This window comes from Equus przewalskii, chromosome 12, assembly GCF_037783145.1.
Source record: "Equus przewalskii isolate Varuska chromosome 12, EquPr2, whole genome shotgun sequence".
Lineage (NCBI taxonomy): Eukaryota > Metazoa > Chordata > Mammalia > Perissodactyla > Equidae > Equus > Equus przewalskii.
In genome coordinates this window covers 20,153-90,747 of record NC_091842.1, presented here as the reverse complement: position 1 = coordinate 90,747, position 70,595 = coordinate 20,153, and the positions used below count along the sequence as shown (strand labels likewise).

The window sequence follows — 70,595 nt, the reverse complement described above, 5'->3', positions numbered from 1 at the left end:
ACAAGGCCGCCTCTGCTGCAGCATCGCCCAGCCTGCGTCAGCATCCTGTCACATCCTGGTTCTCATGGAGGCCTTCGGTCCCGTGCAGCTGTCTAAGAACCGCTGATCACTCTGGCCCTGCTGGCGTGGGATTCAGGGGGAGCTCCTACATGTTCCAGGAAACCCCAGCACTGTCTTTGGTTCTGACTCGGTGTCCCCGGCTTTGTCCGCCTCTCACTCACGGCAAGTGTCCTCCCCTGCCTTTCTGACCTCGTTGGTTGTGGCAAAGTCCACTGAGTAGATGGCTCAACATCGGGCTGCTCTCCTGCTGGTGTCCGGTCAGCCCTGGGCTGTGCTCACCGGTAAGACCTCCTGGACCAGGGTTCTCTGCCCGCAGACCAAGCCCTCCAGCCACAGCCTGCCGGCTGCTTGTGTCCCTGAGACGTGAGCGGGAACAGAGCTGGTGCGCAGAGGTCTCCAGAGGAGCCTGGAGAGGGACACGTGCAGCTGCTGCCTGCCAGCAGGCCGATTCTTCATCTCAGGACATGTGCCTCCCAGGGGGTGTCATCGTCCCAGCCTTGGAGATAGGGGAGGTGGCCTGTCTGAGGTCACGCAGTGGGTGCCTGGCGAGCCTGCCAGTCCCAGGCCTGCTCTCCTGCAGCGGCTCCGTGTGCACGGGCTGTGGACAAGACCGTGGCACAGGTCACGCTGAGCAGTGCTGCAGACTCATGGACACCACACCCTCTGTGCCCCCCGAGGGAGCGTGTCACCTGCCAGGAGGTCCCAGTTCCACGTGGGGGGCTCAGCCCCAGCCCCAGAGTGGAGCCTGGGCACAGGTGTGAGACCCCTGGCCCAGCTCACGCACCTGTACTCGGTTCCCAAACAGCAGCCACACGGCCACCACCCAGGACCAACGTGTCCTGTAGAGAAGGCAGGTCTGGAATGTTCCAGAGCACAGCAGCCGGACGTGAAGGAAGAGAAAGTGAGGCTGCTGAGAAGACCCGTGTTCTTGGGCTGACCTCTGCTGGAGTATGGCCAGGCCGTCTCTCTGGGCCTCCTGAGCCACAGTTAGGCAGCTGGTTTATGAACCATGAAGCAGGCTTTACTCAGTGGCCACATCAGCTTCTGCTGGAATTCACAAACTGGTGCATCTTTCACATCATCCAACAAAGGGTCACCCGTCTGCTCTCTGCTTCGGAAAGAGGGCAACTGTCAGGTCCCGCCCTGTCTGCAGTGACGTCCATCTCTGCTTTAACTGTGCTGCCCCTGTGGACGGCAGGGAGGGCTTTGCATCCGCTGACGGGGCCTCAATGGGAGGCCGCATGCCTGCTTCTTATTGCAAGGAAGAACCAAAACGATCAGAAGGGCTCCAGCCTCCTCCCCCAGGCCCACCGTGCACCGTGGGGCAGCCTTGTGGGTCAGTCCGAGAGGACAGCCACAGCCCAGGGGTGTCGGCGACTTTCACAGGCTGCACTGCCATCCCACGGCCTCCCACCCCGATGTCTCTGGGATCATCCTGAGCGTTGTGAGCTACGCCCCTCGTCACAAACACACCCGTGTGCCACACAGGGCTCCCTCCAGAAGTGGCTGTGCAGGGAAACCCTGAGGCCCCCATCTGCGCTGGCATTTGCAGAGGTGACCCTGGCAGCCCCCTACTGTGTCCCGGGCAGGTCGGGTCACCTGCCCCCAGCACCAGCCTCTGCCACTTCAGTGGTGCCCACAGACCAGTGTCCCCCCTGCTCAGACAGCCCCAATGTCTCTGGAAATGTCACACCACGTGGTACAAGCCGCTTTCCAGCTTCTGGAGCCTCTCGGACCCCTGTGAGCACAGACACCGAGCAGCTCCAACACCAGGAGGGCGGCGGCTGCCGGCGGGGAGGGACGCCACCGATGGCAGTCACAGGCTGGAGACTCAGGGTGATGGGAGAGAAAGGACGTGGTCACCAGCGAGGACCAGCCTCCCAGCGACAGCTGAGATGGGGCTGTGATGTGTCGACCTCCTTCAACCTCCACTGTGGAAGTTTCCGGCAGGTTGGAAGGGGGGTGAGAAGCATGTTGATTCCCTCCACCCCCCAGCCAGTCTACCCCAATAGAAGAGCCCTCGATGGGAAGGAGGGGAGATGGGGCAAGTGGACAGGCATGTGGACTCCCCACACAGGACCACGCAGGCCTGGTTCACATCGTCATCTGGACGGACGGGCAGCCTCACTGGTCATGCACAGAAGCTTCCAGGACGGGGAGCGAGCTCTGGAGCCCCAAACCGGTCCATCTGTTCCTGAGAGCCAGCGACAGCCCGGCATGCAGGCTCTGGGCAGGAGGAAGGATTCAGTTTCCGGGGATGAGAAAGCATGAACACTGTCACTGTCGCTTCTCACTTAAAAACCCATAGTTTCAGCCTTATGCTGTCGCCTCCTGGATTCTTCGCATTTCAACACCCCATCAACCTGTTGAACTGAATAATGAGGCAGGTGTGGGAAGGGCTGTGTCTTCTGCAACGGACGGAGGGTTTGGAGTCGCTCCCTGACACAATTGGGAAAAAGAAAACTAACCGAATTGTGGAAAGGCCAGCCACTATCACCGACTGCCTCTCATCATGAAGAAATGCGTTTTCAGAGCAAGCCCACTTGTCACTGAGAATGACTGATAGCCCACCCCAGAGGATGCCTCCGGAACAGGGCTCCTGCGGTGCAGGGGGAGGCATGACAGCGGCGCTCAGCAGTGGCACTGACAGCAGGTCCCCACCTTGTGCACCTGGTCGGGTAGCCTGCTGACGAGAGACAACTGCCACCTGTCCAGACGCAGAGCAGCTTTGATCCAAGGCTTCAGAACAAAACTATTTTATAAGCAGGTTTAACCGTACATTTTTAGAAAATGAAATGAAAAATGAAGTACTTTTCACCGACTTAAATGAGAGATAGGGCTCATGCATCCCATTTACGGGGATTTTATTTATGTGAACGGACGGGGTGCTCTGTACCCTCAGTCACACCTGTCTGGGGAATTCGGCAGGTCCGGCATGTGGTTTCAGCTGCCCCGGCTTGTCTGTGAGGCCTCGGGGATCTGACATGACTCCCAGGGCCCGATCACCCCAGGACGAGGGCGCGCCCTCCACCACCATGAGCTCAGCACAGACCACAGGGCCGTCTGCCGAGTAAATGAGCAATTTGCCACAATTATAAGAAGAGCTCAGTATAATCACTGAAAATCTTCGAGAATTTGATACAATAGGAAACAACGCTGACCAGTACAAGGAAGCAGCCATCCCAGGGCAGACCCCGCGGCAGCCGTGACGTGCTGGTAAAGGAACAAACACATCCATGTGCATATGTGTGCATATACATTATCAATTTTAGTGAAATAAAGCATCTGTAGCACATAATTTACAAATAATAAATGTACACAGTACCCTGCATTGTAAACGCCACATGGCTGAGGGATTCTCAGACACTTCTGCTGAATTTTGGTGAACTCTTGAATCCAGAGGGACCTGTGGCTGTAACTGACCAGTGAGCGTCATTCCCACACACATGCTGGTCGACCTTTTTATTTGCATTCATGGGTAAGACAACATGAAACCACAAAACCACGTCTGATCTTCTCTGTCAATGACTTACTCGCTGAGCTGGATTACAGTTTCCAACCCTAGAAGAACATTTCCTCAATGTTTTTGTGCTGTTCACAATGCGAGTTGGACACACTTCTGAATTCGATCTGCATGGTTAACATCTTCTTCACCACTTTCTAAAGTCAAGACACCCAACAAAACCATGCACAAGCCCGGTTGTGTGGCGTTTACCCTCATCTGGGTGTAAATGCTCCCCCGTGCCCTAGTTCAAGGGGCCGGGAGGCTGGCCTGCAGAGCTTCGTCCACAGGCTTCCAGCTCTACTTGGCTGGCAGGACCCCTGGCCAGACGTCGGCAGGAGGGCAGGTCTGGGCTTTATTCTCTGACAGGTCATCTGAATCTCTCTTTGGCCCTCAGAGAAGGTTGCCGCTCCTTCCCAGGTGAGTCCACGGATCCACGAACGCTCCCCCCTCCCCCCTCAGCCAGAGCGAGGACGACTCTGCCGTCATCAGGCTGGATGTTGGCCTGGTTTTGTGACTTCCCGCTTTCTGCCCGTGTCTTTGGATGAGTCCCCGAATTAAACCCTCCAGGAATGATGTTGTGCGCCCTGTGTGTCCTGTGGGGACACTGACTCATAGTGTAGAACCCACAAAACAGCAGAACTTGCCCAGAAGTCCCAGATGATGGCCACATGCAGGCAGAGTGAACGGCCAGTCCAGATGCAGCAGGAGCCTGGAGGCTTTCCCAGAAAAGGCAGTAACGGTGGAAACAATCCCACATAGCTGCTTCTGCCCAGAGGAGCTGGATCCGTGTGAGCACACGAGACGGTACACAACACTTTCATCAGGAAGAACACAATTATGAATGTTAAGAAACAAAAGGTATCAGCAGAAGGAAACTAAATGTGGCACGATTTCAAAGAAAAAAATGGCACATAAAAAAAAGTGTTCGGCCTTAATGCTGGGAATGTTTCCCTCCACTGGCTCAGGGTGGGCTCCTGGGCCCATAGGGGGGGAAATGCCATCCTGGCCTCGGCACTGTTCACACAGACACCCAAGACCAAGGGAGATATAATCACGGTTACAGAACAGAGAGCAGATGACGGGGGAGTGGTGGGGGGGAAGCAGAGGGCCGGGCCGGGCACTGACTGCCTCACACTGCAGTCAGCACCACAGACGGGCCAGAAATGGACGGGACAAGAAGCCTGACCTAGTTAGAAAGGCAACCTCAGACCCCCGTGTGGGGCGCAGGGAGCTCTCTCCTCAGGAGGCACCAGTGCCATATGCCGCGGACGTGGCTTCGCTTCTGTCTGGCTTTCACCTGCGCCTGTGGCCCTGGGCCCCTCATTTGTCGGTCTCCTCTCCATCCTATTTGCTGAGCCCCCCTTACAACGCAGCTCTCGGAGACGGCTTTTCCTTACTGAAATCCATTTATTCCAAAGTCTTAGGCAGTGTTACAGATACTGGTTTAAAACATCGGCCAGGGGATTATTGATAAAATAGAAACTATTTCCCAAAGAAATTTCATCTAAAAACACAGCACCAGTTTCCACTCTCACCCTACGGTGGGGACCTGCTTCTAGGTGAAGGTCATTTCTCACGCCTCGTCCACATTCTTCCCAGGAATTCCCCAAGAACAGATGGAAAAAGAGGCCTATGACAACAGACAGTTGTCTAAAAAGAAAACGTGCACGTAAGCAGGTCTTCTCAGCTGAGGAAAAACAGTTTCTGCACAAACAATTCAGATAAACCGGGACAAAACCACAAGGGATGGGACCAAACCACCGGGGGTGGACGTGACTGCTGATAGACCTTGAGAAGACAGCACTGAACGGTTTCATTTGCGTCTGTCATTCCCTCCGTCTCCGAGAGCCTTCCAGCCCCCAGAACTGAGCGAGGGGCTTCTGGAGGAGGCTGCGGAGGCAGCCCGGTCGGCTGGGTCTTCCTGCCAGGCCGCTTCACCCAACTCCATTAAAGTTACTGATGATGAACAGACCGCATTCGCGTCCCCTGCACTCATTTCATTCTCCACTTGCAACAGTGAGAGTTGCACAAAGGCACTGTTAGATAGCCCAAAATTATATTTAATTTATAACCAGCCAGTAAAATCTTAGTGCACTAAAACCTTGATTAACCAGAACCGAAACAGCCTCAGTCACCATGCTGGATTCCATTTTTAAGAGAAAGAGATCAAGTAGAAATATCATCTGAAACACAATTATAATACAAATTCCAGGCAACATTCTGGGATTGGAACTTAACTATCGAGGTCTAACCCTGTCTTCCTCTGTAACGCAGGACACCTTCCAATGTGCCCATGGGGCCCCTGGGTTGGCTGGCCCGCCCCTTCCACTCTGCCAGGCCCAAGTCCCCTTTCCCACCCGCCAGGTGCCAGATCCTCCCTCTTCCACCTACACTCCAGCCTGGCCCACCCCCCTTGTCTCATCTCAAACATCTGGCATGACTCCTGGACTGTCCATCATTGTCTTCCCTGAATACATCACTCCTGCCAGTGAAAGATGAGGACAGGACACCCTCCGGCCAATACCCATGCACCCCACAGCCCGGAAACCTCAAGAAACACAACTGCCAACAGGCTTGGGCGTCTCAGGCAGCATGTGGGAGCTAAGGGGCACCGCCAGGTGGGCAAAGCCCGCACTGGAGAGGCCTCTTGCCCCGGCCCCGCCCACCTCCCACTGGAAGGGGAAGGAGGTGCCCTCTGACCCTCGGCCCCGGGACGCACGGAGGAGTCGGGCCACAGCTTCCTTCGCTCCCATTGCTGCACAGGTCTGCCGTAGTCACGGAGCGTCCACGGGGGCCGTCGAGGGAGGCCGCCCTGTGGGGCGCATGGGGGCGACAACGGCCACGCTCGCAGGCCAGCGGGGACCCCTAGACCCTCCTCGTGGACGCCAGCCCATTTCCCCCCTGAAGGAGGAAGGACCCCACAGTCCCTGCGGGCCTCCGCCGTCGGCGACCTGCCCCCCAGGGCCACCCCTTCCTGGCCCGGAATGTCCAGGGGTTACCTTCCCAAACCCTCCCCGGTGTCCTGACGCCCCTCCCCGCAGAGTCGCGGCCCGGACACGCAGCCCGGACACCAGTGGCCGAGGCCCCTCCGAGGGACAACCCCACACAGCACCCGGTGAGGCCGCAGGACCGCCGCCGGCCCCGCGCCCCCCGCCCTGAGCGAGGCGGCGATGACAGGGCCCGGGGCTACAGGGACGACGGGGACACGGTGACCACGTGCGTACAGAAATGCCACCGGTGTTTATTCAGGAAAACGTCAGCTCACGACGTCCCCGTTAGAGAAACCCTCCATAAAACTGGAAATCTACACGTATGTGCGTCTGTGCGGGCGGCGACCGCACCACACGATCCAACCCGGACTGCAGAGCCCACGGATCCGGCGCGACCCCGCGCTCCCCGAGCCCCGCGCGCGCAGAGCGGAGGGCGCGCCACAGACCCGGCGCACGCGCGGAGCGGAGTACGGAAGCGCCGCAGGACTCAGCCTCCCAGACCCCTGAGGCGGCGAAAAGGGGTTCTGCGCAGGCGCGGAGTACGGGAGTGCCGCAAATCCAGGTAGGGACCGCTGGGGAGGCGAGGAGGGGTTCCGCGCATGCGCGGAGCGGAGTGCGGGCTCTGGGCGACCTGGCTGCCAGGAGACGTGAGGGGAGTGGACAGCGAGGGGAGAGGTGGCTCTTGCGCCCTCAAGCGGAGACTCCGCGGGGAGCGGGTCACGATCGTGGTCAGGCGCGCTGAGGAGTGGGTCCTTTGCCGGCGGAAACGCTGTAAAGACCGTGTGCCTCGGAACTGGGGAGTCCGAGAAGGCCCCGACCTGAGCGGCCAGAAGCCCACGGCTGCTCTGGGAGACTAGCACCAGCCTGAGGGAGGGCGACAGGACGACACTGCGCACGCGCAGACTGGAGGCCCCGGGCTGCTGCGCTGGGGCGGCTCTGGCCCTGTCTCACACGCCCGTCCCCTGCGCGTGCCCCTCCCGCAGGAGGTCCCTGGTGCCTGCTGCGTGTGGCCTGTGACGCCATCAGGAGGCGTCCGGAAGCGCCCGGGCCCGCGACCCCGCCCCCCCCATCCCGCCAGGTCGCCGCGAGAGAAGGTGGCTGCCCTCCCCGCCCCTCCGTATCGCCTCCCTCCGCGTCCCCCACCGCTCGCCCCCCGCCGTCCGGACTCGGGGCTCCGCGCGGCTCCGTCCGAGGCTCTGGCGCGATGCTGCTGCCGGAGCCGCCGCCTGAGGAAACGGCCCCGAGCGGGCGGACGTGCGGGCTGCGGCGCCCGCGCTGCGCGTGAGAGCGCTCGGCCGCTCCGCCCTCCCCGCGCGCCGGCCGCCGCGTCACGGCCGCGTTGGTAACCGGGCGCCCAGGCACGGCCATCGGGGCGAGCAGAGGCCACCCGCGGGCGGGCCGCGGTTGCACGAGGGGGCGCGGCTGTGCGCCAGCCTCAACTCGCTGCCTCCCTCTGCCCCGACTCGCTCCCGCCTCCTGGGCGGGGCCCGACTTAGCCTCCGCCCCCCCTTCCCTCCCTCCCCCTTCCCTTCCCTCCTTCCCTCCCTCCTTCCCTCCCCTTCCTCTCCTCCCTCCCTCTCCTTTCCTTCCCTCCTTCCCTCCCCCTTCCCTTCCCTCCCTCCCTCCCTCCTTTCCTTCCCTTCTGCTCTCCCTCCCTCCTCTTCCATCCTTCCCTTTCCTCCTTCCCTCTCTCCTTCCTTCCTTCCCTCCCCCCTCCTTTCCTTCCCTTCTGCCCTCCCTCCCTCCTCTTCCATCCTTCCCTTCCCTCCTTCCTTTGCTTCCCTCCCTCCCTCCCTCCCTCCTTCCCTCCTTTCCTCCTTCCGTCCCTCCCTCCTTTCCCTTCTCTCTATTTCTGCCCAGCCTCTGTCCTGCTCCCTGCATTCCAGCTTCACTGAGCTGCTGTGGTCCCTGAAAGACATGGTCCCTCATCATTCCCCATCTCCGAGGTCACCTGTCTGGGATGCCCTTTCTCATGCTCCCTCCTTCCTCCCTCTGTGCTGTGTCTTCTGAGACCGCCCTCAGAGGCCACCTCTCCGCATCCCTCCCTGACCTGGAGGACATGTGCATCCCTTCTCTGTGGCCACATCACCACACAAAGACAGGGTTCTCTGCCCGATGCCCGTAAAAAGCCAATGATCACACCACCAGCTTTTTCGAGGTCGGCCAGCCAGGAGGCGGGAGTCAGAGCTCTCAGAGGTGTGTTCCAGACCCAGGACTTGCGCTCAATTTGTGGGATGGGGGGTGGTCTGAGGTGTGGAGACAGCGACTGAGGAGGGAAGTGACGTATTTGACGGCCTGCACCAGCGCAGTCAAGCTCCATGCTCTCACAGGACGCCTACTCACAGATGAGGTGTTAGGTGACCTGAGGGTGGGGTTTGCAGCCCCTGATGGCAGAGAGTCACTGACTGGGCATTCGACAGGTCCAGGTGGTGGGTTGGTGGTCTCAACAGGCCTGAACTGGACAAGAGGCCTCTCAGTTCCTGAGACACAGCTCAGTCGCTCTTGGTAAGACGGTCAGTTTGAATCGGTCCTGGTGGCCCGTGGTTACAGCCTCCCTGAGCTCTGGCCATGGCCCTGTATCCAGTTACTGGCGCTGGTCTGCGCTTACTCCGCTGTGTCTCTGCCCTTCTAGGATACGGTGTGGACACTAGTTCATACCTCCAGCTTCTCCTAGTACCGTGCCCAGGCTGGCAGACACAGTGGACACTTGCCGCCCAACTGACACGCTGAGGGTCGGATGTGCCGCATTTGCAGGTTACTGCCTGTTCCCTGTCAGAGGCAACAAAGCTGCTAGAGGTCGAGGAGGGCGTGGGTGTTGTGTAGACTGCGCTCGGGCTGCAGACGTGCGAGGACGGGCCCTGGGTGGTGCTGACAAACGAGGGGAACGATTGAGTTCTGAGGGCTTTATAAACACCCAGTAGAAGATGTATCGCCCCAGATACGGTTTGTTTCTTAGTGAAAGTCAGCTCTATGAAGGTGTAACTTCCGTACGATAGAACACAGGCATGTTAAGTGTGCGTCTGGTGAATTTTGGAACATGTCAGCACCTGGGTGGCCACGACCCCCATTGAGAACTGGACTCTCTCGGCGTTAACCAGATCTCCTGAAATTCTCCATCTGGCACAGGGTCCGCCTGCCCCACCTGCAGTGGGTCCTGTGCTTTGGGCTCTGGCCCCCGTGGGAGCAGCTGCAGTGGACGCTAGGGGGACACCAGGCTGGTCTTCATCAGTCACAGAGACCACTCTCTGTCCAGAAGTAGGAGTGTGTGACACCTCTATCCTCGTCACGCCTACGGCTGACCTCGACCGGTAACCACAGCCTGCGGTGCTCACATTCCCAGGAGACAGCCCAGCAGTCCCGTCCCAGTTTGTCAGGATTGCCCACCACGCACACGCTTCTCCTGTGTCTAGGTCCCAATTCTGGCACAGGACGCACCACAGTGCTGCCACGTTCCTCCTCCTCTGGTCCCAGGCTTGGCGCTGGCCACCCCACAGCAGCATGTCTGTCATGGTCTCCAGCTCAGCTGTGCTGGCTTGTGTTGTATCACAGCTCTGCCCGATCTTACATACTTATTCTAAATCTCTCCTCCAAATCAGGAGAGTACCTCGAATAAGGAGGGGTCTCCAATGGTTTGAGAGTCAGAGTTGCTTTGGAAACTAGATGCAGGCCCCCCCGAGAGGCTCCAGTCCTGGAGTCCCCACATGTCATCCCGTGTTCAGAGATGCGGGCACTACAGGCCTGATGGGAGGGAGTGGCTGCCGTCCCTAGATGTCCACCTGCGCTGCCCTCTCCCTGCTGGAGAGAGTGCCTTAGGGCAGATGCTGTGACGAAGGTCAAAGTGACCTCTGCGTGTGATGTCTGCCACTGGTGGCCCCAGTTGCGTAACTGCAAAGAGAACCCCAAGGAAGGGAGGGAGTCGCCCCAGGATGAGGCGCCTGGTAGTTGCTCCTCTGGGATGGCCCGTGGGCAAGGGACTCCCTGCGTGGTGGGTGTGGGGTTCCTGCCAAATCACCGCCCATAAGGCGTTAATGAGGCGTTTGAGATGAGGCCCCTAGTCTGGGGGTCTCCCCTTACTGGAGCCCCCTGATCTGAAACTCCAAGGGGCCCTCCGGGGTCAGCTCCCTGTGGCCCCTTGTGTGGCACTCCAGGTGTCTCTGTGCACACTCGCCTCTGTGCTCTCCTGACCCCTGACCTCTGGACTGCGAATGTGCAGGGATGAACATGGTGCGAGCCCAGAGCATGGAGCAGCTGTGAAGGGACAGGCCTACAGGCCTGATTCCCGAGCCTGGCAGGGCCGGCAGAGGATCAAGAGCAGGCAGAGCCGAGCTGAGCCCTGACCCAGAAGGGAGAGGAGCGTCCCACTCCAGCATGAGGGACCCCATCCCCCCAGGGCGTGGCTGCTCCAGCCCTCCCTGCAGTTCATTCTTTTATCAGCAAATGTCCCTGCATGGGGCTTTGGGGAGAGCTGCTCTCTGGTTCCTGGGAGGTGCTCCCTCCGGGCACCCCTGGGTCCTGGCGTGGCCCCGAGAGGCTCAGAATCACCCAGCATTGTGGGGCTGGAGTCTGGAGCTCAGCCTCTCCCTCAGGCCTCCCTCAGGGGTCCTCTTGCCTCAGCTCACTTGAGAAGGCCAGTCCTTCCAGGTCTCCCAGGGCCTCCAGTGGTGTCAGAGCCTGACACTGGCCAGAAACCCCTCCCACGAAGAGACGCCAGGTGAGCGTCAACTCCAGCTACCCGGAACACCAGCTGGGCTCCATCCTCTGCACCCTGTGAGTGGGGGTCTGCCTGGGGCTGCAGGCCCAGTGCGGGGCAGTGTCCGGCCTGAGATGAGCAGACAGGAGGGCCACCCCGGCCCGCAGAGCAGCAGCTGTCTGCCCGCGCCTCGTTGCCTCTCGTGCAGGTGGCTTCACCCACACGTTGCACCGTGTGTACAGGAAGACAGTGGCGCTCTCCCGTGTGCACACACCACTCCTTCAGAAGCAGCACGTGCCCTTGAGCCTGACTCCGTCCCCAGGAGCCCGTGGAGGCACAGCAGGGCCTCTGGCCACCGCAGCAGGAGGAGCTGCAGCCTCTCTGTCAGCTGGTGGTGTCTCAGGGAAGCAGTGCAGATGGGGTCTCTGGACCTGCTGGGGGCCTGGAGTGGTTTCTGAGCCCCAGGGATGGTGAGAAGTGAGGTAGGAGGCCGGTGGAGGGAGGAACAGAGATCCCAGGCTGGCATTCGCATCAGTGACCAGCCCTGCAGGCAGCTGTGGTCGAGGGCGCGCGTCTGACTGGAGCAGGTGCAGGGGTGAAGTTCTCTCAGGCAGACAAGCATTCAGTCCCGTTTTCCCAGGTGTACTTAGCACGTCGGCACCTCTGCTAATGGCAGCAGCTCCCTGCCCAGCCAGGGGACCCACCCGGATGATCCCCTCCCCCCTGGGCCCAGTGGGCATCCTGCCGGAGAACTGGGGCCAGTAGGCTCCTGGGGTCCCCAGTGCCCCTGCCCATCGGCCCAGAGAAAGGAGGGCTGGAGAGGGCGGGTTCCTGGCCTCTGCTGGCTGGGCCTGTTAGAATTCAAGGGTGGGCCGTCTTCTGTGTTTCAGGCTCCAGGACACTCAGGGTCATCAACTTTGTTAAATTTCTAATCAGAAAAGTTCTGACTCTAGCACGACGGTGTTTCCCTTTCATACAGGATCATGAGCCTCCCAGGTGATGGTGAAAATTGTAAAATTTTATTTAAAATACATTTATTCCTTCATTATGAAAGTAACAGAGAGAAGGAACACATTTCTGAAGCCAACATGGTCTGTTAGTTAATTAAAATTATAAAGTTTAAAATGGTGAAAGTGATAATAAAAAATAAGGAAGCAGACATACTTTGCATATATTTTTAACTTAAAACTTATAAATATGCATTAATTCTTAATAAGTTCATGAGATTTACTTTTCATACAATGAAATCTTCAGATTCTGACTGTACGTGCTGATAAGTTCTGATAAAGGTGCACAATCAATGGAGATGCATCAAGTTTCCATCACGCTAGAAAGGCCCCTCTCCCCTCTGGTCAATATCCCACCCGGGGCCGCCTCACACCCAGAGTGACCTCACAACCAGGGCCACTGCTCACCTAGGGCCACTGCACAACCAGAGCCACAGCACACCCGGGGCCACAGCACACCCAGAGTGACCTCACAACCAGGGCCACTGCTCACCCGGGGCCACCACACACCCAGGGCCACAGCACACCCGGGGCCACAGCACACCCAGAGTGACCTCACAACCAGGGCCACTGCTCACCTAGGGCCACCGCACACCCAAGGCCACCGCACACCCAGGGCCACAGCACACCCAGAGTGACCTCACAACCAGGGCCACTGCACACCTGGGGCCACTGCACACCCAGAGTGACCTCACAACCAGGGCCACTGCTCACCCAGGGCCACCGCACAACCAGGGCCACAGCACACCCAGAGTGACCTCACAACCAGGGCCACTGCTCACCTAGGGCCACCGCACAACCAGGGCCACAGCACACCCAGAATGACCTCACAACCAGGGCCACTGCTCACCCGGGGCCACTGCACACCCAAGGCCACCGCATACCTGGGGCCACCCTCTGCTTCCTCTGTCATCGTTTGGGCAGCTCTGGCCTTGACTGTATTTTCGTGTAGGGTGGAGACTAGTCAGCCGGTCAGGACTGGAGTCTTATTTTCATTTTTGGTATAAACCACGTGCTTACTTCATCCCCTAAGATACCCACTTTTGGTACTTTTTTTTAAGTACCAGGACTGAGACTTGAATATGTTTGTAAAGTCACCTGAGACCAGAAATCTTCCAAATTTTCACAAGTTGCTTTTCGTATTTTGAGGTATCTTGTCTGCAGCTAATTCAAAAGCAATTTTTAAAGTGACTTCACTTGCCTTTGTCTTGATTTCCCAAACTGTGTATTGTAGAAACGACTTTCTCTCCTTTTACACGATGCGTAGCTGGTTTATGTAACGTTTGGTCAAGTTACGCGGTAGAGCAAGAGCAAGTGGCGTAGATGGGTGGGCGCGACCTGACCGCGTGGTTGGTGTCACCCCCACTGACACCTGCGTCTTACCGGGCTGCTGAGCCCCGAGACCAGAGCCGCCTGAGCTGGTGGAGCAGAGGTTGGTGTGCGATAGGTTCTCGCACACAAATGAATAACAACAGATGGGAACACACACACTGGTCCTACACTCCGAGGCATCTCTGCACAACGCCTGCCGTGTGGTTTCCCAGCCTCACGTGTGTGTGTGTGTGTGTGTGTGTGTGTGTGTGTACGGTTAGCCTTGCTGCAGGGCCCAAGGGAGCCGCCTGTGCCCCCAAAACTGCCTTCGCTCTGACAGTGACCACACGGAATGAGGTTCTCTGCCCGGTGCACATAAACAGCCGCTAGTCGGGCATCAGCCTTTGCGAAGAGACCAGCTTTATTCTGCGAGGCCGACCTGCAGGGAGGCAGGGGGCCCTCATCTGTCTCCCCAGAGCAGGATTTGGGGTGAAATTTAGGGGGTCTAGACAACAGTTAGGCACGCGCAAACTCTGGGGGGACGGGTTTCCATTGCTGGGCTTCAAGCATTTATGACGGGGTTCTAACTGTTTACGACGGGGCTCTAGACATTCTCTGTGAATTTTAACACTGGATCTTCCTGAACCAGGGCCCTCGCTTCTGATGAGAGCCCGACCTTCAAACTCCGGTCGCATTCTGTCCTTGGGTTCCGTGGGAAGGGGGATCTTCGGTTCCACGGTCATTTCAAGTCAAGATTTCCTCTTCTGCGCGTGCTCTGGCCACGTGACTTGGCACGTTTCCTGTTTCCTGAAAGGCGATTCTCAACCTCTCTGTTGATAAGAGATGGCTCAGTTGACCTGGTGCTGGCGGGCCTGCGGTTACACCGCCAGCCGCAGGCTCGGGATCCCCAAGGCGGTGCTTGGTGTGACTGCTCTCTGGAAGGGCCTGGAGCTCGCTGAGAGCTGAACCACGCATGGCCGTGGTTCGTCACAGGGAAGGGACACAGATGAAAACCGGCTCAGGAGAGGCGCCCGGGCAGAGTCTGAGTCCCCAGATGCGGAGCACCCCCCTTCTTCCCAGCTCACCCCACAGACACCTTCCTGGAACGGAACTTGGATAGCGGCATGTGGGTGTGGTTCCAGATGCAGACTCTGAGATGAGATTTGTATGAAGGACATGCTCCCCGGAAACGTGGCTGGGAGTGGGGAGTGGACGGGGATGGGGAGGAGGCGCATGCAGGCCTGTGGAGGGACAAGGGCTCCATCCCGTGGAGGAACTCCGGACTCTGCAGGTCATGGCTCGCAGGTGTCCCCATCTGGAGGTGAGTGGCTTTGAGTGTTTGTGCCCCTGCCTGGCAGTCACCTGTTAAGGGTTGTAAATCGCGACAACCCCAGCCCTCAGGAGCTCAGGGAAGGGCCCTCCTGTGGCCGGAGGGCGGCCCTCTGTCAAAGATCCCGATGATGCCCCATGGGAGTGGGGTCCTAGAGCCCAGGGGTGTGAGATGGCGGATGGAGACCTGGACGCGCATCTGTGGCCGTTATCATCAGAGACCCCGCATCCAGAGGGGCTAATGGTTTTCTCCTCAGACAAGTGAGGGCTCCTGGTGTGACTGTCCGACCTCACGTGCCAGTGGGGTCAGCACCCGGCCCAGAAGCAGCAGCTCAGCAGCCACCTGCCGTCACCCTCGCCCCGACTGTGGTCACAGTGTCCCCACACCTGGGCAGAGATGGGGCAGTGTTTTCTCTCCTTCAGATGCCGCCCAGGCCCAGACTTTGCCCCAGAGCCTGGGGGCCGTGACAAGATCACCACGGACTGCAGGACTGCCTGCTGTCTGCTCCATCCCACACAGACTGTTCCCCCGTCCTCCCTCCTGTCTGGTTTGAGATGCCAGCCTCCGTCATCCTGACCCCCCAGTGGTCACAGCCCCGGCTTTGGGCAAAGGTCAGTGGCTGTTTGGAGGGGTCTGGGCCAGTGGGAAGGGACCAGCAAGGTAAACTGCTTGCCCGCCCTCCCTCCCCACCCACAGAGCTTTTCGAGGCGGTGGTTCCACGTGGCCTCCCTGGAGATGCCCTGATGAGCCATAGTCTCACTGTCTTCCTCATAATCTGCAGCCCGCTCAGAACAAAATGAAAGGCCCCACTTTGCATTTATTCTCCTTTCTTCCCGGTCACCCCCCACTCCTGTTCCCCTGGATTGCAGCCCGCACCCCACCCCTAGTAATTGGTCCCGGCTCAGTTTTCCAAAGGACCCCCGGCCAGGGCACGAGGTGGCCTCACACAGCGTCCTGGCCACACAGACAGAACTGTGTTTGCTGTCAGCAGCCTGCTAGAAAAACTGTGAAAAATGAAAATGGGAAAAATTGGAAAAACCACTGCTGTGTGTCCGGCTCCCCCTGGATTGTGATTCTACTGGGACCTGTGCCTTTCATCCTCTTTGAGCTATTTTACAACTCTCAGGCTGCAGAAAGCTTGAACTAATGCAGATAATTCTTGCCTGTAGAAATGCAAATAAATTTTGTCTGTTCAAGTGAAATTGATTATCACCCTGTAGGGATTGACCCATTTCGCATCTATTTGTAAATTTATTTCAGCATTTCTGATTGTCTGCATGTGAATGGGTCTGGATTCTGCTGTGAACTGGTTGTAACATCTTACTGGTTCCCTCGTTAATTCATGAGTTAAACAAACTGCAACGTGTGCATTTTATGTTTGCATAAGTCATGATTTTACTTTGAAAAGAAATCACCCTTTCACAGTGCCCCCAACCCGTGCCTGGAGTCACCCTGGGGAAGGTTCAGGAGGCTCCTCATTGCTTATTTCTCATTCATGCAGAAGGCAGCACGTTCCGACTGTTCCCCATCTTCTGACTTGTCCTCTAGCAAAGGGGGCGGAATGTGTGACCCCGGAAATGCCACTTGGGCGAGATTGTTTGAGCTGAAGACCCTGGAAAAACAGCAGGTGCCAGAAGAGTGTTCTGAGCCCCCTTCCTTCCTGAGGGCAGGAGGTAAACCAGGGAGGAAGGTGTCGCCCCGCGCCGGGAGGAGGGAACCGTCAGCTCCAGAGGGGAGCCTCCGAGAATTCTGTGCAGCTGACCTCACCAGAGTCACTCTCGTCTCCGTGCTCTCTCCAGGTGTCTCTGTTACTTTCCTCAATCTCCTCTCCTCCTTCGACCCAGCGAAAAGCATTTGGTTTTGCCGCTTCCCTGGGTCTCTATCACCCTCATGAGGCCCCCGTGTCACTAAAACTTACGCTACGTGAACCTGGATGCTTTCCTCCAGCTGCTGTCTCAGCAGCTCAACTCTCAGGCCGCCGGGCCCCGCGAGGTGGAGGTGACGATTTCCCTCCCCAACGCTGGGCTCTGCACACGACCAGAGTGGGGCCTGTCTGTCCCGCCTTTCACTGTCCCAGCTGGGGCTCGGAGTGCACCATCAATGTCCGTGGTGTCCGTCCCGGGCCCCGTGTCAACCCAACCCCAGGGGCCTGCACGTCTTCCCGTCTCCTCCTCGTGACCCCTTTCTTCTCGTTTGTGTCATTCAGTCCACGGTTCGGCTTCTCAACACCCATGTTTGTGGGTCCCTGAGTGTGGCCTTCACCTCAGGATGGGACCCAAAGGAAAAAACAGGAAGGATTTGTAAGTCTAACCTCACTTGAAAATAGTACATGAGCGACAAGCAGATCACAGAGCTATGACAGTTACGTAAGAAGTCCAGTACCTCAATGAGTAAAGAGCTTTAAGAGACGAACAACAAAATGGACCACAGGGCCTGGGCATGAGTGTCACAAGGGAGGAAAAGACAAATCGAAACACGTTCCTCTTCTCCCATCAGAGGGCAGAGCTGCAGGGCCTCACCACCCTGTTGGCAGGAGAACCTGAAGGGGTGCGAATGGGCCTCCCATCTGCCCTGAGGTCGAGGCTGTCGCCTGCGTGGATCTGGGCCTTGTCCTGCAGAGTCACTGGGAGAAATACCAACCTCGTCCAAAATAAGAGGACAGCGCCTCTCGTCCGGCTGCGGCCTCCTGAGCTTCTGGTGTCTCCTCTCTGTGTGCCCCCCGCGGGGCTCCATCCCTGTCTCCTCGTCTGTCTGTCCATCTGTCCTGCAGGCAGGGAGGCTGCCCTCACTCCCCCTTCTCCTGGCTCCTCAGTGGGCTCAGGGTCTGGCTTGTCTGTCCTGTGGGTTTGGCCTCTCCAGCCTCTTCCCGTTCTCTATCCACCCTGACCCGGTTCCTCAGGAGACAAGGCCGGGGTGAGTGGTGGGGCCGGGGTCAGAGGGGTGGTGGGACCGAGGGCATCTGTGCAAAATCAACGTGTTGAAACGTCTAACTGCGTGTGTTCACTTTATGTTTTTCCTCTCACCCTCATTTCAAGTCTGTGGTTTTCGTAATTCTGTGGTTCAAGGCTCGGACGTCTTATAAATCAGAATTCCCCTGAGGTTAACGGGTACCAGACTCATGAAAGGAAAACCTGGCGGGGGTCGTGCAGGGAGAGCCTTGGAGAAGCTCTGACCTAAAGACGCATCCAGAGACCGTTTCTCACCAGCTCTGGGTAATCAGCACAACCAGGGAAGAGGCCCCTCCCTGTGTCTCCCCAGACTTTCCCGGCCGCCAGAGACTATCAACATGCCGCTGTTTGCCCGGTAGTGTTATTGTTTCCCTCTCTCCTTCTTCGTTTATTAATACGAATTTTTCTGTGGGGAGATAGTGTTTCTTCTCCCACGTTTGCTTGTTTGAATGTGTGTTTATATCGATGTGGACTCATGGACATTCCAGTCTGTGGGTGGTGATCCAACAGTGTTGTTATTTTTTCCTCAGATCTTTCCAGCTTTGCCATTGGGAGCCCTGTCAGATGCCTGATATTTACTGCGTGATGTCCTCGGGGCCACCCTGCTTCCCAACGTCCCCTGGGCAGGCGAGATGTGGGGTTGGTGTCCCCGGGGAAGAGGGAGTCATCGGATCCTGGCCCCTGGAGGGCGTTATTGCACAGAGCCAAAATCAAAAGACAAACACAGTGATAACAATGGCGCTAACAGTTTCCGTCTACTGAGTATCAGGTGCCCTGAGCACTCGGGCACATTTCTTACTAAACCTCACTTTACATAAACCCACGGTCTCAGTTCCCTCATCCTGGTTCTGCACAAGAGGGAACCGCGTCTGGGGCTGCAGGGCCTCAGCTCGGTTCATCCGCCTGAAGGTGGGGGCTTCCTCCGTGGTGGTGGTTTCCACTGGGACCCTCGTCACCATCACCGACACCAGCACTGACTGTGCCCCAGGTCCCTTAACACGCGCCCCACCCCAGGGGCTTGGGCAGCTGGTGAAGACAGCTTTCTGTGCTCACACTGGCACACGCTGCTGCCTGCTTCCTCGTGGACCTCGGAGCTAAAAATAACCACGTGTTTTCTGTTTTAATGGAAAAGAGGAAGTGTGCCATTTATTGCATAACACTTACTATTTTTGAAAACCCGAATTTTTTCCACATGTACTTTTAAAAAGTCCTTGGAGGAAAAGGCACAAAGTGGATTTCACGGAGGGTTGCTCTCTTCGTAACCCAGATCCTCAAGAAACAACTGAATCAGACACGAGGCGGAGATGGCAACCTTCCCCAGCGCGCATGGCCCAGGGGGACCGGCAGGAAGCCCCAGACGCATATCACTGGGGACACAGGGCGGAGCCAGCTCCCAAGGGGCCCTGGGGCTTCTTGACCCAGGTCATGGGGAGAGGGATTTTCCCAGGTCTCCATGCCCGTTGCCTGAGCAGGGGGAGGTGTCCCAGGGCCACGGCTGACCATAGGAGCCCGGCCTCTGTGGTGGAGAGGCTACAGTCACTCTCAGCCTTCGCAGGACGTGGGAAGATGGAGCTTGGCCTTCATTTGCTCCTTAAGTGAGTGAACGCCATTGAGACATGGTAGGGGTGCCCTTGGCTCTTTTTAAGGCTGCGCTGTGAGAGATGACCTGGGCTGGTGGCGTTCAGTGCTGTCCCTGCCCTTCCTCTCACTGAAACACTGGAAAGTTAGAAAATGTGTAAAGAGCAAACAAACAAAGCCAAAGGAAAGAGACACAGATGCCACAGCACAGGGCGCTGGGGCAAGGGTGAGTAACCGTGGGACCACACGGGCGTTTCTGGCAAGTGTGGGGCACGGGAGCGGGCGGGACGAGGACCAGGACTCCTGCCCGCCAAGTGACCTCAGGCAGGGCTGCCCGAGAGCCTCCAGGAGTCTTTCCCCAGGGCGCCGTGGTGGCCCTTCCTATCAGGACGTCTCCTGCCAGACCCAACCGGACGTGCAGCACGGCAGGCGAGCAAAGGTCCTGGGACATTGAGAGAGCGGCGGGAAATCAGTGGTAGAATGAGCACGTTTCCTGTGGAAAGTCAGCAGTAATTTGGAACATGTCATAGGGACCATCTGAGACCCCATCTCAACAGTAACCAGCAGGGAGTAAACCTACCCGGAAAGGCAGAGGCTTGACATGGAGAAGCTCACGAAGGAGACACGTCACCTGGAGGCAACGACGGGACAGAGAGAGAACTCTCAGGTTTAAAGACTGAGCGTAAGTCAGAGCAAAGTCACGTGCGGCTCTTAAACCTGCCGATGTGACGCAGAGCTTGTCTGGAAGCGCAAGTCAACGCGAAGAACCACAGTGTTTGAGAGACGGCTATCGAGGACCGAGCTGCTGCACCAGATGGTCAACCACAGCGTGAAGCTCAAGCCTGCGAGGAGCTGGTGCAGCCCGAGAATCGCCGTCTGTGTCAGATGGTCAACCACAGCGTGAAGCTCAAGCCTGCGAGGAGCTGGTGCAGCCCGAGAATCGCCATCTGTGTCAGCAGAAGAGCACAGACCACTGCGAAAGAATCAGAATTTCAGAAATAATGGCACGTGTTCCCGTAATAGTTTACTAAGTGCCAATAGTATCATCATCGATTAGTAAATAGAAGCTTATTCAGTCAATGACACGGGATCAAGAAATAAACTACGTATGATAAAGTTACACTTTCCCACATCCCCTTAGAATATGATACATTCTAGGTAGATTTGATTTTAAAATAAAACCACGAAAGAAGAAGAAGACAAAACAAAACAGCACAATGTTTACTGGCTCTAAGGTAAAAATGACATCTTTAGAAGAATACGTGAGAAAGCACACGAAAAAGAGATTTGAGTAGACATTGAAATTATAATTTTGGGGGCCGGCCTGGTGGTGCAGTGGTTAAGTTTGCACATTCTGCTTCGGCGGCCTGGGGTTCACTGGTTCGGATCCCGGGTGTGGACATGGCACAGCTTGGCAAGCCATGCTCTGGTAGGCATCCCACATATAATGTAGAGGAAGATGGGCATGGATGTTAGCTCAGGGCCAGTCTTCCTCAGCAAAAAGAGGAGGATTGCGGCAGATATTAGCTCAGGGCTGATTTTCCTCAAAAAAAAAAAAAAGAAATCATAATTTAAGATAACTACAAAAGTAAAGACGAAAAACCTAGTAAGAAGGCAGTGATAAATGTTTGTCAGAGACCCACTCCCCTTATGGATGGGAATTTCTTAGAAATAATGATTATCATATCGATTAAAAGATGGGTCTGACGCGAAAGGACAAACACAACAAAGATAGCTGATAAACATGGAAAATGTTTACATCATTATTGATCAAATAAAGCAAATTTAGATAGGAAAGCGTTACTGATTTTTCCAGGATTACATGTGACGTTGAGAATGAGGCGTTTCCAAGCTCTTTGGTGGTGGACCATGGGCAGATTTCCTGCAGGCGCTAACTGACGAACGCCGTCGAGATGGCCCCCGTTCTGCTTCCTCTGCTACCTTCATTCTCTTCCTAAACAAGTTCAGGGCCAACCTGTTAGGTTGGGTGAGCAGGGTCAGTATCTGCAGGAGCCAAAGCAGGAGACGCAGTGGCTGGAGGAACTGGATGTTGGAGCTTGAGTGGGATGAGGGCGTCCGAGTGGGAGTCTCGACCACCCACATGGGAGCCTGGGCCTGCACGGTGGGTCAGAGGTCAGAGCTGCAGAGGGCGAGGCGGGCACCCTCTGTCCAGCTCTGTGCGCCGAGGGGCCTATGGGCAGGGCCAGCCCAATAGCTATGAGCACACCTGGCCGTTGGGGATTGGCCTGAATACCATTTTCACCAACAGAAACCAGGACTTTTGGGAACAATGGCTCATTTCAGTGCTGGACCGGGGGAGGGTGAGCGTGGCCCATCCGACTGTGCAGGACGGTGCGGAGTCACTCAAAGGATGACGGAGACGTGTTGATTGTCACAGAAACCAGCATGGAAGGGGTCCCGCCAGCCAAATCCAGGACAATTTGAGCATCAACACAAACAAAAGCATAACACGTTGGATGTAACAGAAGCCATGCATTGAAGTGATGGAAAGAAACACAGGAATACCCTCATGTTCGAGGAGAAATAGAGCATTAAATAGACCCAAGGCACCTCCTCTGAAAACACAGACTAACCGCCAAGGAAGGAAGTGACGCTGGTGGACGCCAGCTTAATTGACGGGTGAAAGGGGCGCCATCCGTAACGGGACAAGCTGCCCCCCGGGGGGACGAGGACAGTCCCTTCTGCCATGTTCCTGCCAGTGGGGCCTCTAATCATGAGGGGACATCAGGCAAACCCAAGGGGAGGGGTCCTCCTCAAACCTTGATCCGTAATCTCCTCATGTTCTGGGATCACAGGCCGCAAGACAAGACTCAGGAGCCAACAGACCAGGGGCACGTGCCTCTGAACTGGGCCCTGCGCTGGTATAGACAGTGTCAGGACACACGGCAGAGCCCACTGGGGCTGGAGCTGAGGTTAACCAGATGCATCACAACGCGTCGGTGTCGGCTCCCTGATTCAACGCTGGCGGTTGACTGTCCTGACACAGCACCGCGTCCTGGTTTGTAGGGAAAATGGAGCATTCCAGTCAGAAACTGTCCTTGCTCTGCTCCGTCCACTCCTCCATCGGTTTGAGATGGTCCCCCTGCCCCACCACACTCACTCACAGCCTTTGGGGTAAACGCATGCTCTGCGGCCCAGCAATTCCACCTTAGGAAGCCATCCTAGGAAATGACCAAAGTCCCTGCCCAGGCCGGACGCAGAAAGACGTTTAATTCTTTGTAGCAAAATCCCAGAGGCAACAAGCACCTCCCAACGAGGAGCCGATCATGAGACCGCCGTCTGGGGAAATCCCGTGTGTCCTTGAGTCATGACTGTGAAGAACATTTAATGACCGTCAGGTTGTCCAAGGTCAGTGTTCGTGGAGACAAGCTTGTAGAATTGTATAGCCAAAATAGCCCAGTTCAAGAAGACTCACGTGACCCTGGAGGTCAGGGTTCAGGAGAGCAGGCGACTGTTGGAAGTGGGGCCAAGAGAGGAGGAGGAGGAAGGGAAGGGGGCACTAGAGGCCAGTGAGGGGAAGATTCAGGAGGCAAGGCCACGGGGACCCTCGAGGACCCTTTGCGACTCTTTTCTGACCTTGCTGTCCCATGGTGGGGCCTTCCCTCAGGACGCCGGCCCAGGATCAGCTCAAAGTCAGCAGCCCAGCAGCTTTCGGGCCTCATGGGCTGCCCCAGCTTGGTGGACTCCCAGGGCAGAGCGTGAAGGGAAGTGGTCCTTCCTGGGTGTGGTGGCCGGGCTGCGGGGGGCGCTCAGGCGCATTCCCCAGGCCGAGCCAGGGCTCCACCGGCCCTCCCTCCACATTGGCTCCTCCCCCAGGCAGCCGCTTCCCGAAGGAGAGTCGTTCTCCCCGGATCCCCTCCATTGCTCTCTTGTCCTCAGCGTGGCCCTGTCCCTCCTGGAAGGGAGGTCCTTGCAGGAGAGTGGCCTCAGGGTCAGGCTCTGGCTGCAGGGCGCCAGCCCGCCATGGGCTCTGTCTGGAGAGAATGTGCGTGGGCAGTCAGGCCCAGCTAGCAGCTGCCAGGGCCACACTGACAGGCACGGTGGACAGGTCCTTGTCACTGGGTGTGTCCACCCTGATTAGCGTCTGTGTCACAGTCCTGCGTGTGCGGCCTCTCACCTGCCAGGAACGGGAGACATGGAGACTCTGTAATGAGAAGGCAGTTGTCAAGCTCCCTGACGTTCTGACACCCGGATCTCTTGACAGAGCTTGTAATCGAAACCTGATTTATCTGGAAATCAACCCAAGTTCTGGGGGCCGTGCTGCTCCCTCTTGGGGTCTCTGGGTTTAGTGTGGGGGGACTGGGCAGAGGGTTCCAGATGTAGGAGATGCAGCCCCACCAAGAACCCGGCCTTCCATGACCTTGAGTGCCAGGGCCACAGCAGGGCCACCCCGTGGGCCTGGGGTGAGGCTGCTGGGGTTCAGAATCTGGCAGTCACTTAACCTCTCCGTGCCTCAGTTTACCTATCTCTAAAATGGATATAATAACAGTACTGGGGCCGGCCTGGTGTCACAGTGGTTAAGCGCGCACACTCCACTTTGGCGGCCCGGGGTTCGCTGGTTCAGATCTCCGGTGCAGACATGGCACAGCTTGGCAAGCCATGCTGTGGTGGGCGTCCCACATATAAAGTAGAGGAAGATGGGCATGGATGTTAGCTCAGGGCCAGTCTTCCTCAGCAAAAAGAGGGGGATTGGCAGCAGATGTTGGCTCAGGGCTAATCTTCCTCAGAAATAAATAAATAAATAAATAAATAAATAACAGTACCTACTTCACAGACCTGTCATGAGACTTTAGCAACTAAGACATGTAGAAACACCCAGAACAGCGGTTGGCGTGCGGAAAAGACCCCAAACGTCAGCTGGCTATGAGGACTGGCCTCCTGTCCCTATGACAGAGGAGGACCAGGCATGGGGTCCTGATGGCCTCGGGCACTCAGTGCAGGCAGGTGAAGGCCTTGGGACTGGAGTGGTGCCACTGCCCATTGATGACACGGCCACCCTTTGACTGGTCACTTCCTGAAGGACAGATGGTGAGCGGGCTCTGGGGTCAGCCCCCGTGGACGCAGGTGGCACAACTCGAACCAGGTGCCCTGTTGTTGGATCTACTCACCCATGTGCCTGGAGATAAGAGAGGTGGGCAGTTACCGAGTTCCTGTGGCCGAAAGTGGATGATGGACACAGCCAGGGAGGGCCGACTGGCTGAGGAGCAGAGCTGGGGCCCAGATCCCTAGAAGCTCACCTCAGTGGCCACCCCTGAACCCTCATCTGGGAGCAGGAATGGGTGCGGCTGTGCTCCTCACTACAGATTGTTCTCCTTTCCCTGGACTGAGAAGCCAAGCAGTGGATTTGGGGTGTGACCAGCGATGGTAGTGAGTTTGGGGGTCTCTGGGCTCCCACAAGCAGCCAGGGCTTGGAGCCTCTGCTCCTCTAACAGGAGTGTCACCGAGTGGACACAGTGTAAGTGGGACTCAGAGGTATTTGAGGCCGGTCAGAGGTGCTGGGAACTTGTGATTTCTGGATCTGCGTGTGGATTAGACAGGAGCTGGCAGCTTAGAAAGTTCCACACAGATGACATCAGCATTCTCTCGATGGACATAGACTTGAGCAAAACGTGCACTTGAGAAAAGAGAATGTAGAGTGGCTGCAGTCCCTCACTCCAGGCCCCATGTGGGGGGCTCCCAGGACCCCAGAGGAAGCAGGGCTTCTTGGTAGCCCACCCGGGACCACAGCCCACCTGGGTAATGGGAGGTCCAGGTGGACGCCAGCTTGGGGTGGAGGAGCCGGGGAGGCGGACATCAGGGATGTGGTCCTCCAGGCTCTGGCCTGCGGGTATTAGGGTGGGAGCCAGGTCTGCACAGATGGTGATTGTCAGGCCTGGAAAGAGTGCGGCCTGGTCTCCTCCACGCTCTGATCACACAGGAGTCTCCCAGACATCAGCCTTGCCGAAGTCTTTTCTAGTCACTATCATCTAAACCTTCAATGTTCCTTGTTTACCGTGAGGCAAGAGGACCCGTCAGAGGGACGTCCCCAGGAACGAGGTCTGCTCCTTGCGGGCTCCCTTAGAGGGTCCTGGCTACCTCGGGCATATGCTGTGGACACGGCCACATTTCTACCCTGTGTCCACGTCCTTGTGGCCAGCAGCAGTTGGAGGAAGGTCAGCATCTGTCCACAGGCATCGTCACATGATTTTGACCTTGGGGCCTCCAGGACCCTCAGCCTCTGGGCTCAGGGTCGGGACATCGCTGGGGACTCACAGGGACTCTCATTCCCACCTCCTCCAGCCTGTGGCGGGGCTCTGCCTGGTGACCTCACTTGTCCACCTGGAGGGAGCGGGGGGAGGGGGTGTCCGAGTGAGTCCCCACTCCTGGCCGGGGTTTGGGGTGAGGCTGTCCACCTGTTGGCCGCCCCACCTGACCCTCCCACAGGACATTGTGCCCACGGCCCACCCCCTCCAGACCCCTCCCTGCTGCTGACAGCCTCTGGCCTCTGCGGAGACCCTCTGCTGCCATGGTTCTGGACACCTCTCAACAGTGTGTTAACAATCAGATGATGAAGACAGTGACCGACAGCTGCTAATGCTGTCTGTGCGTCAGCGCACATGTGTGTGTGTGTGCGCACATGTGTGTGATAATCTCTTCATTTACTGATGGGTAAACTGAGGCCCTGCTAGCTGCCGTGGGGGGCTCAGCCTCACACAGGGGACCCGGAGCCTCCAACACCCACAGCTGGAGGTGCCCACGACACCTCTCTTTTTCCATTTTCATTGTGCTCATTTGTTCATTCATTCGTTCATTTTAAGCAGCTTTATTGCATTATAATTCACGTTCCACACATTTGCCACTGAGAGGGTGCACTCCGATGTCTTTGGCGTTTTCGTGGATAAAGCCATCACCACGGGCAACCTCGGGACACTTTCATCACCACAGAGGGAACCTGTACCCTTTACCTGACTGCCCCCCACAATGGGCAGGTTCGACCGTGACAGTTGGCGATGTCCAGTGCCAGTGACTTCCTGCTTCACTGCGGCTCTGGGAGCGCCATCCGGTCCTGCTCACTCCTACTACAGACTGGCCCCAGGCAGGAGTGTGGGGCAGGGGCCTCCTTAAGTGGCCCAGACCTGCCTGGAGCTACTGAAAACGTGGACACAGAGTAGCAGAAACAGAGAGGCCCCTCCTTGACTCCTCGAACATCGCCTCCGTTCCCCAAGGCCACAGACACTGTGCCCTCAAATCTCCCCCAGTGGCAGGGACGCTGACCCAGCACGGGCCCCACGGGGACACCCAGGTTAGAAGAGTTAACATGGCACAGTGTCGTGGGTGTGGCTGTGGTTCTGTGCAGGGCCAATTCCGGGGGTCTTCACCTGGTGGGTGTCCCCAAGCACACTCACCACCCGCTGCGTCCGCCCCTGAGTGAGGATGTGGGGCCCCCACTCTCCCCTTCCCAGACAGACCCTCAGCAGATGACAGACCCTGGGCTCTGGAGCTTCGATTCAAGCTCTGGAAATGTCCTCCAGGCCCAGAGTGCGGAGACAGGCAGAGCTGGCCCCAGAGCAGGGTGGGGGTCCCACAGCAGAGGTCTCGGGGGCGTCCCTCATCCATCCTGGGGGCTCAGGGAGGTGAGCACCAGGCTGCCTGGCTCCACTACCTACTGGCCCACAGTGGTGCCAGTGTGTGCCCCACCTTCCTGGCTGACGGTCTCTCGGGAGGCCTTGGGTTCACTGGGAAGACAACTGATCTGGGAATGAGACATCGGGGTGGACCTCAAACTCTTGCTCGCCAGCCCTGTGGCCCTGAGCAAGTCCCTTGACCTTCAGGTGAAGCCTCACATGATGCCCCAGGTGAGCCCCAGGTGAGCCCCAGGTAAAGCCCCACATGATGCCCCAGGTGAGCCCCAGGTGAGCCCCAGGTGAAGCACCACATGAAGCCCCATGTGAGCCCCAGGTGAGCCCCAGGTGAGCCCCAGGTGAGTCCCAGGTGAAGCCCCAGGTGAGCCCCAGGTGAGCCCCAGGTGAAGCCCCAGGTGAGCCCCAGGTGAGACCGGCACAAGGTCCTCCCCTGCAGCTCTCTGTCCTCTGCACACTCCAGGCTCCACCCGAGGGACGTGGCGGAGGGTCCCTGACAGCCAGTCCTGGCCAGAGAGGATGTCTGCCCTCGATTCTCAGCATTTTCACGGAAACAAGCAGATCCAGCACGAGGCTGAATCCCCCTCCCTGGGGACTTGGAGACCACAAGGGCAGCGGCTCCTCATGCAACACGTCCCCTGGCAAAGGGCACCTCGCTGCCACCATCACCCAGGGGACGGGCCTGGGCCCACGACTGTCCAGCAGATCTGGACGCTCTGTGCTGCTGACGGGGAGAGCGTGGGGCTGCATCAGGCCGTGAAAGTGTCAGAGGTCGGGGGCGAGGTTCCTCGTGGATCCGCCTGGAAGCAGCTGCCGAGCAGGCTCTTCACGTTGGCAGGTGTGCGCTGGGTCGGCATTTGGGGCTTTGTGGGCCATTTCCTGGCTGGGCCCCAGGAGGGCTGACGGCTCTGCAGAAAGGCAACTGCGTTTCATGAACGGCAGATGCTTTGTCACCCTCTGTGCTGTCGCTCTGGGGACAGGACTGTGGCGACGCCCAACAGATGTGGCCCTGAGTCGGTTCCCTGCACGACGGTCAGAGTTTATCTCTCACTGACGATCCTGCTGGTCAGGCCACCGTGGCATGAGCAGCCCTGGGCCCCCAGTGTTGGGCGTGGCCCTGCCCCAGCCCTGCTTCATGGCAACAGAATTATTATTATTATTTATTTTTTTTTTTAAAGATTTTATTTTTTCCTTTTTCCCCCAAAGTCCCCCAGTACATAGTTGTATATTCTTCGTTGTGGGTCCTTCTAGTTGTAGCATGTGGGACGCTGCCTCAGCGTGGTTTGATGAGCAGTGCCATGTCCGTGCCCAGGATTCGAACCTACGAAACACTGGGCCGCCTGCAGCAGAGCGCACAGACTTAACCACTCGGCCACGGGGCCAGCCCCGAACAGAATTATTTTTAATAAACAGATTTATTTCTCAATCTGGGAAAAATCACTGCATTTGGGCAAAACAGACCTGATTTATGTTTTTAAGATCCGCTCTGCTCAAAAAATATTTACAGAATCAGTGGGCAAAGATGGTCTGGGCTGTTTGGTACAGCCCCAGGGGACCCCAGGGCGATGGCTAGGACAAGGGTGGACCCAAGGGCCCACCCAGGACTGGAGGGTCCTTTCTGAGCCGGTCACAGGGCGATGAGTCAAAGAGCAAAGATATGACGAGTCAAGGCCACAGCCTGACATGCCTGTCAGGGTCAGCTGCTGCTGGGCCACTGGGACCTGGCCCGAAGAGGGAAGGGGGCAGGGGGCAGGGGCCAGGGGCATGGGGGCAGGGTCAGTGCTGTGTCCATCTGTCGGTGCGAGTTGGTGCCCTGTACGGAGCCCAGAGCCCAGGGCGCCCACAGGCCTGCCTCATCCCGAGGGTCACGGCCAGCAGGGGGACCGGGCGAGGGAGCTGTGGAGACTCTCCCGTCCTTCCCCAGGTGGGAGAAGCACAGAGGTGTCTGTTGAGGTCAGGAGAGAGGCCTCCAGCATCCTGGTCAGCTCCAGTGTTTTCCAGCACCTGTGGGTCAAGGTCAGCACCGTAAAGACCCTGCTGACACCAGGCCCCCAGCATCCCCCACGGCCCCGTGACCTCTCCTGGCCCCTCTGGGCAGAACCTGCTCCAGTCGCTGACCCCAGACAAGGTCTAACCACATCCTCGCTGCAGCCTCAGGGCGGCCTGTGTTTCCTTGGTGGAGCTGGGAGGGGCCCTGACCAGATATGTGGACACTGAGTCCTCTGTAGGAGGCGCCTGGCCCAGCCCTCAGGGGCCAGAGAGGACCGCAGCTTCTGCCCCAGAGACAGGTGTGGGTCCTTCCTCTCTCATTGGCTCAGCTCAGCCCCTGCTCTGCACCTCCCAGGTGGACACAGACCTGCACAGGGCCTGACTGGGCCGGCGTCTTGAGAACACTGCCTGTGGGAGGGAGCTGTGTGCACGTTTGTGCGTTTGGGTGCATGTATGTCACTCATAAGCATGCCTAGACCACCGATGACACACTATACACGTGCTCACTCTGAGGGTGGCCGGTTATTCTCCCGAAGCCCGGCGATTCCCCACGCTGCCTGTGTCCACCAGCAGTGGACAAGCACCGTCCACTGTTAGGAGGAGAGAGCTTGGGCCCCACGGCTGCTCCGAGGGGACCCGGATGCAGACAGTTGGAGCAGGAGCCCCGCATGCGTTCCGGGATCCCGGGTCCCGCGGGCTGGCTGCTCCCACTCAGGAGCCACGTGGCCGAGCCAGGCTGTTGAGTGGCTGCAGTGGGTCCCCCTGTCTGAGGGCATTGCGCACCCAAACTAAACTCGTGTCCGGCCTGCATCTGGGCTGCGGTGAGGCCCACAGGGCCATAGCACCCGCCCCACCTCCTCCCACTGTGTCACTCCATAGCTCCCTGGGACCGTCAGACAGCCCCGTGGCGTCTATGGGCCCACAGTGCAGACCCTGCTAGAGACCAGGAAGCCAGCCCCCCGAGGTTGGGGAGGGCAGAGTGGGCCCTGCACCCAGACCTCCCATGGGTCCTGCGTGTTCATTTCTGGGTCCCACTCAGGCGGATGTGCCCCCTCCCAGGAGGAAGCGCAGGCCACGCGTGGCGGGAGCGCGCGCTCAGCCGTCCTGACCACAGTGTGTCCCGGTTCTGGGGGAGCTGTGCCCTGTCCACAGGAGCCGCGTGTGCAGGCGAGAGCTGCAGCCCTGGACAGTCACCTGGCACAGAGCACCTGGGGCCGCGGCCGCACCGCCCTCCCTTCCTGGCGCCTCCCCAGTGGGCTCCCCGTCAAGTCTGGGAGCTCTGCGCCGCTCTCACAAAGCCGGGACACAGCCCTTCGCCCGGGGCTGGGTGGGAAACACCACCGGGTCCTCCCGGTTTGTGTCTGCTCTTCTATGGAGACGCCCTGGGCCTGCGGGGCCACGCTGGACCCGGTGTGTTAACACTAGGGGACTGCAGTCGGGTCACCCGCTCCTGGAGCAGCCCTCCCTCCCACCCCGCTCCTGATGCCTGTGCACCCAGGACAAGCCTCCTGCCTCACACACAGGGCTCCACTCCCCCAGAGGGGACACCCTCCCTGGTCCCGGCCCAAACCACCTCTCTCTCAGCGGGCGTCTGTCAGCCCGACTCTGCTGAGCTCTGAGGTGGGGAGCAGACTGCTTAGTGGTGTGTCCTTGGATCCTGGACCCCTGAGTGACCGGCACGTGCGGGGTCAGGCTGACGCTGAGTGACTGGCAGGTGTGGTGGGGAAGAAGGGGGAGAAAAGGAGGTCAGCTTTATTTTATTTTTGAGGAAGACGGGCCCTGAGCTCACATCCGTGCCCATCTTCCTCCACTTTATGCGTGGGATGCTGCCGTAGCATGGCTTGACGAGCAGTGCATAGGTCTGCACCCAGGATCCGAACCAGCGAACCCTGGGCTGCCAGAGCACAGTGTGTGAACTTAACCGCTGGGCCACGGGCCCGGCCCCAGGGGGTCAGCTTCATTTTCCCTGAAGACATAGAAAGAAGGAGGGGGCGGCTCGTGGCAGGAGCAGGCTGTGTGCTGAGCACAGGACTCTGGAAGTGGAATGAGCTCCCGCTGGCTGCCCACCACCGCCCCCCCACTGCGTCTGTGGTACCCAGCCCCAGTCCTGGTCCAGCAAACCCCGTGGCTACTCAGGGCTCCGCAGCTGTGCCTCTGGAAGACGGTTTTCTGCTCAAGTCCCCTGCAGCGAAGGCATCTTGACCTTTGAAACAGTGAAACACACATTTTTTTCCAAGTGTGACTCAAAGGATGTGAGGTTAGTGCACAAGGCAGTGCTAAAAGTGGACTGGTAATTGCAGGTTCTGCTTCCTGTGATGATTTTGCAAGATCCCGCCACACCGCCTCCCTCACAGAGAAGAACCAGAAAATCTGCACAAAATGCAACCAGAGCCCCTTGATGACGTCGGGGAGGGAATAGCAGCAGACAGATTTGGGGAGCAGTTTGAAGAGAATTCCCGTGCCCGTGGCTCCTGGTCTGGGCCACGTGCAGTCAGAGCAGAGCACGGGTGGCAGGAGGCTCTGGGGAAACGGTCTCTGTGGCCTGAGGACGAAAGAAATGAAACTGGGGAGCTGCAGTCACTGCAGAGAGAGGGGGCCCGGGGGGGACGAAATGTGCAGGGGAACCTGCAAACTCTGCCCCACCTTCTGATGGACTGAACCACACGCACAAGAACCCCACTAAGACAGGAGATCTGAACTGAGGCCCCGAGCGCTGGTCAAACCCAGCTGAGCTCACTACCTGCTAAAGCAGGAGACACAGTCAGGGTGGAAAACACGGAATCCAGAATTCCTACCACACCACATGCGCAGTGTCCAGGACACGTGCAAAATCACCCAACATCCAAAAATCATGTAACTGAGACACATTAAGAGAAAAGAGCATCAACCGGGATAGACCCCAAGACCACCCAGGTGTTGCACTAGCGGGCGAGGGTCTCTCTTCACGCACCGAGAGGCTCGGTCGTTCGGCGCGTGAACAGTGTGTGTCCTCTTGGTAAGTGATCCCTTCAGAAGTTCACAGCGATATTCTTGATCCTGGTTCTGTTGGCTGCGCTGAAATCTGCTTTGTCTGATGTGAACACATCCAGCTGTCTTTCAGCTGCTGTCAGCGTGGTATGTTTTCTCAATCTCTCTGTTTTTAATTTATTTGTGTCTTTGCATTTAAAGTGGGTTTGGGGTAGGCAGCATGGAGCTGAATGTGCTTTCTTATTTAAGTGGGGATTTTAGAGCATCATCATCTGATGTCACTGCTGATCATAGATGTGAATCTATCGTTGTGCGATTTGTTTCTTATTTGACCAATCTGTTTTTCGTTTCCCATTTCCTCTTAGTCTGCCTTCTTTTGAATAATTTGAGTATTTTCTATGGTTCCATTTAATCACCTTTTTTTGGCTTATTCTGTGTAACTCTTTGCTGTGTGTGCGTGTCTGTGCGCAGCCGTAGGGTTCACAGTGCACGCCTTTGACTTACCACAGTCTGTCTTCAGATGGTGCCAGGCCTCTCCGTGGGGGTGGAACCAGCTCACAGCAGTGCACTTGCGCCCCCATTGCAGGCTTCGTGTCGTCGCCGTCATCACACATTTTACCCCACGTGTTATACGCCCCACAGAAAACGCCCTCCGTCCCTCCCTTCACATCAGGTTTCCACGTGGTGTGGTTGTCCTTCTGCCTGAAGGACTTGCTCTACACCTGCCAGTGCTGACCTGCTGGACCATGAGTTACTCCAGCTCCTGTGTGTCTGAGAAAGTCGATATTTTATCTTGTTTATCACCCTTTGCTGCCGGGCTTGGAATCACGACTTAGCCGTTTTTTCCCTCCATACCACAGACCTGCTCCACTCTGCTCCAGCCTCATTTCCAGTGAGAGCCCTGCCCTCGTCCTGACCTTCATTCCTCTGAGCATGGCAGGCCTGTTGTCTCCTGTCTGGTTTTAGGATAATCTCGTTATCATCTTATTTAGGTGATTTTGTTGTGACGTACCTCCTTCATGCTTCTTAGACTTGGGGTTCATTAAGCATCTTGAATATGTGGGTTTACAGGGTTTTAAAATCAAATATGAAATTTCTCAGTCATTATTTCCTCAAATATCTTTTCCTGGTTTCATCTCTTTCTCTTTCTGGGACTCTGATTACGTGTATTTTAGGCCTTTTGAAGTTGTCCTCCAGTTAACTTTCTGCTCATTTTCTTTGGTCTATTTTCTCTGTGTATTTCATTTTGAGTGGTTTCCAGTACATGTCCTCAAGTTCACTGACATTTTCTTTTGCAGTGTCTAATCTGCTCTTAATCCCCTCAAGTACGTTTTTCCGTAGACTTTTCATCTCTAACAGCTTGTTTTGGGTCTTTTTCATAGCTTCCATATTCTTACTTAACATCATCAGTCTTTTCTTTTTTTATCAAAGTATCGACTTACAATATTCTATCAGTGTCAAGTGTGTGACATAGCGATTCACATTTATATACAAGGTGGTCACCACGGTAACTCGTTTCACCTGTCCCCATAGAGAGTTTTGACAATATTGTTGACTGTTGCTCATGCTGTAACCCCACCCCCGTGACCTGTTCATTTCACAACCGGGAGTTTGTGCCTCTTACCCCTCACCCATTCCACCTGCCCCCGAACTCCTACATCGTCAGTCTTTCCTCTAACTCCTTGAACGTGTGGAATATGGTGACGATAACGACTTCCCGTCTTGGTCTGTGGATTATGTCATCTGTGCCCTTTGTGCTCAGTACCAATTGATGGACTTTTCTCCCCATTACATAGTGTGTTTTCCTGCTTTATTGCATACCAGGTAGTTTTTGGCTGCTAGACGTTGTGTATTCTCCCTTATTGGAAGCTGGATGGTTTGTACTCCTAAGAATATCCTTGTTCTGTTTTCTGGGACAGAGTTGTGTTACTTTGAAACAATTCAACACATTTAGGCTGATTCCAAGCTTCGTCAGGTGGGGTCTGAGAACCCTCCAGTCCAGGGCTGGCTGTGTCCACTGCTGAGGCCGCTCTGAACACTCGGCACCATCTGCTGTGGTTACAGGGCTTTGCTAACCCCTGTGTGAGCTGGTCAGACACAAGCCATCCTGTCTGTGTGAGTGCCAAGAGTTATTTTCTCTAATTTTTTGGTGTTTTATTCTGTAGCCTTGGGTACTTCCCTCACACTGTGCACCGGTTAGGACTCAGTTGAAGACGTGGGACCGCTGAGACTCTGGAGCTCTCTCTCGCTGCCGTTCCCTCTTCCGTGTACACACGAGTCGCCTCAGGGGTCCGCCTGGCTCCTCCCGGTGCTGAAGCCTGAATCCTCGCTCCAGGCAGCGGGGCCGTCCCGCCTCACCCAGTCAGTTCCGTGTCTCTTGTCTGTCTGAAAACTGCCGTCTCATGTATTTTCCCCTAGAGTTTTAGTTGTTCTGGACAGAAGGGTAAATTGGTTCCCTGTTACTTCATCTTGGCTGAAATTGGAAGTTTTAAACAAAGATTTTAAGTGGTTCTCATAAATTTCCTCAATGAAGATAAACAAACATGCTTGCAACAAATGAAAAAGTAGGAAATCTCATCATAAAAATAAGAACAATTAAAAAAAAGAATTTTAGAATTGAAAAATACAGTGTCAGAAATAACGAAATCTCTACCTGGACTTGACAGCTAAATAGAGATGACAGACTGAGTGAACTTAAAGATAGAGCAATAGAGATGATCTAACTTGAAAAACAGAAAGGAAAAAACTGGAGAAATAGCAGCGTTTCAGGCACTCTTAGATAAGATCAAACTCTGATAAATATGTGGTTGGCTTCAAAGAAGGGCTGGGGAGAATGGACAGACACAAACATTTGAAGAAATAGTGGCTGGAATTATCAAGCGATGGAAAACAGACATTTGCAAATACAACGCTCAACACTGAGCAGAATGAAGTCCCACATAGAGACCCCTCGGATCGAGCAGCTGGACACTGACGCCAAAAAGCAAGTGTTGGAAGCAACAGAGAAAAATGACACTTCACATAGAGGAAAATAGTGATTTAACTAATATCTGACTTCTCATCAGAAACTATGGGGACGAGAAGAGAATGAGAAAAGAGATTTAAAGTGTTGAAAGAAAAAAATAGACCTGTCAACCAAGAATCCTACACCCAGCAAAAATATCCTTCAAGAATGACTGTTGAAAGACAATATTTGAGATTCAAAAAAGCTAAAAGAAATAATCACCAGCAAATCTCTACAATAGAAGATCCCAAAGGAAATTCTCCAGGATAGAGAAAATTATACCAGAAAAGGAATCTCAGATCCTCAGAATGGAATAAGTAGCTTTGGAAATGGTAAATGTAAAAAGCTAGTCATTATTCTGCTTTCTCCTTCTAACTTTTGTATAATACACGCAGGTTAAAGTACAAACTGCAGTGTTGTGGGGAGGGTAGAAGGGTGAAGAGATGAGCACAGAGGATCTCTGGGGCCGCGAAACTGCTCTGTGTGAGACCATAATGTGGATACACGTGAGTGTACGTTTGTCCAAACCCACAGACTGCACAACACCGAGAGGGAACGTCGTGTAAACCGCGGACTCTGGGTGACAACAACGTGTCGGTGTGGGTCCCTCAGCTGTCACAGATGCACCGTCCCACGGGCAATTTTGACAGTGGGGAGGCTGTGCGTATGGGGCAGAAGGCACGTGGGAAATCTCAGTACCTTACTCTCAATTTTGTTGTGAACCAAAAACTGCTTTAAAAAAACAAAGTCTGTTTAAAAAACGATAACATTTTCTTCTGAGGTTCATGAGGTATGTGGACGTGGTGCGTATTGTTACGACAGCATAAAGGGTGGGAGGTGTGCCCAGCACGGCTGCAGTGTTTCCACGTTTTACCTGAAGTACTAAAATGTTCACTGTAAGTGGAATGAAAAGTCAGAGATGGGTATTATAAACCCCAGAGAAATGACTAAAAAGAAAGGCCATAGGACCAAAGATAAAACAATGTAACCCACCACTCAGCAGATCAAAGAAGAAAATCACGTGACGTGCAGAAAACACATTTGAAGAAATTCTACCTCCTTTCATAAAAGCCCAGGAACGGAGGAGGAGAGGGTGCTTGTCTACCCCGGTGCGAGGCGTCCACAAGCGTCTGCAGTTCCCGCGACAGTGAGACGAAACGCCCTCCCTGCCAGTCGGGTGGAGGCAGAGACGTCCACCCTCACTGTCCCTATTTGACACCACACTGCGTTCTTAGCCAGCGTGGAATGGCAAGAAAATCAAATAAACGGCATACAGACTGGAAAGGAAGAAGTAAGACTGTCTTTTTTGATAGAAGACGTGACTGTCTATGTAGAAAATCCTAAAAAATATAAAAAAGGCTGTTGGAACTCATAAATGAGTGTAACCAGGTCATAGGAGACAAAGTCAACACACAGCAATCATTTGTGTTTCTATACACTGGCAATAAGTGGTCAGAAATTGACATTTTTAAAGTGTCACTTAACAGCAACAGAAATCATAACATATTTAGGAATAAATCCTATAATATGCCTGAAGAATCTCTATGCTGAAAACCACAAAACGCTGGTGGAAGAAGGAAAAGAAAATTTCAATAAGTGGGGAAATGTCTTGGTCCGTTCGGGCTGCTGTAGCAAAACCCACAGACTGGGGGTCTTATGCACGACAGACGTTTATGTCCCACGGTCTGGGCCTGGGGGCCAAGACCAGGGCGCCAGCATGGTCGCATTCCCATGAGGGCCCGCCTCCTGGTTCACAGCAGGCGCCTTCCCGCCGTGTCCTCAGGGGGCAGAAGGGACAAGGGGCCTCTCTGGGGCCTCCTTTGTTGTAAAGGTGCTAGTCTCATTGTGGGGGCTCAACCTTCATGACAAGCACCTCCCAAAGGCCCCACTTTCTAATAAACTCAACCTTGGGGTTAGGATCTCAGCATGGGAGTTTGGGGGGGACATACACATTCAAACCACAGCAGAAATATGCTGTGTTCATGGACTGGAAGGCTCGGTATTTTAAACATTAGTTCTCTTAAGTTGATCTATAGATTAAACACAATAACAATTCCAGCATAGTTTTGGCAGAAACTATGAAGTTGATTTTAAAATTTAAGTAGGCAAAGTAATCAGAATAGCCCAAGTAATTTTGAAAAAGAAGAACAAAGTTGGAGGCCTTAAACTACCTGCTTTCCAGGTGTGATATAAAGTTTCGATAATCAATAGTGTGCTGGTGAAAGAATAAACACATAGATCCGTGGAACATAAGACAGAATCCAGAAATAGAACCACACGTCTAAGACAAATTGATATTTGACAAAGTTGCAAAAATAATTTAATGGAGAAAGAATGGCATTTTCAAGGGCCAGCCTGGTGGCCTAGTGGTTAAGTTTGCGCGCTCTGCTTCAGCGGCCCAGGGTTCGCTGGCCTGGATCCCGGGTGCAGACATGGCACCGTTCGACAAGCCATGCTGTGTCAGGCGTCCCACACATAAAGTAGAGGAAGGTGGGCATGGATGTCAGTTCAGGGCCAGTCTTCCTCAGCAGAAAGAGGAGGATTGGCAGCAGATGTTAGCTCAGGGCTAGTCCTCCTCCAAAAACAAAAAACTGGAAAAGTAGGAAAGTTTTAAAAAGACAAGAAAATGAAGAATAAAGGGGAAAAAACTGGAGGAGACAAATTGAAAAAAGAAATAAAATTACAGACCTAAAACCATGTCAATAGCTATTGATTTTTAATTTTTATGAGTTTTTAATAAAAGTATATATTTTTAAAGTGTACGACGGTGATTTGAGGTACATACCTGTAGTGAAGTGATTACGGTCCGGCTGATGGGCACATCGTGTCCTCACACAGTCCCCACCCCTGTGACGGGAGCCCCGACACCCACTCTCTGTGGCGGCGCCCGAGTGTGCAGCACAGCAGTGCCAACTGTGCTCCTCGCGCTGTACCTGCTTCTCCGGACTTGCTCGACCCCGTCACTGCGGCTTTGTGCGCTTGACCGACATCTCCGCCCCTCTCCCGCCCCAGCCCCTGGTAACCATTCTAATCTCTGCTTCTATGAATTCCATGTTTTTTCTGTTTTTCGTTTCTTCAGATTCCACATACAAGTGAGATTACCCAATATTTGTCCTTCTCTGTCCGGCTTATTTCATTTAGTGAAATGCCCTCCTTGCTCATCCGTGTTGTCTCGAACGGCAGGAGTCCCTTCTTTCTGGTGGTTGAACAATATTCCACTGGGTGTATGCACATCGTCTTCCCCCGTTCGTCTGTCTGCAGACACTCGGTCGTGTCCGTGTCTGGGATACCGTGACCAATGCCACCGTGAACGTGGGGGTGCAGCTGTCGCTTTGAGACACTGGTTTCATTTCCTTTGGATCTATTCCCAGGAGGGGATGGCTGGATCGTGAGGTGGTTCTACAGTTAACTTTTTTCTTATTTTATTTATCGTGCATCTGCAGATCTGTTTTACGTACAGTAACTGGTTTTATCAATCATATCAAGGCATCCTATTAGTACTATCGTTGACTCTTCGAGGACCCTCATGCTGTTTTCCATTGTGGCCGCCTGGATTTACATTCCCCCCAACGCTGCGTGAGGGCTCCCTTTGCTCCACATCCTCAACAATATTTGCTATGTTTTGTCTTTTGATGAGGGCCGTTCTGACAGGTGGGTCTGTCGGATGAGTGGATGTCTCATCGTGGTTTTGGTCTGCGTTTCCCTGACGACTGGTGATGCTGAGCACCTTTCACGTATCTGTTGACCATTCGTAGGTCTCCTTTTGAGAAATGTCCATTCAGCTCTTTGGCCCGTTTCTCAATTGACTTATTTGTTTCTTAGAGTGGAAGTGTATGAGTTCCTTATATATTTTGGATATCAACCCCTCATCAGATGTACGATTTGCAAGTATTTTCTCCCATTTTCTGGGTTGTGTCTTCACTCTGTTGATGGTTTCCTTCGCTGCACAGAAGCTTTTCAGTTAGGATGGATCCCATTTGTCTATTTTTGCTTTTGTTGCCTCTGCTTTTCGGCTCATATCCAAAAAAGATCATTGCCCAGACCTGTCTCAAGAAGCTTTTCTCCCATATTTTCTTCTAATAGTTTTATGGTTTCAGGTCTTAAATTTAAGTCTTTAGTCCATTTTGAGTTGATTTTTACACGTAGAGTGAGGTAAGGGTTCAGTTTCATTCCGTGTGTGGAAACCCAGTTTCCCCAACACTATTTATTGAAGCGATGACCCTTCCCCCTTGTGTACTCTCGGCACCTTTGTCAAAGATCAACTTGCCATGAATGCGTGGAGTTTTTCCTGGGCTCTATTCTGTTCCGCTGGTCTCCGCGTCTGTTTTAATGCCGGCACCCTGCTGTTTGATGACTGCAGCTTTGTGGTGTGTTGTGAAGTCAGGTCCAACTTCGCTCTTTTTGTTCCAGTTGTCGCTGAGCAGCCTGTGCTGGAAACTCCTGTCTCACCGTCTTGCTCAATCATGGTTTTACGTGTTGCCGGACTGAAGAGATCAGTTGAAAGGCAGAGATTCTCGGGATGGATATAAAAGCAAGACCCAAATGTATACTATCTACAAAACTTGCACTTTGGATATAAAGACACAGGTAGTTTGAAATAAAATAAAAATAAAAATCATAAAAATTGTAAATGTAGTGACCCTGTATGCCTCTTTATGCAGATAGAATCCTATTTGACAAAAAATCCTAAGAAACCCACAGACAATTGGTACAGGTGCTGGGACAACTGGACGCCACATGCAAAAGCATGAAGCTGGACCCAAACCTCACACCATCTACAAAATGAGCTCAAGGTGGATCGAAGGCCTGAACATGAGACCCAAAATTACAAACTCGTAGAAGAAAACATAGCGAATCTTCGTGACTTGGCTTTGGTAGTGATTTCTCATATATGACACCAAAAACACAGGCAACGAAAGAAAGGTAAATTGGACTTCCTCAAAGTGAGGAACTTTTGTGCATAAAAGGAGAACTTTAAGAGTGAAAGAAGATAATCCACAGCCCAAATGGCAGAAAGTGTTTGCAAATCCCGTATCTGATAACGGTCTAGCAGCCCATCAGTCCAGCCCCCTCTGCCCAGGATGCCCTGAGGGATAGGGGTCTCGGTCCCCTGGCACCTGGGCGCTGGTCGTCTTCTGCGTCATCAAGGAGCAAGTGCTGGATGGTTACGACGCACTCAGAGTAGCGATGGAGCCAAGAGTCCCGTCATCACCACTCTTGTGGGCGACGGCTTCATCTGCCTCCTGCAGAGCACACGCTGTTCGCGAGTCTGAGAACCAGGAGAGTTGTCTACACTTTTCTGAAAGTGCATCTTATTGCTGTGCAGTAGCGACCTTTTCAAACCTGCTCCCACAGCACCCTCCCACTCTGTTCGTTTCTCTGGAAGTGGCCCTGACGATTCAGCCATTTGCTGTCCCCACCCCACACCGTGTGACGAGGCCGATGACGTCCGATTCCTGCGGCCCTGACTTTCGTGGAGACTGGCTTAGCCTCAGCCTGTGACGGAGGTGGCGTCCGGCTCCTCCTCATCCACGCTCGTCCTCCTGCTTCGCACAGCCTGACGGTCGCCACGGGAAGTCCCTGCAGAGCCCGGAGATTTCTCTTTGAAGAAAAGAAAGATCCTGGGGAAATCAGGCAGATAAATAAGGAATTCAGCCAGTGCTGCCCTGTGCTTCTTCCAGACTCATCGTGCTGACGGCCAAGAGGATGTGCAAATGAGAGTGAGCGGTTTTTCTCATTAGAGTTTTAAAATCCTCCAAGTAATGGATCGTTTTGGAGCATTCTGTGTTTTCCTGCTCATCCCAATGATATGTTATTACTAAACTTAGGTAACTTTAATGGAGGAAATTCTTTATCTCATGGAAATGCCGGGCAGGGGATCCATTTTAAAACATGTTATGGAGGTAACTCCAGGGGTTTACAAGGAGCGGGGAGCCAGCGCCCCTGTGTCCCAGACACCAGCCGAGACCTTCCTGCCAGGACCCAGGGCGCTTGGAGGGAGGGGAGGCCACGGCGCTCCTCGGGCAGGGGGCCTCCTCTGGTGCGTCCCCCAGACGGCACACGCGCCACAGAACCCTAGGTTGGCCAATGGCCGGCAGCCGGCTAGGGATTTGGGGACGAGGACCGGGAGGCTCCTGGGCTGGCCTCGGGAGCGTGGAGTGACCCACAAACCTCACCATGAGCTCTTCCTGTCTGGGATACGGCAGGAAGCCAGGCGTGGAAGGGAGCAGGTGTCGGGTGGGGAATCATCACACTGAAAACGGCTCCTGCGTCTGCCGCTGGCCTGGAGTTGGGCCCAGACAGCCCCCCTCCCTTGGCCACAGTCTCCCCTTCAGAGGGACAAGCGGCGGGAGCACCAATTTACCCGAGTGTTCCAGGGGCCTCGTCTTCAGAGCTGCTCAGCTCCCTTCCCCGCCCGCAGCGCATCTGCGGGAACCCCCCACAGCCCCACATCCCGACCCTCCCCCGGAAGCTTCGATGCGCCCACTCAGGCACGGGCGGTTTGGGGTCCTGAGCTGATGCAATTTTAGTGGGTTTCCCTTGTTTCCTGGGGGAAAAATGGGAGGGTGGGTGGCTCGTGACCGTCATGGATGGCACCGCACGGCACGGCCAGGACACTGGTCTCCAGCGCGATCGTCTGACGGCCTCCACTTCCACCAGCGGGTGAGCGAGCACGGCCTGCTCTTCCCAGTCCCAGTGCAAATGGGTAACTTCTCTCGGTGGATTTGGCTTTAACGAGAGACCGGCTCCCAGGAGAGGGTGTTGTTTAGACAGGACACATCAGCTCAATTTTAAATCAGCTTTCAGGTCAATCTGTCTTTATTCCATCAACTGCTTTTGACGAACAATTCCAGTGACTGTGTTAGTGTAACGCTCGGCAGTGGAATCGCTTCCGGACTCTGTCCGTTGTGATGTCAGAGTCAGCTCCTGGGCTCTGCCGCTGTGCCGGTGCTGGGTGTGTGTGTGTGTGTGTTTATGCACATGTGTATGCGTGTGTGTGCACGTGTGTGTGTATGAGCTTGTGGGGTGCTTTCCTCTGATGGTTAATGAATGCATTTTCATGAGGTTTATAGACATTCATGGAGCCCTGCCTTTATTTTTAAAAAGCTGTTTAATAAGATTTTAATTTTGAATAGTTTTAGATTTACAGAAAATCGTGACGGTAGCACAGAGCTCCCATGTACTTCACCCCCAGTTTCCCTGTTACGAGCATCTTACGTTATGGCCCGTTCATCACAATTAATTAATTTTGCTTCCGTATGCTCAAGGGGATATTGCTCTTCAGTTTTTTGTAAAGTCTTTCATCTCAAAGTATTTTCTAGTTTCCTTTGTGACGTCTTGTCTGATCCGTTGATTCAATAGGACCATGTTGTTTAATTTCCACGTTTGTGAATTTCTCAAATTTCCTTCTGTTCCTGTTTTCTAATTTAATTCTATTATGGTTGTAGAACCTATCTTGTATGATTGCGATCCTTTTAAATTTATTGAAACTTATTATGTGGCCTAACATATGGCCTGTCCTGGAGGACATTCCACATGCCCTTGAGAAGACTGTGTATCTGTGTCGGCTGGAGAGTTCTGCAGACGTGCGCTGGGTCCAACTGGCTGAGCGTGCTGTTCAGAGCTTGCTTTCCTTGTTGATTCTCTGCCCAGCTGTTCTGTGCATCAGTGGAAGTTCTGGACGTCTCCAGTTGTCATCATTGAACTGGAGCCTTGCCGTTTTCATCAGACTTAGAACCTGTGTCTAAGCTCCTTGATGGGAAGAAATTTAACTGGCTCTCGGGTTAATGGCCAGCATCTCCCACCTGATGTCCGTATCACAGTGCCTGACATCCACTGAGGGAGGCTCAGAATGCGCTGGGCTTCAGACACGCCCCCTATAACCCAGTTTATTCTGGAGGAAACTCACGTGGAGACGGGGTAGGAGAATTGCCCAAGGATGCCTGGCTGGTTCAGAGCTGGATTCTAACCTAAGGCACCCGGGTCCGGAGGTTAGCTCAGCACACGTTTCTGGACTCCCTCTTGGGGATATAGAGGGAATCATGGGCAGCAGGAGACAAGGGCAGCTGGAGTTCCACACGCTCCTAAGCTGCCGTGTGAGGCGTTCCAGAAGTAAATGCCAACGGAAAATGAAAATGGATTTTTGTTGTTTTGCATCCTGGCTTCTGCCACCTCCCCAGGTGTCAGGGCTGCGCACAGCCCAGAGCCAGCTACTGTCGGCTGCACCTCTGCTCAGCTCACCAGCGCCCCTTCTGGACCGCGGCCCTGCTAAGCTGCCCAGGACGCAGGCCTCACCAGAACGGGGCCTGCCGGCACCGTGATCCTGGACGTCCAGCCTCAGGATGGAGAGAAGCGAGTGTCCGTGTGTGAGCTGCCCGGTCCGTGGTGTCTTGGAGAAGCTGCGGCACAGAGATGGCTCCCGCTGAAGTTTAGGGAGAGCTTATTATTGGGGCGCGTGGGATGGTGTGGGGTCAGCTACCACTGAGGACTTTGGGATTCTGATGAGCAGAGGAGCCCATTGCAATGTCCACTCTCACAGCAAGCACAGGCCATCCCTGGAGCCGGCCCAGAGCCACCATCTGCCATTTACGGGCGACCGTTGTGGCGCGAGTCCTCAGGGACCGCAGGGCCCTGGGGCTCTTGTGGGCTTTGCCCCCAGCATTGCCATGAGGTGTACGGGTGTCCCCACCTCACAGACGAGATGGCCGAGGCTTGGAGAGGCCCAGGATGGTCCCTAGAGGGCAGGCCAGCTCTCTCGCCCGGTTGTCTGCTACACAAGCCTGGTCATGGTCATGGCTCTTCGTCGTGTGTGTCCGGGAGCAGGCTCGTCTTCCTCCTCACCCTAACTCGGCCTTCGCAAGCCGCCTCCTCCAGGAAGTCCTCCCGATGCCTCCAGTATTGGAGTCTCTCCTCCCAGTACCAGAGCCTGGCACCCATCTGGGCTGCCTTGGGCTGCTCCTGGTCCACATCCCTAGCCACCCTGTGAGAGCTCCAGGGCCAGACGGCCTCGTAGTTCCACCCATGGTGCAGGGCCTGGAAGATGAATGAGCACAGAGACAGCAGGCGGTGAACCAAAGCTGGGCAGCCACCAGCCCCCAGGCCCCTCAGGGCAGGGGGTGAAGGCTGGTCAGCCAGCCGACCTGGACGTGGGGAGAGAGCACCGTGCATGGGGCAAGTTGACCTGGAGAGCAGGGGGCAGAATTCCACTGAGCAGATGAGGGACGGGCCCGCGAGGGGCAGCTCCCAGCTCTTCATCCCGTCTTGGAAAAGGCCCCGCCTGTTTGGCGCAGACTGCGGGACGGCTGCCAGGCTTGGGGCTGCCCCACGCGTGTGAGTCTCTCCTTCTGCTGCCCCTGAGGCAGGAGGGGCAGTGAGAACCGCAGATGCCTGATGCCCACGTGTTCGGGTACTTTCTGCACAGGGCTGAGGGGTGCTGAGCCGTGAAGGGCCGTCTCCCGCTGGAAGGTTCCCAGCACACTCGCTGCTCACCTGTGATGCACAGCCAGGAGCCCTGCTGGAGCCTCGGTCCTCAATGCCTGGCGGGAGCCGTCATCTCAGGGGTGTATGGCCTGTCAGCCTCTCCCAGCAGTGGGGGGCTCAGGCCCTGCCATTCCCTCTTGTGAAGAATCCGGAAAGATGTCTGTGCCCATTATGGTGGGCCCCCGTCCTTTCGGCTCCACTCGCGGCCTCTCGGATTCATTGTTCCAACCTCGCGGGCTGGCGGAACTGAAGACAGAGCCAACTGGAGTCTGACCGTGTCAACGCTGCAGGTCTCGTTGATGGCGCGAGTCCAGTGCCTGTGTTCATCTTTCTACTACAGGAGGCAGTGGGACCCCCCGGGGTCCTCCCGCCTCACGAATGGGGAACCAGAGGGAGAATTTGCCCGAGTTCCTGGAACCAGGAGGCCGTGACAGCGAGCCCGTCTGTCAGGCCGGGACGGCGTGGAGAACAAGGGGAGCATTTTCGCTGGGTTTCACCCCAGAACGCGTCCGAGCCTCCCCCCGCATAAGTGCGTTGCCCACACCCTCCAGGTTCGTCTGAGCTCCGAGCTCTGGAAGGAGTTGGGGGCGCCGTTTGGGAGACAGGCATCTCTGCCCACACCTTGACGGGGCCTCTGCCTCAAGCTGGCACAGACACGGTCGAGTGACGCCCTCAGCTGAGCCCGGGCCCTGTGCCCTCCTTCCTGCTCCCCCTGGGCCCCAGCGTGGGGTGAGGGCTGCTTCTGAGCTGATGGCCCAGGACGGGTGGGTGGAGAGGACACAGCACGGGGCACTGGGCACTGTGGGCACAGCTGACACCCTCGTCCCTGGAGCCTTCTTCACTGACCTCCCTTTGCCCACGTCCCAAATGTGGTGTCTTTACAGAGGAGGCACGTTTGACACCATTAAGGTACATGCGTAATATAAAGATTGGTTTTCAAGCTTTATGTATCATTTTGTAGCAGCTTTTTTTTTTTTTTTTTAACTTACCACAGTTTTTATTTTTAAAACTGTGGTAAAAAACACAACATAAAATTTATTAGTTAGCCATTTTTTAGTGCACTGTTTAGGGGCATTGAGCACATTCACAATGTTGTGCAGCCGTCACACCATCTGTCTCCAGGACTTTCTCATCTTCCCAAACTGAGACTCGGTCCCCATTAAACACTGACTCCCCCCCCACAGCCCCTGGCCCCACCGTCTACTTTCTGTCTCTATGAATCTGTCAACTCCAGGGGCCTCACGTGAGTGGGATCACACAGTGCCTGCCCTTTTGTGGCTGATTTCCCTCAGCACGATGCCCGCAAGCTCTGTCCGTGTTGTAACAGGCGTCCTTCCTTTCTGGGGCTGAATGATGCTCCCCTGTGGATGGGCCGCGTTCCACTTATCCCTTCATTCGCTGATGGACCCTGGGGCTCTTGTGAATCACGCTGCTGTGAACACGGGTGTGCAGACACCTCTGCAAGACCCGGCCTCGGTTCCTTCAGTGCACAGTGGGGCGGCCGCATCACATGACAGCCTGTCGATAAGCCTTGAGGACGTGCCAGAGTGTGCTCCACGGCGGCTGCATCGTTAGCATCCCAGCAGCAGTGCACAAGTCCCAGCTTCTCTGCGTCCTCACTGACGCGTGTTTTCTGTGAGTGTTTCTCATTGTGGCCACGCTCGCGGGTGTGAGGTGAGGAGGCCTCAATTCCTCCCCCACCGCCTCCCTCTCTCTTTCTCTCTTTCTTTCTTTTCTTATTTGCCTGCCTTCCTTTCAACTTCAAACACAGTCTGTGCTCAGTGCAGAGACCCCAGAACACAAGTCGTGAACATCAGTATTAAATCACCCAGAGGGCCCTGGCCCGAGGTGGCTGGCACGGTGTTGGCATCTGTCTTTCTGGCTCTAAGGAAACGGGTCCAGGCCGGTGGTTGGGATCATTGGGTTGTGATGCAAATGTGATCAGTGGCGGCTGGTTGAGCGTCAAGTCTGCAGTTCAAGACGGCGGACGGTGTGGGCGTGTTCCTTTCCAGCATCTCCTCGGTTGACTGAAACGCGGCAGTCAGTGGACATGAAGAAACAGGCTCAGGGCGTCAGAGAAAGCAGAGTTCCAGGAGAGGCAGATGCTACGAGTAGACCGGGGACTCCAGAGAGTAACGAGGAACTGAGGACGCGTTCGTGAAACAGCAGAGGGAGAGGCAGCCGCACGAAGTTCGTTCCAGAGAGTCCGCTCCTCCGGAGATGAGATTCCCAGACCCGGGTGCTGAGCTCGCGTCCAACCCGTCGTGAAGACATCTTCTCTCGGCCGCGAGGGTACAGCCTGTCCAGACAGCTGAGTCCAAAGAAGCACAAAGCTGCAGCCCCGTTTGCTTTCTGGTTTCCTGGGCTGTCAGCAGATCACGTCACACTTGTGCCAGGTCTTCAGGGGCCCACACTCAGCCGAGGCGAGCCCTCGGTGCTTTCAGATCCCAAAGATCCGGGCTGTTTCCTTGCTGAGCTGATTAGGGGCGTCCACCAGTGTCCTCCTCTCCGGCCTCGTCACACCAGCTTTGACGGTTGGAAGGTCCTGTGCGGTGGCCGGAGACCCGCCTGGGCTCTGCCAGTGAGAAGAATGAATAAAGTTAACTCCCCTTTGGTACAAACTGATCCCGTTAGCCCAGCACTTTCTGTCTACATTCGTGAAAGACCGGAGCTAAAGATGCTCATTTTAGCGCCTTGCATTTCGCACCCATTTGGGTCACAGCTCTGGGGGCAGACATCCCACGTCCCGGGTCTGCACTCTGACTCCCAGCTGCACCCACTCCCCTCGGGGCCCAGAAGCTGGGCTGGTCTCTCCACACTCAGGGGAGGAGCCTAACCGGGCCTGGAGCAGAGCATCCCCCCGAGAGCCCCGACTCAGGCCCTTGCACAGACACAGACAGAGACACATATGCACAGACACTCAACACACCTTCAGACGCACATGCGTGCACATGCACACAGACCCGCACATACGTGCAGACACACATCGACCTGCAGATACACACATGTGCAGACACACATAGACCCGCACATACATGCAGACACACACGCATGCACACACGTGCACAAACACAGATACATGCGTCTCTCTTCAGCTTGGGGCCCACAGCCTCCCACCCTGACCTTCTCAGTGAAAGGCAACAGGAAACCCCTGAGCGGGGTCCGTGGCGTTTAGCTGTGGTGGAAACAGCCCACTCAGGGCCGGGGGCCGGGCCCTCGTGTCTGTCCTTCAGCTCAGTGGCTGCAGTCAGCACTGTGCTGAGTCCACTCTGGATGACGGCACACGTCCCACAAGCGGCCCCGCCCAGGAGGACAACTGGCTGGGAGCCATCCATCCTTCTCCAGGACGTGGTGGGATCCGACGGCATGTCCTCCTGTGGGGTTTTCCTTCTGCAAGAGCAGAGCAGCCGCCAGGTGTGGAGACGGTTTCCTTGTGGGAAGGAAATTGGATCCTGGCTCCCAGCAGGCGCGTCAGCTGCAGCTGGACCCCGGGCTTGAACGCACAGCTGTTCTCACAGACACTGCCTGGGAAGTGTCGGTGTGTGTTTGTGACCTTGGGGTGGGGATCTCTTTAAAACGCTACAAAACGAGAGCCTGATGAGTCTGAGTACTTTAAAAATCTGTTAGTCACAATCACCTTAAAGAAAGTGAGAGAGAAGTAAAATGAGAAGCTGCTCACTAGGGACGTAACTGCCAGAGGGTCAGCGTTGGGGGTGTGTGAAAGTCTCTACGAATCAGAACGGGAAAAAGACACCAAGAGGAAGCTGGCGGGAGGCATGAAGGGCACGTCTCAGCAGAGAAACACGGTCTGTCAGGGACGCGCGAGACCCACCCCCCAGCCTCACGCGCCCCGTCTGGGCGTCGGGCAGGACGGGCTTCCCGGGGTCCGGCCAGCGCTGGCCCGGAGAGCAAGAGCCGCCGGCCCCACAGCTGCACGCGGGGCCAGAGGGGCCGCCTCCTCGCGGTGCCTCCGTGTCCTCAGCTGCCCTTCCCAGGAAGCCGTCCAGTTAGAGCCGCGTGGTGGTGAGTCAGGGCTGTGGGCCTGGGCTGTGGGCGCCCGTGTGCCCAGCCGTGGGGGCGGGTGGGGGGCAGGAGGAAGTGGCTGTGAGTCAGGGCTTCCATGGGGCTCGTTTTCCAGGACACTGACCTCCCCGTGGCCCCGACAGAAGGCCAGATGGAGAAGGGCGTGGGCTGTGGCTTCTGACTGTCCTGTGAGCTGGTAGACACAAAGAGACAGACACACGGACACGGAGGCACACAGACATGCACAGAGACAAGACAGACAGAGAGATACAGAGACACCCGCAGACACAGACAGACACGCCCCCCTCGGGCAGGGGCAGCCCACCATTGCTGGTGGACGACCAACCCTCCCACCCTGGCGAGCTTCTGCCCTTCAGGCCTCTGCCCCAGACGCCCCAACCCCGGCTCCTGCTGGGGCAGGTCTGTGGCTGGACTTCCATCTGCAGGGGCAGAGGGGGATGAGAGTGAGAAGCCACAAGAAGGGACGTCAAGGGCGGGACTGAGCAGCGATGACTTGGCATCTGGGGCAGCAGAGCCCCGGGGCTGACCCAGCGCCTGGCCATGCTCAGCTCACTCAGAAACCCCAGGGATCTGGAGACACCGTGCGAACTGAACGGAAAGTTCTCAGGGGTACAGAAGACAGAAAGAAACAGGGGGTGGGGTGGACTCACGGCTGCCTGCCCGTGGCCCCCGCAGGCCGTGCATTCTGACCCTTCCATCCAGGTCCGACTCCGAGGGACAAGCTGGGATTCAGACGGACGGAGCTGGGGCTTGGCCATCGCTCGGGAGCTCAGGCTCCTCCCACAGCAGAACAGAAGCTCCCGGCTGAGGGGCACCCGACCCGTCGCTCTGTGGCCCCTTCTGTGTGTGATGGTTTCATGCTTTCTGTCTGAGGGAAACAGAGGATGTGTTGCATTTGCCTTTTACCCCCCAAGACATTTCTCAAACACTGGCTTCTCTGAGCCGAGTCTGGATACGCGGTGCAGGCTGATGTGGAAAACCCAGCGAACCCAGATCCTCCTCAGGGTCTGTGGGACGGGAGGACGGGACCTCAGCAGGCCGCAGCTGGCCCTCCCCATGGCGTCCTGCCTTGCTTGCCTGAGGAAGCGGTGGAGACGGCCAGGGCTCAGGGCTGGGGTGATCACCCCCGCCCCGGGCAAGCTGAGGATCAGAGGTGGGGCCCATCCTAAGCTGAGCCAGCCTGAGCCCCCGATGCTCCCCTGTGTCCACTCTGCATCTGCAGGGTCAGCGCTGGTGGCATAGGTGGAGGAGAAGCAGCTGACGAGCTGACAAGCCACGTCTCCAGGCTGAGGCGCTGGAGTCGGAGGAGCCCAGACCGGCCCCACGGGGACGAGCCAGAAGCTGGGACCCTCGTAGAGCTGCGAGCCGCAGGCTGAGGGCCCAGCCTCCTGATCAGGCCCCTCTGCCGAGGGGTCCCGGAGAAGCTATGGTGCATCTGTCTGAGCTCCAGGCAGCAGGGACGCAGACCAGGCACCTCCCCTCCCCGTCCTGTTGAGCACCCCAGCCCTGGACAAGGGAGGCCCGGCTCAGACCACAGCTGACTGCAGCCTGGACGTGCAGGTGCCGAGAGCTGCCAGGCCCTCTCATCGGGGACAAAGTGGGAACACACCAGACCCATCCAGGGACACATGGCAAAGCCAGTGAGAGCAGAGGGAAAAATCAGAAAAGGGGTGAAGAGGCCCCTCCCCCTGTGAGCTGACGCTGACACTGAGCGTAGAGGGTAGACACTGACCTGTCACTCGTGCATGTCAGACCCAAACACGCAGCGTCTCTTTCATTTCTCACAGAAGTTCTGAGGGGTCGGTGCATTGCTACCCAGACAAGCCAGTGCCATCAGAGACCCCACGGTGGGGAGCAGCAGAGCCACAACCTCTCAGGGTGTGACCCCAGGAATGCTCGGCCCTGCTTGAGGCTCAGAGTCCAGCTCTCTCTGGACGGAGCCATCTCCTGCAGCGGCACTGAGAGGAGAGCCAGGAGTGATCACAGGTCAGCGGGGGAGGGGTTCGAGACCCCTCTGCCCACCCCCAGGCCCCAGAGCTCTGAAGGCACCTGCCACCCTGGAAATAGGTCAGTGTTGGTGCTGAATAAAAACTCGCTAACGCGGGAGGCCTCTCTGCCCCTCTCCCCGACCCCGGCCTGGCCAACGCTGGCTTTCCTGGTTTCCTCGGGGAGCACGGCCACGGCCTCTGGCCACGATACAAATGATGCCCCATTATTCTCTCCCTGCAAGTGACTCGTTAGGATTTCTGACCAGCAGGCTTCACGTCTACCACGAGTCCCCGGGGTCAGCACAGCGTCTGCAGGTCACGGGGGCTCAGTGACCACGGAGTGACAGTGACACAAGGAGGAAGGAAGCAATGGAGAGAATTTCCCCAAACCAAACCCTGCCGAGTCCGGGGGTGGAAAGTTAACCCCCCTCCGCTCTCTGACTCTTGGGGAGAGAGACGTGACAGCCGAGATGTCAGCAAGAATGTGCCCGTTGGGGACCTGGGGCCTGGGGAGCACCTGCTCCTGTCGGAAAAGCAGCAACAGGTGCTGAGGGACGGCACCTCCCTGCAGGGACCGTCACAGCTGAGAGCAACTTAGATTTGCTCTGTGACGCAGAACTTCTGCACGAGCATAAAAATAACCAGCTCAATGGAGAAAGATCTAGTTTCTTGGGGATCACGGCAGCTGCAGTTTGAAGTCGTGGGCTGCGAGCTGCTGGAGAGCAGGGCCTTCGAGGGTCTCGGCTGGACCAGGCTCGGGGGCCGCCCAGTCCAGCTCTGAGCATGAAGCCTGGGGAGCCCTGGTCTGGCCGAGACCAGGCCTGGACTGACCAGGTTTCAAGCAGCGAACACCTGGGGCTGCACCCCCAGTGGCCCCGTTGGTCACTCAGTGGTGACGGGAAGGGGCAGCGGCTGACGAGCATCCGGAGCTCGGCCCTCTCAGCAGCCCAGGAGGCACTACTGCTCCCCTCTCGGCCTCATCAATATGGACGTTTGCCCCGGGCAGTGTCTCGCCCCAGGCCTGGGTGACCAGGGACACAGAATGCCGGTGGAAAAATAAGTTAATGAGCTTCTGCTGGGGGCAGGGGTAGCAGGGGGATCGTCCAGGCAGAGCCGTGCGCTGTCCTGGGAGGTGGCCGGGGCAGTGCCAGCTCACCGCGTGGCCCAGGGTGCCCACCAGGAGGTGCCACATGAGCCTCTGGCTCCGGCCTGGCTGTGCCCAGCGTGCAGAGGACAGACCTAGTGCATGTGAGCAAGTATGTGTGTGCTGTGTGCACGTGCAGGTGGGTGTGGACGCGCGTGTGATTGTGGCGTGTCTGTGTGGCCTTGTTGATTGTGGCATGTGTGTTCACGCGTGTGTCAGTATGTTGCACGTTTCTGCTGCAGGAAACCGTAGTGTCGGCCTCTGATCTCTGGTTCCAGGCTGACCACTCACCTCACTCCTTCGGCTCCTCATCTGAGCTGCGGGGAGAGCAGCGCTGTCTGGACCCCCTCCACACCATGAGGAGGGAAGGGACGGGTGGGCAGCGCCTGGCTGTGTGCAAAGCCACGAGGCCTTAAGGTCACGCTCGGGGCAGCTGGCGCCCAGCAGAGGAGCCCCTCTTCGAGGCCACACTTCCGAGCTGGGCCCAGAGGCTGTAATTGTGGCCTGAGGTTCCTCACGCTCCCTCGGCCTCTGTTCGGTCAGTCGTCCAGGCAGCTTCCCCTCCCAGCCTGTCCGGCAGCTCTCTCTTGGGACAGCACACCCCAGAGCCTGAGAGCTGGCTGTGTCCACACGCACACCCGCTCCCGTCCGGCCGCCTCTGCCCGGCTTCATCCTTCAGCCCTGTTCCCCTCACATCCGTGGTCCATGCCCCTCTGAGCTCAGCCTTGGCTCCGGTTCCCTCTCGGGGCCCCTTCTCCGTCACTAGCATTTTCTCTTTCTCTCCTCCTCTTACGCTTTGCTACATCCTCATGCAAAATTAAGCCCCAAACGATTTCAGCTGCTCCTGACCCCGAGACAAGTTTTAAAATAGCAGCAGGATCACCACCCGCTTCCCCACTGAGGGCCGTAAGGGACGCTGGCGGTTCCGAATGCATTTTCCATTTGCAGACTTGCTAATGCAGATCCCACAGGGAAAAGGAAACTGCTGTTCTATTTCAAAATCCCTGATGGGTTTCCTTCCCGTTAGAAGGGTCTGAGGAAGCCGCACAGACCCCTGCTTGCTTCTGCCCCTCGCGTTGAAATCAAACCTGTAAATCTCCTCTGTTGCCGGCACGGATCAAGCCAAAATCACAGTATAAATGATGATGGTGGGAAAGGAGATGCTCTCAGGAAGGATGGGGTGGGGTGCTGAGTCGTCAACGACGCGTTGATCGGGGAGAAGGAACTGATCTGGGGCAAGTCAGTCCTGTGGAAATCTCGCCTCAGCTCACTTCCTGCCAAGTCTCTGCTCTCGTCCTGCAGGGAGTGCGGGGGGCTCCACTCAACATCAGACTTGCCCTCACCGTACTGAGCAGTTCCCAGGAAAACGGGAGTGTGTCTCTCTCACCGTGACGCCCTCTCTCGCCTCCTCAATCCCCTCGTCTGGGCTCCCTGGACGGCTCTGCTTGGCACAGACCTTTGGTCTCAGAGTCCCGGAAGTCGGTGTGAAACAAGACGGAGAAAGACGCAGGGCCTGACCCTCTCCTCAGCCTGTTCCTCTGGAGCCGCCACGAGGTCCTGGACCATTTGGGTGGGAGGGCTGCCCGGGCGCAGGCTCAGGGCAGGGTCCACGAGAGCCTGGGGGCGGCCAGGGCTTGGGCAGCCGTGGAGACTTGTCTGTGCAAATGCCCTGCCGAGGGGCGAGCGGGAAGGCGTCCTGGGCAGGGCTGGAGGGTGGAAGCTGGGGAAATGAGCTAAAGGTGTGGTGGAGACGGAGGCACGAGTGGGAGCAGGAGAGGGCACGGGGCTGCACGGGGCCAGGAGGCCCAGGGCAGAGCAGGACAGAGCGCGAGCGGACGGCCTACGTTCCCCACACTGGTGCCGGCACAGCCTCCCAGGCAGGTCTCAGACCCTGTGTGCAGCTCTCCGTCTTCTTCAGTGATGTCCAGTCTGGGCAGGTCAGACTCACCGGAAACAGGCTTCTCCCCTCCTCGGGAGGAAGGGCGCCCCGGCTCACTCTCCTGGAGGTTCTGTCGCTTACACTCTGTGCACACCCGTCTGCCGCAGCTCCTCCTTCTCAAGCCTTCCCAGCAAGTGCACACGCATTCTCACCACCCCCGTGACACAGAGGAGGGGAGAACGCCGTCGCCCTCTACCAGATGGAGAGAGCCCTGCTCGAGGTGGTGAACGGCTCAGACCGAGGCGGGTGCATCCAGCCCAGAGGCCCCCCACTGGTGAGGACCGGGGAGCGTCAGGCCGCCCCCACGGTGCCCACACTTGCACCGAAGCATCTTTGCTGAGTCGGAAGGCACCTCAGGCCTCCCCAGCCCTGGAGCTGCCCTCCAGAGCCCGTCCCCAGGGAGCAGGGACGTGGGGGGATCCGCCTTCCTGGGACGGCCCCAAGCCCAGCCGCTGCCGCGTGTTGGGAAGTTCCAGAAGCATCCGTCCTGCTTGGATCCTCCAGGATTCATTCTCCCTTGTGGCGTCTGACTCCCCCTCATGTGGCCCATCTCCTCTTCTAGCCTCGAAGCCCCTGTCAGGGACGTCCCCAGGCTCACTCCCTTGGGTATTAACCCTGTGTCTTTGCCGTGTTTGGCGACTGCTGGGCTCAGCTGTGTGTGTCCCGGAGGGCACAGCACGTCTGCCTCACACTCACAACCGCCTGAGTCTGACCTGCCCCAGAGCCCACACCAGAGGCGGGTCAGGCCTGGGTGAGTGACGTCGGCCTTCCGAGCTCCAGGCTCCTCGTCTGCTCCAGGGGGCGAGGGCAGCGGCTTCCTGAGGCCGGAGGGGGCAGGTCATACTGTATTAGTTGACAGAAAGTGTCTACGCAGTCAGCTCCCGTGAGTACCCAGGGAGCGGCACTAAATAAATGTCATGGAGCCGAGCTCTCAATCAGGTCAGGCTGTGGGCAGGGCATGGCCTTCCGTCCTGAGGGGACCTCCAGCTCCTTCCCGCCCGCACCTGGGTGACCTGGAGGATCTGTGTTCCCTGCCACCGCCCCCACCTCTCAGGCTTCTGCAGGCTGGTTTCGAGGTGAAGAGGAAGCTGCAGTTTCTCTGGGATGCAGAGGAGGGAGACAGAGCGCAGGACGAGCTTGCTCCAGACCTGCTTCCCTGGAGGCTGTCAGTGGCAGGTGCCCTGGGCAGGGACAGGCCATGGATAGAGGAGGACAACCCACGTGGAGTGGGTGGAACCACACACCTGCTCTCAGGGCTGTGGGTTTGCACCCAGCCCAGAGCATTTCTGGGAGACTAAAGGGCCCCCAGGAACCACCCGCGGGCTTTCTCATCTCCTTGAGAATGACCTTCAGATTCCAGTGTCAGCTGCTCAGACCTGACACCTTGGGAAGGTGGTCTCTGCTGGGCGATCTCATGGGCTTAGGGACCCTCTGTTCCCAACAGGCCAGAGGTGACACGACCCTCCTGGGGTCTGTGGCAGGTGTATGTGACCACATCTGCCTGTACCTACGCTGTGCACGTGTGCGAGAAGGGAGATGGGCGTGTACAGAAATTGTCAGCTTCTGTGAGCTGTGAGTACATGGCATGCGAGCCTGGTTGCCTCCATCAAGGTGGGGGATGGTGTCCAGCTGACTGGTGACCACTGGCTGTACCCCCAGTGCCTAGAACAAACCCAGCCAGCAGCCTCTCAGACAGTGTTCCCGATGGATGAAAGATGGTTAAACATTAAGATTCCCGGTGGAAGCCTGTCTCCTCCCTCTGTTCTTGAAATCCCCGAGTCAGTCCTGTTTCTGATCATATTTTGCTTAAAAATCAGCCCTTAGCAGTTTGGAAGCTTCCGGGCGCCCGTAACGGCGTGTCTGGTCACTGCTGGTGTGGGTCATGACGAGAAGTCTGACAGGACGTTGGGAGGTGAGGGACCAAGGTGTGGTCAGCTGTTCAGCTCTGGCCGTGGAGTGCGCCATCCTCCCAGCCTCACTGCCCAACACAGCAGCCTCCCAGCGGGAGCAGGAGGGCGAGCGCCCCGCGTCCTCTCTTACAGGGCAGGCAACTCTTCCAGAGTCCCTCCCGCCACGGCCATCCCTTGACCTCTGGTTGGGCAGCGTGCTTGCCCTGGACGTCACGTCATCCAAGGTGAGCGCACCTGGAGGGGTGGGTGTGGGGCAGGGAACCATACTGCCCATCACAGGCCACAAGTGCTGGCCGAGCCGGGAGGCGAGAGGGCAACTGAGGTAAAACCCACCAGGACCCCCAGCCCACAGGGAGCGCTCCCACCGGCCTCCCGCCTGCTCCTGGCTGTGGTGGGCACAGGCCACCTGCTACCAAGCTCAGGGGCATGGTCACATGGCGTCTTCCATGAGGGAGGTCCCCGGAATTGGACGAGGCAGGGGTCCTGCCTCCCCAGGGAGCTCTGCTGCCCTGAGGTCTGCCCAGCTTCACCCACCCCTTCCGGCTGCAGAGGCAGAGTGCCCACACTGTGCCTGAGGGCGCCCCCGGGCAGGGCTCTGGGAGGGTGGGTCTCCTGTAAGAAAGATACCCTGTTTCCTGTCAGGTGGGAAGGGGCAAGGTGATGAGCTCCTCGTCACCAGGAGTGTTCGAACCAAGGTCAGAGGTCTTGTGAGATGGGTGATGGCCTGTGTTGGAGGGACCCAAATCTGGGTTCAGACCCTGACGTAGCCCCTTGTTAACCAAGGAGCTGTGGGAAGATCATTTGACCGCTTGTCCTCACATGCCCCCTCTGCCAAGTGGGATCACCATCCCACCTCCCCAAGGGAAGTCAGAGGGCCACGGGAGGGTCTTTATCAAGTGCTCAGAGCAGAACCAGCTTCTGGTGAGCTCCCCGTCCACACTGGAAATGAGCTTCCCCTGTTTTCATTGCTGCATAATTGTCATCAACACTGTGGCAGATGCTCACCCTGAGATGCTGACGTTGGCCCTGGAGGGTCTGACCTGATCTTGCACCTGTGGCTTTGACCTCTGTACCCCCCAGTTCCCTTCCACAGCCACATAGCCCTCCTTACTGCTCCTCAAGCTCATCATGCAGTGCCCACCTCAGGGCCTTTGCGCATGCTGTCCCTCTGGCTGGAGTGCTCATTCCCCAGATCTGCGTGCAACTGGCTCCTCCCATCAATCTAGTGACCCCTCCTCATACAGCCCATCCCCGACCACCCCAACTCGAGAGCTGAAGCCCCTCCTGCGCCCACCCCAGGCCCCTCACCCCCTCAACTGCTTTACGGTCTTCGCCATGTTTGCTATCTCGTTACAGGGTCAATGTGTGTAAGCCTGCTCCCCGCTGGAACGTGAGCTGCAGAAAGGCCACCGCTGACAATCTGCTGCTAGAAATAGCACGGGGAGCGTGGCTGGTGCTCGGTAAACACGTGCCGGGCGGGCGAGTGGAATGAATGAACAAATGATCATCACTTTTCAGTCACAACCGAGTTCTTGTCCGGGAGCAGCCCCGCCCAGCCCCGTCCTGCAGACTCAGGGTGTCCACTCTCTCCCCGTAACGTGGGGCCAAGTCAGGGTCTCAGTGGGGACCCTGCGGTGCCCACCAAACTCAGCACCCTGGTGAAGGCCCGTCCACCTGGCATGGACGTTGTTCCCACGGCCCTTTCTCTCGCACAACCATCGTTTTAAGCTCGGAGGCAGCAGCTCCGTGAGGGGCCTCCAGGCGAACACCCTCCAGAAAAGTCAGGCTCTTCTCTGACCAGGAAAACACGCTCCATTTCCTCCCCCCTAAGAATTCTGGGTTTAGTAGAATGTTTGTAGTTTTTAATTGGCCTCCAATTTTAAGCAACGACTCTGCCCTTAAAACAGCTGTATTTTATGTCATTTGTTACAGGACGCATGTCGGTGGAATGGCGCCCACCGCAGGGGTGAAACCTCTGCTCGGCTCATCAGAACCGTGGTGTCCATAAATGGTTTATCCACACGTGTCCTTTTCAGAGGGAACAGCCTGTTAACATCACGCAGTCGAACCGTGTGAACGTGAGGGGCCTCAGCTGTCGGCAGAGGACGGCGGAGGCTCTGCAGGTGCTCTGGGCGTGGGAATGGCCTCGCCCTTCCCTGAGCAGGTCTGGCTGGAATCCCACCACATGTGCGCAGCTGGCCCGTGGCTCCAGGCCTCAGGACCTGCAAGCAGGAGGCTGTAATAGAAGAAAGAGATGCCTGGTAAAATAATCTCTGTGTCTATCAATTCCACTGTTTAGATTCCACGTACAAATGATACCACGCAGTATTTGTCTTTCTCTGTCTGACTTATTTCACCAAGCATAACACCCTCCAGGTGCATCCCTGTTGTCTCAAATGGCAGGATTTCCTCCGCTGACGGCCTGATAATATTTTGTTGTGTGTGTATAACATGCACCACGTTTTCGTTATCCACTCATCCGTCAGTGCACACAGCTCGCCTCCGCGTCCCGGCTGTTGGGAATGACGCTGCGATGAGCATGGGGCACAGAAGTCTCTTTGTGTTGCCTTTGCTCGGTCGTCAAAGACCTGTTGACTGTGTTTACGGGGTTCTCTCTGTTCCCAGGCTCTGCGCTCTCGTCCGCGGACGCACTTGTCTGCTCTGTCTCTGACGCCACGCTGTCTTGTGGCTTTACAGAAAGTCTTGAAGTTGAGCGTCAGTCCTGCAGCTTTGTTCTTTTCTCCCAGCCTTGCGCTCGCTATTCTGGGTCCTCTGCCTCCACGTGTAAACTTGAGAAGCGCTTTGTCGATATCCCTAAAGTAACCTGCTGGAATTTTGACTGTGATTGCGTTGAATCTATAGATCAAGTTGGGAGGATCTGACCTCTTGACAGATGAACCTTCCTGTCTGTGAATGGGGGGTGCCTCTCCATTTATTTAGCTCTTTGATTTCTTTTATTGGAGTTCTGTAGTTTTCCACATATAGGTCCTGCACAAATTTTGTTAGATTTATACCTAAGTATTCCGTTTTTTTCAGTGCTAACGTAAATGGTATTGTGCTTTTCATTTCAATTGCATTTATTCATTGCTGGTGTGTAAGAAAGTGACTGACTTTTGTATACTAACCTCGTATCCTCCAACTTTGCTTTAATCCCTTATTAGGTCCAGGAGTGTTTCTTGTTGATACTTTCAGATTTTCTACGCAGACGATTAAGTCACCTGTGAACAAAGACAATAACTTCTTCTTTCTCAATCTGTATACCTTTTATTTCCTTTTCTTGTCATATTTCATTAGCAGGGAATTCCAGTACCGTGTTGACAAGGAGCAGTGACAGGGGACCTCCTTGCCTTGTGCCTGATCTTAGTGGGAAAGCTTCAAGTTTCTCACCATTAAGTATGATGTTAGCTGTAGGGTTTTTTGTTTTTTGGGGGTTTTTTGTAGATAGTCTTTATCAAGTTGAGGAAGTTCCTCTCTATTCCTAGTTTGCTGAGTGTTTTTATCATGCGTGGCTGCTGGATTTTTTCAAATGCTTTTCCACGTCTATGGACATGATCGTGTGGCTGGTTTTTCTTTTTTAGTGTGTTGCTGTGATGGATTTTACATCAATTACTTTTGAATGTTAACCAGCCTTGCATAGCTAGGATAAATCCTGCTTGGTCTTGGTGTATAATTCTTTCTACACTTTTTAAAATTCGATTTGCTAATATTTTGTTGAGGATTTTTACACCTATTTCATGAGAGATATTGGCCTGTAGTTTTCTTGTAATGAGTTTGTCTGGTTTTGGCTTTAGGGTAATGCTGATCTCTTAGAATGAGTTAGGAAGTACTCTTGAGGGTGATTTTTGATGAGTAAATTTTAACTTTGATAAAATCCAATTTATCACTCTTCCTCCGCCTCCCTGGCTTTTTAAAAATGAATTTTTAAATTGTAGAACAATCTCAGATTTACAGAATTATTATGGGAACAGGCACTTCCCACGTGCCCCAAACCCAGTTTCCCTATTATTAACAGCTTACATTGGCGTGGGACATTTGTCAGAATCAATGAACCAATATTGATACATCATTATTAACTAAATTTCATAGTTTATTCAAATTCCCTTAGCTTTTATCTAATGGCCTTTTTCTGTTGCCAGATCCCAGCGAAGCTACCCTGTGACGTTTAGTCTTCCTGCCTCCTCGGGCTCGTCTTGGCTGTGACAGTTTCTCAGACGTTATTTTCTACGATCTGGATGGTGCTGAGGAGCGGTGCTCAGGTGTTTTGGAGAATGTCTTTCTCCTGAGATCAGGACGATGTCTTTCTCGTGGTTGGACCTGGGTTATGCGCTTTGGGAGGGAGGCCAAAGAGGTAACGCGCCCTTCGCATCACATCACGGCCAGCTCCCTTCCGTAGACGTGGCTCCTCGTCCTGACGTTGACCCGCGCCCCTGGGTTGAGGCGTGTCGTCAGGTTCTCCACAGGAGAGTCTCTCTTTTCCCTCTCTCTGTGCGGCACTCCAGTCTGCTGAGCCTGTGTTTTACGGTTTGTGCTTTCTGTGTCTTCTCTACAGTCTCTGCCTAACCCCTTGGCTGTGAGGAGAGGAGAAGGAAGAGTGAAGATTCTTTTAGGTATCTTTCCATCCAGATATCCAGTTTTTCTGGCGCCATTTCCCCCTGCTGAGTCGGTCTGGCTCTCTTGTCAAGAACCACGTGATGGCATCTGCCAGCCTGTTTCTGGACTCTCAGCCCTTTCTGGTGAAGGATTAATCTATCATCTTACTGATCGGATCAGCTCTGTTGTAAATACTGCAGCTTTAGACTAAGTCCAGGGAAGTCTCCCAACTTGGTTATTTCTTTCAAGATTGCTTTGGCTATTCTTACACTTCTACCTTCTGTACAAACAGTAAAGTTATCCTGTCAATTTATAGAAAAAGCCTGCTGGGGTTGCAATTTGGATTTCGTTGGATAAATAGATCAATTTGGGAGAAACAGTATCATATTAATATGAATCCTCCAATCGAAGACATGGACTATTTCTATTTCTTTGATTTCTCTCATCAAAGTTTTATAATTTTTAGTGTAGTAGTTTTGCACAGATTTTGTTAAATTTATCCATGAGTATTTGATGTTTTTGACACTCTTGTAAATAACACTTTTTTTTTATTAAGGTTATGAAAGTTAACAACCTTGTGAAATTACAGTTGTACATCATTATTAGTCATGCTGTAGGTATACCACTTAACCCCTAGTGCCCTCCCCCCACCCCCCTTTCCCCTGGCAACCACCGATCAGTTCTCTTTGTCCATATGTTAACTACCACCTATGAGTGGAGTCATACAGAGTTCGTCTTTCTCTGTCTGGCTTATTTCACTCAACATAATACTCTCAAGGTCTATCCATGTTGTTGTGAATGGGATGACTTTGTCCTTTTTTATGGCTGAGTAGTATTCCATTGTGTATATATACCACATCTTCTTTATCCAATCATCAGTTGCTGGGCATTTAGGTTGCTTCCACATCTTGGCTATTGTGAATAATGCTGCAATGAACATAGGGGTGCATGGAACTTTTGGAATTGCTGATTTCAGGTTCTTAGGATAGATACCCAGTAGTGGGATGGCTGGGTCATAAGGTATTTCTATTCTTAACTTTTTGAGGAATCTCCATACTGTTTTCCATAGTGACTGCACCAGTTTGCATTCCCACCAACAGTGTATGAGGGTTCCCTTTTCTCCACAGCCTCTGCAACATTTGTCACTCTTGGTTTTGGATATTTTTGCCATTCTAACAGGTGTAAGGTGATATCTTAGTGTAGTTTTGATTTGCATTTCCCTGATGATTAGTGATGATGAGCATCTTTTCATGTGTCTATTGGCCATCCGTATATCTTCTTTGGAGAAATGTCTGTTCATGTCCCCTGCCCATTTTGTAACTGGGTTGTTTGATTTTTTATTGTTGAGTTGTGTGAGTTCTTTGTATATTATGGAGATTAACCCTTTGTTGGATAAATAACTTGTGAATATTTTTTCCCAATTAGTGAGCTGTTTTTTTGTTTCAATCCTGTTTTCTCTTGCCTTGAAGAAGCTCTTTAGTCTGATGAAGTCCCATTTGTTTATTCTTTCTATTGTTTCCCTCATGTGAGGGGTTATGGTGTCTGAAAAGATTCTTTTGAAGCTGATGTCAAAGAGTGTACTGCCGATATTCTCTTCTAGAAGACTTATTGTTTCAGGCCTAATCTTTAGGTCTTTGATCCATTTTGAGTTTATTTTAGTAAATGGTGAAAAAGAATGGTTGATTTTCATTCTTTTACATGTGGCTGTCCAGTTTTCCCAGCACCATTTGTTGAAGAGACTTTCTTTCCTCCATTGTAGGCCCTCAGCTCCTTTGTCAAAGATTAGCTGTCCATAGGTAAATAGCATTTTTAATTTCATTTTTAATTATTCAGCATTTGTGCATAAAAATACAATTGATCTTTATATATTGTCTTGGTATCCTAGGATGTTGCAAATTTCAAGCTTTTTTCTTGTAGAGTCCTTAGGAGTTTTTTTTAGGACTTGCACCTGAGCTAACATGTGTTGCCAATCTTCTTTTTCTTCTTCTTCTCCGCAAAGCCCCCAGTACATAGTTGTATATTCTAGTTGTAGGTCTTTCTGGTTGTGCATGTGGGACGGTGCCTCGGCGTCACCTGGCAAGTGGTGCCATGTCCGCACCAGGGATCTGAACCGGTGAAACCCTGGGCCGCCGAAGCGGAGCGCTTGAACTTAACCACACAGCCATGGATTTTCTGTTTAGTTAATCACGTCCCCTGCAAATACGGACAGTGTCACTTCCTCCTTCCCGACAGTTCTACTTCTATTCTTTTCCCGGTTTCTTTGCACTGGCTAGAACCTCCAGTCCAATGTCGAATAGAAGAGGTGAAAACTGAACCATAAATCCTTCCTTTTCTCCCCATTTTAGGGGGAAGTTATTCAGGCATTCACCGCTAGTTATAACGTAGGAAAAAAAGCCTCTTTTAATAGTACCAGCTGCTCGAGAGAGCAAACACTTGTCCTTGTCTGAAGGAGGGCACTTCTGAAGGCCTCCATGAGGAGTTCCGAGGGACCTCCAGGTGGCCAGGTTGATTAGCTCACTGATGCTGCAACCAGGAGACGCAGGGACACTCCTGGCTGCACGAGCTTCTGTCTGATGTCTCTGTTGAGTCACATGCAGCCAGAGGAGAAAGCAGCGTCCTTGGGCCCAGGGTGCAACCATGTGTCCCAGCCTCTCTCAGCGCCGCCAGGGGTGCAAGGATCTGCCAGCAGTGGTCCCAACTTCCCCTGCTTCCCCACTTTATGATGCACTCAGACCAGACGGTCTCCTGCTTCAGCAGGTCAACCACAACTAACCAGGAAACATTTCCACGAGGCAAAGATGGACCCAAAAGCTGGCAAGTGCGCATTGAGTAGACAGTGTTGACCTCAGCACGGCCTCATCTTTCTCTCCCCTCCAGTCTGGAAGCCTGCCTGTGGCTGGGCGGCAGCTCGACTGACGGGGCAGAGAATTGCTGATTCGGTGGACAGAACAAGGGTCACGCTTCACTGAGACACACAGAGCTGCACGGGGGAGGCCAGGCCAGGCCAGATATCCATCCTGAACGCCCTCCCCCTGCCCTCCCTCCAGCTCCGCCTATGGCTCAGCTCTACTGCTGTCATCCCACTGCAGCAAGGGAGACACGCACAAGAGTCAGTCCCTTCCACTGGACAAACCAGCTTGGAGCTGTTTGCTGAGCAGAATGAACAGAGGAGGCAGAGCAGTTGTGTTCTGACACATGGTGGGCCTGGGGGCAGCCTTCCGAGGGGCTGGGGAGGAGGGCCTTCCGGAAACCTCAAAGCTATTTCGCCTCAAGGCGAGGTCAGGATCTTCTTGCTCACTCTCCGCCAGATTGGGAGACAAATGCTCAGAAAATGAAAGAATTTTGGAAGCTATAAACTACCATCTCTCTCTTTTTTTCCTTTTGGTAAAATGCATAGGAACAAAATTGCCAAGGCTTTATGTTCTCTCCAAACCATGAGCCCAGGAAGCGAGCAGTGAGCGAGGTGCACAGCCACTGCCAGGCGAGCAGGCCGCTGTTGTCCTCAAAGCTGGGGGCTGTATGGAGGAAGGAAGCCTTGACCCTGTCCCTTGTGCTGGTTGAGCGACACAAGCTGATGTTAGGGATGACGAAACCCATGCTAATTAACAGCCTCTTGACTGGTCAAGCCCAAGCTGGAAACAAACACCAAACGTGGTCAGCGACAAGCACTGGCCAAGACGGGAGACCTTTCGGCACGTCACAGGGGAGCCGAGCTCAGGTACCAGCTGCGGGAGGTTTCCAACCCTGCTGGACGGCCCACCGCCTCCTGGGATCCTGGGTCTCCTCATCTGCGTAAGAGGAGGAAGAGCACCCACCTCACAGGACGGGTCTGGGTGAAATTATTTACCACGTGTCAAGTTCCTTGCAGAGCTGCAATGAAGGGCCAACGAAAGCGCACCCCTCCTGCTCTCCTCTGACTTGGCCCCAGCCTCTCCGTACGCGAGGAGCCGTGGCAGCTATGGAGCCTCTGCTGTCTGACGCTGTGGCTGGTTCGGTCTATTCTGGACAGTGGGCTTCTCCAGGCTGGTGGACCAAGGTGCTAGAGAGGTTGTTGGCTGGTGATGGTGTGGCCGGTGGCTGCCCACATGGGCGAGGTAATTTCACAGAGAAATCTCATCTACGCTACGGTTCTGAGCCTCCGTGAAGCCCTGGCCAAGAGCTGCCCTGAGAAACCTGGTGATGGAAACGTCAGCAGACAGTTATGGGTTCAGGGGGTGTCCCACCTGCTGGGTGTTCTCCAGGAGCAAGCACACGGCTCCCCTCAGGCCACAGGCCACGGCCAGGTCTAGTGATGCAGGAGCACGTCCTCGTACGGGGAGAGGAGTCCACACGGAAATGAGGTGCAGGTCCCTCCTGGCCGCTCCTCACAGGAAAGGGCTGGAAGTCTCTTCTGACGGGTTAAGGCACTGGGGGCACATGACCCATCTGGGGACCAAGTCCTTTCAGGACACGGGGTGGAATGGTAAAGACAAGCCACAGAGTGACCTCCAGTGCCAGACCCTCGTTCTGACGCAGCTCACGGCTCCCTCCCGCGGCTGGAGCTGGAGGAGCTTAGGACAGCCAGAGCACCAGGGAGTTGGAGGGTGAGCCTGTGAGCAGTGGCCACAGGGGCTGGAGGTCAGGAGCTCCTCCCGAGACCAGAACCTTCCAGGTTCCTGCCAGCACAGGCAGACACTGTCAGTACCTCATTTGTGGGGCTGTTGTCAGGCTCAGATGAGACTCACAGGTGAAATGTTGAGAGCTCTGGCACCCGGGGAGCGTTCAACAAACGTTAGCCCCTAGTGGGGTCTCTGTGTGGATGACCGTGAGGCCGGCAGGGAGAAGGAGGCACAGGACCAGCCTGCAGAGACACAGCTGCAACAGCAAAGGACAGAAACTTGCCTGTTGGGCTGAGTCAGTTGTTGACCTTGGCAAGACCCGATTCCACGGAATCCTGGAGATGGAGCCAGGAGACGTCCCTGCACCTGCCCTGCCCGAGAGGGGGAGCCGTTATGCTCACTTTACACACAGACTCAGAGGGATCAAGCATGACGCCGTGGGGCTGGATTGAACCATCTCTTTGGCCCCTAGGTTGGTATCTTTCCACCACAAGCACACAGCGTCCCGGTCCCAGATTCTCCCAGTGGCCCCAGCACCTCCTGGACTTTCTTCAGCCGCTTCAACCAGAACCCACATTTGGCCTCTCCTTCTAGAGCTGCCTCTCTGATGTGGTCGCCTGACCTGCGCCCTTCTCCCTGTCAGCAGCGTAGGACTTCTTTTTTCCTGGATTTTCTGGGCGAAGTTTCAGAATTCTCTCTTGGTTTTCTGTGGGTGGACTTTTCCCTTTGGGATCTTTCTAAGCAAGTCACCAAGGCTCCTAGCCTACGACTGAGCAGCCACGCTGCAGGTCGGCCTTCCTTCCCCATTGCTGTGACAACTCAGGCACATGTGCTGGGTCCTGATGTCAGAGTCCTGCACCGAGGGCCAGGCTCATCCGCATCTCCCCTCAGGACGCCGCCTCCTCTCCCTCCAGGACAGGCTTCGGGGTACAGCTACGAAGGTCCCCCGTTCCAGCCAGGTTCCCCGGAGCCTCCGACCTCACCATCAGCGGTTCCTGCCAGGGCTGTGCCTGTTTCTGTTCTGGCCTCTTGTCCTTTCTGAACATGCATCCCTATGTCCCCATTTAATTGGAGGATTTTTCCACGAGAGTTTCTCACCTGGGCCCAAGGCCAGCAAGACCATCAACGGCTGTGTCATCTCAACCTTCCCAGCCTCAGCTTCTTCATGGACAGAGCGACGTTCCTAACAGTTCCTATGTCCTGGTCGCTGCTGGACGAAACGAGGCCCTGCTCGCACCAGCTCTTGCTTTGTATTTGGCAGGAAACACACCTCTTTCATCCTCCTAATTGTTTCTCTTCACGTCTCCCCTCCTGTGAGCAGGGTGGGGGCTCCAGGGCCTCCCATTTTCTGCCTCCATCCCAACAGCGAAGTCCTCCAGCTTCTAGAGGCTGGCGTTCCCAGCTCTTACAATAAACCTCTATCATGGCACAAATTCAAATGCATCGCGGTGAAATTCAAAGCAGTGTTCTCTGGTTGCTGTATGCCGTGCTCCGCCCTTGCACTGCCATCCTCCCCCAGGCAGTGGCTTTAATGGGCACCGTGGCCTTTCTGCATGAGGCCTGGAAGCCGCTCACACATGTCAGCTGTTCAGAAACCAGACGACCGTTGAGCAGCTCCTCCGTACCAGGCAATGTTGGTTTCTGGGGACGCAGAGCCCGGGAGGGTTAATTTTATGTGTCAGCGCGACTCGGCCAGGGGAGGCCCAGAGAGCTGGTAAAACATCAACCCTGGGCAGGTCTGTGAGGGCGCTTCTGAGGGAGACCAGCATTTGAATCAGGAGGCTGAGAGAAGGTGATCACCCTCCCTGACGTGGGTGGGCACCGTCCAGTCCACTGAGGCCTGAATAGCACAAAATGTGGAGGAGAGCAGGTCCCCCTCTGTGGAGCGGGGGCGCTGCCCTTCTGTGGTTCCGACGGCAAGTGTAACGTCAACACACTTTGTGATGCGGCACATTGTTTAAGACGAGCTGCCTCTGCTGTTCAATTGCAGGGGAGCAGAATGTGCCACCTCAGAACACGTCGTTTTGGCACAAGGATTACGTTGAGCGCACATATACTGACAACTGTTATATGCTCTTGAAGAAGCGAGCCTTTATCATTAGATAATAAACTTCCTTGTCTCCTGTTAGGTTTTGACTTAAAGTCTATTTTGCCGGATGTGAGCATGGCCACCCCGCTCTCTTCTGGTTTCCGTTTGCACTGACGTCTTTCCACCTTCACTTGAGCCGACATGCGTCCCTGAAGCTCCAGTGTGTCTCGTGTTGGCAGCACAGAGGGGGGTCTTGTGTCTCAATCTGTTCAGCCTCTCTGTGCTTTTTTGATTAGAAGATTTATTCCACTTACATTTAAAGTAATTATTGGAGATAAAGACTTACTAATGCCATCTCACTGTGTTCTCACTGTTTTTCAGGTTTTTTGTTCCTTTCTTCTTTTTTTGCTCTTTTGCTGTTTGTGAACTGGTGATTTTCTGTAACTTTGGTCCCGGCTCTTTACCTTTTGTGTGTCTACGGTAGGTTTTGCTTTGTGGTTGCCATGAGGTTACATAAAACATCTTATAGAAACAGCAGTCCATTTATGCTGATAACAACTTAACTCTGATTTTAAACAAAAATTCTGCCCTTTCAGTCGCTCCCTCCACATTTTATGTGTTTGAGTCACAATTTACCTCTTTATATATAGTGTATCCATTAGCAAAATTGTTGTAGCTGTAGCGATTTTTAATACTTTCCCTTTAACCTTTACCTTAGAGTCAGGTGATCAACACTCTACCACATCAAGTGTCCTGAATTTGGCCACACACCTGCCTTTACCAGCGTGCTGTGTGTTTTCATGTCACTAATTAGCGGCCCTCATTCCAGCCTGAAGATCTCCTTTCAGCATTTCTTGTGAGGCAGGTCTCGTGGCGACGAATTTTGTTTTGTTTGTCTGGGGAAGCATTGCTCCTTCATTCTGAAGGGCAACTTTGCTGGGCAAAGGATTCCTGGTTTGCAGGTTTTTCTCTCAGCACTTTGAATACACCATCCGACTCCCTCCTGGCCTGCGAGGTTTCTTCTGGGAAATTCACTGACAGACTTACGGGATTCCCTTGTATATGAGGAATATTGTTTCTCTTGGTGCTTTTAAAATTCTCTTTGATTTTAGAGCATTTTATTATAATTTGTCTCGGGGAAGATCGTTTTGGGTGAAACAATGAACTTCATGAACTTGGATGTCCAGGTTGCTCCCCAGATGTTGGAAGTTCTCAGCTACTGTTTCTTTGCTAAGCTTCCCGCCCCTGCTGCCTCTCTTCTCTGTCTGGGGCCCAATAACGTGTAGACTGTTTAGTGGCTCCCACAGCTCATGCACATTTTCTTTGCTTTGGTTCTTTTCCCTTTGTTCTCCTCGGATGATTTCAAAGCACCTGTCTTCTGGCTCACAGATTCTTCCTTTTCCTTGATCCAGGCTGATGTTGACACTCTCTACTGTGTTTTTTTTTTTTTTTTTCATTTCCTTCATTGTATTCTTCAGCTCCAGGATTTCAGTTTGGTTCATTTTTGGATTTCTCTCTCTCTCTCAAACTTCTCATATTATCCATGTATTGCTTTCTTGATTTCATTGAATTGTGTTTCTGTGTTTTCTTTAGCTCACGGAGTTTCCTAAAACAACTATTTTGAATTCTTTATCAGGAAAGTCACAGATGTCCGTTGCTTTGTGTCCCTTCCTGGAAAATTGTTGCTCCTTTGGTGGTGTCATGTTTCCTTGTGTTTCCATGTTCCTGAAGCCTTGGTTGCTACCTTTGCATTTGAAGAAGTGCCTCCAGTCTTTACTGAGCAGCTTTGGGAGAGAAACACCTTCCTTTAGCTCTGTTAAGAATTCCTAGGCTTTCCCAGGTCTTTTCTATGGACATGCCTGCTCCCACTTCTTGCTCCCCTGAGGGTGCTGCTAGCTTCCTGTCTCCTTCCCTGGGATGGTGCTCAACGCTCGGGTTTGTGCACTTTCTCCCCATCCTGCAGAGTTGGGCTGCTTTCTGCCTGAGCACATGCTCACTAGCCATCTGCAAAGCCTCTCGTTTCCGCCCTGGGGCACTCACATGGGGAGCTGGCCGTGGGGTCAAGGTGTGTGTGCGTGAGGTCCACTGAGCACAGGCGGTGCCCTTTGGACAAGTGGGGGAATCCGTGGACAAGACATCCCCAGCACTCATGGTCAGGCCTCCTGACAGAGTGCGTGATCCAGTTATAGGAACTGCTCCCCTTTGACACGCCGGTCCTGAGTCCCGGCTGGTGTTCGCCCAGCCACTCACACCCGCAGTCGCGCAGCTGGTGACTCAGTCCTCTAGACGGGGCGACAGAGAAGTGTTCTTTGTGTCAGCGTCCCACACAGTGGGGAGGCCGGACGCTCACCCACACTCTCCGTCCCCTATGGGAGGAATCGCAGCTGAGAAGGGCTCCTTGTGCTGGCCATGCTGCCTCGGGGGTGATGCCACGCAGGCTCCTCTTGACCTTACCAAGGCGTCAGGTTTATTTTCGCTCCAGTGGTGTCTGGAACTTCTCCTCTGGAAACCTAGGTTCCACGATGGCTCTCTTGTCCCTGGTGGTTGGAGGAAGACGATAGAAAACTCTTATTTCACCAAGTGGATGACATCCTTGTTTTTCCCCGAAGCAATTATCACATCTGCTTGGTTCCCTCACTGACTGTGAGAACGAAATCTTTATTGCCTGCTCATTTTTATGTCTGTATGAGTCTCGTGATTTTGCCTTTTTCTAAAAATTACTATCTTTTAAACACACAGTGGTCTTCATCTTGTGTTGTAGTGTGAGGCATAAAATCACCATGTGTCTCTCACACAGGTAGCATCCACCTTCCACGGTCAGCTGTTTCTTCCAAGACTCCACTTACGTTCTACTCGAATTTCATTTCCAGCATTGGCACTTTTCCTTTCTTTGCTGTACTTTCACTTTTCTTGGTCAGTTCCCTCCTTCACTTATTCAATTTTGTAAAATGTCACGTTGATTTATCACTGGGAGGTGGGGAGGCAACACGACAACACACTTTGCCGTCTGGGTGTGTCTGAAGCGCAGACGTGCAGGGACCTGCAGAGCCGGAAGGAGTGGTGTGACAGTCGCTGGCGGTGAGACATGTCTGCCACTCACAGCACGGCTCACGTGCTGGAGACCCAGGGACGGCATCTGTACTTCACGCAGCTCGAGCCAATGTGCTTTTGGCAACTGGAACTTGAGCCTGTTCTTGGACTACACGGTGGGAACTGGAATTTGGGCGGGTCAGAACTGTGCCGAGCATGAGTGTGCGTGTGTGTGTGCACATATATGTATGTCTATAATCGACATTAGATTGTTGGGCATTGCAAAAACAGTGGAAAGAGAAGCAGAGAGGAAGAAATATAATATCTGAAATTTTCCTGTTATAGAACATGAATTTATAGAGTCAATAGGCATCAGTCACATCTGCTCCACTCCCCACACATCTTGCCTCTGGGCCTTTGTGCATGCTGTTCCATGAAGCACCCCCACGCCCTGTCCCCATTCCCCACTGACCGGATCGTGGCGATGCTCTGAGGCCACCCCAGTTCCCGGGCGCCTCCCCCATCAGAGGTCTCCTCCCTCCTCGCTGAAGCCGTCTGCATCCCTGGCTCCTCCTCGGGTGGCATCTGGTCTCTGGACAGATGCCAGGCTTCCCTTCCTCACAGTCCCTGAGCTCCCAGCCTAGGACCCAGTACACAGCAGGTGCCCAATTCACATTTCAGGCTGCGGGGTCCCGCTCACTGCCCTCCAGCGTGAGGGCTTACTGCTCTCCTTCCACGGGGGCCCCGGAAAACGTCCATGCAGAGCGAGCCATGTCAGGCTCACAGAGGGCTGAGGGATGCGCCAGGCGTGTGTGGGCCTGGGC

General features: G+C 55.1%; 2 long non-coding RNA genes across 2 annotated transcripts; one reads left to right on the top strand and one right to left on the bottom strand.

Annotated features, from left to right (window-relative positions):
• The first annotated feature begins 7,596 nt into the window (after positions 1-7,596).
• On the top strand, positions 7,597-10,184 carry LOC139074677 (uncharacterized). Its single transcript, XR_011524303.1, has 3 exons — positions 7,597-8,751; positions 9,188-9,309; positions 9,682-10,184. It is a non-coding gene; the product is annotated as an uncharacterized lncRNA (long non-coding RNA).
• Positions 10,185-45,533: 35,349 nt separating this feature from the next.
• Positions 45,534-53,933, bottom strand: LOC139074676 (uncharacterized). Its single transcript, XR_011524302.1, has 3 exons — positions 51,967-53,933; positions 47,623-49,411; positions 45,534-47,074 (listed from the first exon to the last, which is right to left on the bottom strand). It is a non-coding gene; the product is annotated as an uncharacterized lncRNA (long non-coding RNA).
• Between the last annotated feature and the right edge of the window lie 16,662 nt (positions 53,934-70,595).